We start from the raw sequence: 72,089 nt of genomic DNA on the forward strand, positions 1-72,089 counted from the left end.
TTAGGTGACTGTTTTCTAGGTGGGTAGTTGGACAGTGTGACTCGTTGGGTCAGAAATGCCTGTTCTGTGCGGTATCTCAAAAAAAACTTAAAAAAAAATAGAATTGCTCACAATATCCCAAATGAGGTCTGACCAACACTTCACAAAAACTCAGCAGTACATCCCTACCATTATATTCCAGTCCTCCTGAAATGTACAAAGATGCTTTCTGTAGCTCTCAAGAAATCATAGGCTGCATTCTCTAGTCCCCACCCCTTTACATCAGCCAAAAACAGGCTGAAAAAACCTTTGCTGCCCATCTAATCCCAAACCCCTCCTACAATATGGCGCCAGTACCTGATGTAGGATTCAGTGCTACTGCGACTCTCCAGCTGATTCCTGATCAGGTAGGTGTTGTGAGAGGAAGGAACATAATACTGATCGAGTGGCTTCGTCATGTCTTGGTAAACCTTGTTGTGCTCTTGGTTGAAAATGTCTGCTCTCAGAGACATCAGGAAGAACAGAAATCCATCCTTGGTCATGAAGAAATGACGCTTCGCTAAAAAAAGAACACACTACTGTTAATGCCGTTCATGTATTACCTACGCTGTAATTAGGGTTATGATTTCATAAGATTAGCTTTATTTTTCACACGTATATTGAAGTATGTACATGCAGTGAAATGTGTTATTTTCAGTCAGTGACCAGCATAATCCGAGAATGTGCTGAGGGCAGCCCAGAAGTTTTGCCATGTTTCTGGCACCAACAAAGCATGCTCATAGCTTACTAACCCACACCCATCTGTGCTTGAAATGTGCAAGGACCTGGAGAAACAGCACATGGCCACAGAGAAAACATAGAAATTACAGTCAGTGATGAGATTTGAACCTACATCAGTGATCGTCAGCACTGTAAAATGACTGCAATCCAGAAATTTAAAGAAAGGTAAATTCGTGGACAAGCTTTTCTTCTCCTTGGAAGGTAGTGCTATCCCATTCAACACTGAAAAACCAGACAAGTGTCTAAGAATATTAAAGTCTGACTTACCAATCTGGGTAAGTCAGGCCAAGCTGCCAGGATGTCATACTCCCCTGAATCTACCTTCCCTTGCTGGTACAAGGGAAACTCATGTCAATGGTTCAGGCTTGTGGTGAACTACATATACCTGTCTGGACATGCCCCCCCTGCTGACTGCTCCTGTGGCTCCTCCCACAGACCCCAGTATAAAGGCGATTGGGGCCTGAGCCCTGCCCTCAGTCTCCAGGATGTAGTATGGTGGTCAATTGCTGCTTGTTCTTTTTTCCAGTCAATAAAAGCCGATATCTCGCCTCACGTCTCAGAGAATTATTGATGGTGCATCACTTTTATTGACTGGAAGTTTTAAAACATGGGAAGTATTTTACGTCCGGAAAAATTAGACTTGGACCCTCAAAGCTCAGAAGCAGCTCTTGCCTTTGAACTCTGGCTTGCATGCTTCCAATCATACTTGGAGGAGGTTCATGCGACTGAGCCCACTATTATGCGCAGAATTCTCCTTTTGAGGGTCACCCTGAAAGTTTACTCACTTATCAGGGACCTGCCGACCTACCAAGAGGCACTGGATGCCCTCAAAAGACAGTACCTGTGGCCGGTGAACACTGTCTACGCAAGACATTGCTTAGCAACGCAGCAACAGTGACCCCACGAGTCGAGCGCCGTGTTTCTCCAAGCCCTGCAGACACTCGAGCGAACTTGCGACTGCAAATGTCTGACAGCAGAACAACATGCCGAGCTGCTAGTACAAGACGCCTTCGTTACGAGGATCAGGTCAGGGAACGTGCGCCAGCGGCTCCTGGAAAATGCCGATCTTACCTTACGCTCGGCGATCGAGACGGCCGACAAGCTGGAGGCTGCTCTGCACAACTCTGACGCTGTCCAGCCATGCGATCCCCCACCAATTCCGTGGCCACTGCAGACCCCGCCACCCGCGAGCGAATTCACCAACGCCGCTGCCAGTCACAAGTCCACAAACTCCCCGAAACTGACCACAGCTGCTGCCAGTCGCAAGTCCGTGCAGTGTTACTTCTGCAGACTCGAAAAGCACCCCTGAGAATGCTGCCCAGCCTGCGAAGCGACCTGCTCCAGCTGCGGGAAGAAGGGCCATTTTGCCAAGGTCTGTAAGTCTGAACCACGAGCGGGGTTGGGCAGAGCTGTGTGTGAGGCATGGGGGCCGCCATCTTGCCTGCCCGGATGTGGGCGGCCATCTTTGTCAGTGCCACCTCGCCCCACCCCCGACCCACCGGTGCTTACCGGGCACCAAGACGGCAGTTCAACTCTGGCCTCCGTAACCCTCGACCAAAGCGCCCCACACCAGCTTGCAAGGTCAATGATGGACATCCTGGTGGAGGGGCACAGGACTAGCTGCCTGTTTGACACGGGCAGCACTGAGAGTTTTATTCACCCAGACACGGTGCAACGCTGCGGACTCATGACACGGCCGGTAAGCCAGAGGGTCACCTTGGCTTCTGGGTCGTATTCCACAGACATCCGGGTGGGTTGTGTAGCGACATTGGTGGTGCAGGGCACAGAATATCGGAACTTTGCGCTACTGGTCATGCCTCAACTGTGCGCGCCTCTGCTATTGGGGCTGGACTTCCTGAGCCACCTCGAAAGTGTGACTATGGCATATGACGGGCCCCTCCCACCACTCACTGTCAGGAATCCTCAGTTTTGTGGGACTTTGTCTAATACCCCACTACTGAACACACACACACACACTGACCCACACACCCCACCCAGCACCATGCCGACAGCTGCGCTACTGACACCACTTGCAGCCTCTCCACCCTCAAGATCCCTCCCCCACCACTGGTCGCCAACCTGACCCCCGTCTGTAAACCTGTGGCAACTAAAAGCAGGAGGTACAGCGTAGGGGACAGGCCTTCATTCAGTCGGAGGTGCAGGGGCTGCTCAGGGAGGGTATCACTGAGCCAAGCACAAGTCTTTGGAGGGCCCAGGTGGTTGTTGTTCAGACTGGGCAGAAAAATAGGATGGTCGTGGACTATAGCCAGACCATCAATAGGTTCACGCAGCTTGACGTGTACCCCCTACCCCGCATTGCGGATATGGTCAACCAGATAGCTCAGTACTCGGTGTACTCGACAACAGATCTGAAATCCGCTTATCACCAGCTCCCCATCCACCCAGAGGACCGCCCCTACACAGCCTTCGAGCTGGGAGGCAGGCTCTATCACTTCCTGTGCATCCCCTTCAGTGTCACAAATGGTGTCTTGGTCTTCCAGAGGGAAATGGACCGGATGGTGGACCAGTGCCAACTGAAGGCCACATTTCCCTATCTGGATAACATCGCCATCTGTGGTCGTGACTGGTCAGATCACAACACCAACCTCCAATGATTTTTCCAATTGGCCAAAGCCCTGAACCTTACTTATAACAGGGATAAGTGTGTGTTCGGAACCACCCGACTCGCTGTCCTTGGGTATGTCATGGAGAATGGGGTCATTGGCCCTGATCCCGACCGTATGCGCCCCCTGTTAAAACTCCCGCTTCCCACCACCCTCAGAGCCCTCAGACGGTGCCTGGGTTTCTTTTCCTATTATGCCCAATGGGTCCCCCATTACACAGACAAGACCCGCCCCCTGGTCAAGTCTACTACATTTCCCCTCTCTGCCGAGGCCCGAGCGGCCTTCAGCTGCATTAAAGGGGACATTGCCAAAGCAACGATGCATGCGGTGGACGAGACCATTCCCTTCCAAGTAGAGAGTAACGCCTCCAATTTCGCGCTGTCTGCTACCCTCAATCAGGCAGGCAGGCCAGTAGCATTCTTTTCTTGTACCCTTCAAGGCCCTGAAATTCGGCACTCTGTGGTGGAGAAAGAAGCCCAAGCCATAGTGGAAGCTATTAAGCACTGGAGGCACCATCTCGCCGGCAAAAGGTTCACATTGTTGACCGCCCAGCGCTCAGTTGCATTCATGTTCAGCAACCAACAGCAGGGGCAAAATCAAAACTGATAAAATTTTGCGGTGGAGAATAGAACACTCCACCTACAACTATGATATCCTGTACTGGCCTGGAAGGCTCAATGAGCCCCCTGATGCCCTATCCCGGGGAGCGTGTGCCAGTGCACAGCTCGACCAGCTATATGCCCTCCATGCACATCTTTGCCACCCAGGGGTCACCCGATTTTACCATTTTGTGAAAGCCCAGAACCAGCCATACTCCCTTAAGGACATCAGGACGATGACCAGGGACTGCCAAGTCTGTGAGTGCAAACCGCACTTCTACCATCCTGAAAAGGCACAACTTATCAAGGCCACCTGCCCCTTTGAGCGATTGAGTGTTGACTTTAAGGGCCCCCTTCCCTCCACACACTGCAATGTCTACTTTCTCAACATTATCGACGAGTAATCGCGGTCCCCTTTGCCATCCCCTGCCCCGACACCACTGCCATGTCCATCTTAAAAGCCCTGCGCCAGCTCTTCACTCTGTTCAGATATCCCTGCTATATCCACAGTGATAGAGGGTCCTCCTTTATGAGTGACGAGCTGCACCAGTACCTGCTGGCTAGGGGTATTGCTAATAGTAGGACCACGAGCTATAATCCCCGGGGAAATGGACAGGTGGAGAGGGAGAATGCCACAGTGTGGACGGCCACACTTTTAGCTCTTAAGTCAAAAGGGTTGCCGGTCTCTCGATGGCAGGAGGTGCTCTCTGAGGCATTCGACTCTATCCGCTCCCTGTTATGTGCATCCACCAATTCCACCCCTCACGAGCGCCTATTCTCTTTTCCCAGGAAGTCTGCTACTGGGACCACCCTAACAGCTTGGCTGACATCCCCAGGGCCAGTGCTGCTCCAGAAACATGTGAGGAGTACTCCTGATATAAATACTCCCCGCTGGTCGAGAGGGTTCACCTTCTACATGCGAACCCCCAGTACGCCTACGTGGTCTTACCTGATGGGTGGGAGGACATAGTCTCCGTCCGTGACCTGGTGCCCGCAGGAGCAGCAGACCACTACCCCAAGCACTCCACGGTAACTATGAACTCGGTATCCGAGGTGACACCGCGCACACCAAGCCCTACACAGACTCCTCACGACACTCCTACACCGGGCGTCTCACGCGCATATACCAGGCACCTCACACACGCGTGAGGGATCACTGACGCCTAGTGGGCTGACACCTCCAGTCAGGCCGGAACCAGCACAACCACCGTCTCCGGTGCAATCACCACCGGCACCTGTGCAATCACAGCCGGTGCTACGTAAATCGCAGCGACAGATTCGACCACCTGATAGACTTAATCTGTAAATATACTTGTAAGAAACTTCGCCCCATGGGGACTCTCTTTTAAAACAAAGGGGGGCTGAATGTGGTGAACTACCCCACTGTCTGGACATGCCCCCCTCCCACTGACTTCTCCTATGGCTTCTCCCACTGGCTATGGCTCCTCCCACAGACCCCGATATAAAGGCGATTGAGGCCTGAGCCCGGCCCTCAGTCTCCAGGATGTAGTATGCTGGTCAATTGCTGCTTGTTCTTTCTTCCAGTCAATAAAAGCCGATATCTCGCCTCACGTCTCAGAGAGTTATTGATGGTGCATCAAGGCTCTTGAAAGAATGATCAGTGCAATCTTCGAAGATGGCTGGGCCTCCATCGTAGCCTGAGCAGCTTTGATCTGTATGGGGAGGTGAATAAACTATAACTTCCTTTTAGCAGCCTGAACAAGGAGTTAATTGTTGCCTGCACAGGAGAATTGCTGCTGTAGAGAGATTCCAGTAACCACATTTTATCAGCAGGCACTGATGTCTAGACAGGCAGGAAATAGAAAGCCAAAGATGCAGTGAAGATGGTTGAGTCACACCTGAGGCACTGGGATCGAGTACAGACAGTGGTGTCTGGTCAGACAGGGTGGGACAATTTCCCTGCAATCCTCTTCAATAGAGATCAGGGTAGGAACAGACACAAAATGGTCCAGGAAGAGTTGTGAGCAGCTATCAAAGAAGTACATACCAATGGGATAGTAGGTATGGATGGGGCAACACTGAACTTGGATTAGGTGGGAGGGTGCACTGATACAGAAGACTTCCTAGTCCAACATCTGGCAGGCAGATCCCCTGCGCATTGTTCATGATCCAAATTGTGTAAAATTTCTTGCCTAGTCCAGTCAACCTTTTTGCTTGAAGCAAAAGTGAGGCAACATCATGTCTTCTCAGCCCCAGCACAGGGACCCTGGAACACATTCTCAGCAGCTGCCAAAAAGCCTTGCGACAAGGACACTACTGCTGGTGCCGTGACCAGGTGCTGGAGGCAGTGGCAGGAAGTATCCCCTCAGTATTAACAATGTTAGGCACCTCAGCCAACTCAGAAAACCCATAGTCTCTGTCAAAGCTGGAGACCAACCTCAGCCCAGAACACCTGCAGACTCGCTCGCCACAGCATCTGACTGCAAAATGCAAACTGATTCGGCAAGCACGTTAAGTTTTCTGACTTCATCGCTTGGAAACCTCGAAGCAGGTGGTTTGTTCGAACTGGCAGTGCCATGGGAAGACTGGATTGAGGAGGCAGTCGAGAATAAAAAAAACAAATACAAGGAGCTGGTAGAACAGTGCCACAGACAGAGTGGAGTGCACAGTGCAAGCCTATAGAGGGAGGAATAGCGATTATGCTGGCTGCTCACTGTGCAGAACCTATTGGCTGCAAAAAAAGAAGTGACAATATGACTGTCACAGAGTCTTTTGAGCAAGCTTCAATTTGTCTATGAAATAACAGGGATGACCCATGGACCAATGCTGCCGGGACACAAGCCAAGGGCTGATCAACCCTAGCTGTGTTGCTTGGGCAAAGATGTCTGATGTTGAAAGACCTCAAAAACTCAATGACACCAGGTTACGTCACTGATAACGTGTCCCAGTGCTTCCTGGGATGTAACTCAGCATCAGATAGAGTGCAGAAGAGGTTTATCAGGATGCTGCTTGGATCAGAGGACATGAGCTATGAGGAGAGGATGGACAGATTTGAATATGTTTTCTCTTGAGCAGCATAGGCTGTGGGCAGACCAGACAGAAGTTTATAAGATTAAAAGAGGGGTAAATCAGGGAGATTAAATACATTCAAAGTCTTTTATCCAGAGAAGAAATGTCAAATATGAGAAAGCATGCATTTAAGGTTCAAAGTTCAAACTAATTTTCTTTTCAAAGTCTATATATATTGCCATCTACTCCCCTCAAATTCATTTACTTGCAGGCATTTACAGGGAAAAAGGAATACAATAGAACTTATGAAAAATTATAAATAACAGATTCTCAAACATCCAACCTATAAAAGAATACAAATTGTACAGAAATAACAAAGATAAATTAATAATACTGAGAGCATGAGTTGTAGATTCCTTGGAAGCGGATACAAGTTAGGGGAGCATAAGCTTGAAACCGATTGAATGTTGAATAACCTTGATAGAGTGTAAGTGGAGAGAATGGTTCCTATGGTGGGAGAATCGAGGACCAGAGTATACAGCCTCAAAATAAAGTGGCTTCCTTTTAGGATGGAAATGAGGAGATAGAGCGTAGTGAATCTGTGGAATTCGTTGTCACAGGTAGCTGTGGAGCTCAAGTCTTTATACATTTATATTGAAGGCATAGGTTGATAGATTTTTGATTGGTCATGGCATGAAGGGATACAGGGAGAAGACAGGAAATTGGGGCTGAGAAAAAAAAAAGGATCAGCCACAATGAAATAGTGGAATAGAATTAATGGGCCAAATTGACTGATTCTGCTCCTATATCTTATGGTCTTTAAATGAGATGCGCAAGGCAAATTTTTCACACAGGGAGGTGGGTATTTGGAACATGCTGCCTCGGGCAGTAGTGGAGGAAGATAAAATAGGGGAATTTAAAAGGCTCAGGCACATAAATATGCAGAGAATGCAGGGATCAGAGCATTGCGGATACACAATGGATTAGTTTTGTCAGGCATTTAGTTACTAGTCTAATTAGTTCATCACAATATGGTGGGACAAAGGGCTTGTTCTTGAGTAGTGCTGTTCTGCACTCAGTGCCCAGTTTATTAGGTACGCCTGTATACCTGATTATTTTTGTAAAATCTAATCAGCCAATCATGTGCCAACAACTCAATGCATAAAAGTATACAGATGTCATAAAGAGATTCCAGTTGTTATTTGGACCAAACAGCAGAATTGAGAACAAATGTGATCCAAATGACTTTGACTGTTGAATGATTGCTGGTGCCAGATGGGATGATTTGAGTATTTCAGAAACTGCAGATCTCCTGCAATTTTCATGCAGAACCATTTCAGTTTACAGATCATGATGTAAAAAAACAAAGAAAATTCCAGTCAACAGCAGTTCTGAGGGTGGAAGTGCCTTGTTAATGAGAGAGGTTAGCGGAGAATATCGAGAGCAGTTCAAGCAATCAGGTGGGCGACAGAAACGCAGCTCTGGCAGGTTATATGTGAGACCAGATGATGGGGAATGTGGCTGAGTGGGGAGGAAAGGATGAAGTAAAAAGCTGGGAGATGATTGGTGGAAGGGCAGAAGATGAAGGATTCTAATAGGAAACGAGAGTGGACCATGGGAGAATGAGGAGGAGGAGGGGAGTGAGAAGAAATTCATGGGCAGATGAGAGCAAAGGGGTCGAGAGTTGAACCATAAAGAGAAATGGAGAAAGACTGAAGGGCAAACGGGGAGAAAACATCGTAAACAAGAAAAATTCAATCTTCAATAACATCACCCTTATTCCTCAGCTGCTCCAGAGAAAATAGTCCCAGTCTATTTAAGAGTCCAGTTCCAGTAATACATGTTCTGCAGTTTTTCAGTTTAATTACATCATTGATGCCTGTCGCTGGTGGATAAAGGTGAAGGAAGTTACCGTGACTTGCAGTTAGGCAAGCCTGGCTGTTAGTAGAAAATTCTCATAAGCCAGGAACATCTAGTTGCCAGGAGAGATAGATGGGACAGTGGTTAGTATAAATACAGGGTTCTCTGTATAGTGGTTAGTATAAATACAGGGTTCAATTCCTAACACACTCTGTCAGGAGTTTCTACATTCTCCCCATGATTGTGTGGTTTTCCTCTGTGTGCTCCAGTGTCCTCTCACATCCCAAGACATGTGGGTTAGGGTTCATGAGTTGTGGGCATGCTATGTGGATGCTGACGCATGAACTCAGTTATGGGATGCTCCCAATACGTCAGATTGTGTTGTTTGTTGACACAAATGACATATTTTACTACATGTTTTGATGTACATGTGACAAATAAAACTAACTATAAGAGTTCTGATTGTGATTGCATGCATTTTCCCAGCTGATCCAGTTTACTCCCACATTCCAAAGAAAGCATGGTGACCCTTGCATGCTGTGCCCAGTACACAGAAGGGCTGTGTCCATCTTCGAAACAAGGTACTGTACTTAAGTGTATGCTTCGATGCACATGTGACAAATAAAGCTCATCTGTCTTTTAGGCACTGCAGTAGGGTAGTGGTTAAAGTGACACTATTAAACTCGAGCGGTGTTCAGAGTTCAATTCTGTACCATCTGTACATTCTCCCTGTGACTACATGTCTTTCATCTGAGTGCTCCCACCTCCCTCTCACCGACCAAAGACGTACCAGTTAGTTGGTCAATTGGTCATTGTAAGTTGTCCTGTAATTAGGCTGGGGTTAAATAGGTGTGTTTTTGGGCAGTGCGCTTGAAGGTCCAAAAGTGCCTATTCCATGCTATATCTCCCAATAAAAATAATTAAATGAATTTAATCATTAAGATACAGAATTGTACCTTGAACAGATCCATTGCATACATACTACCCACTTCTATATTCATCACATACATAAACTGCTTCACTTCTTCCAGTGTCATTTTGGTGTTCTTATCAATATTGGCCTTCTGCAGGTAAAGTTGGAACAATCTGCGAAGGGATGCAAGAAAACAACTCGAGCAGTGGGGTACCGTCCCATCGAAAACTCAACAGCAGGATATGATCCCATTCAAACTTAAACAACAGGAAACAATCCCATCCAAAGCCAAGCAGCAGGATATGATCCCATTCAAACTCAAACGGTCTTCCTCCCATTCTTCTCTGCAGTTTCAAACTCACTTGCATTTCTGAGTTTCTCACAAATGCTGCCTGACTTATCAATATACCAACTAGTGCTCTATTGAGTACATTCACAAGGGGCGCTACCAAGAGAAAGCAGTATCCATCATCAAAGACCCTCACCATCCAGGCCTTGTTAATGCATTGTTTATTGTAAGTTCTATTATACTTTATTTTCCTGTAAATCCTTGCAAGAAAATGGACCTTAAGGTTGTATACGGCGGGCATATATGTACCTTGATAATAAATTTACTTTGACTTGATTCACCTGTTACTTTACTTTAATATTCCACATAAACTACATTTCCCTAATTAAACTTTTCTGTTATTTCACTGTAATGTTTGAATTTAACAAATTTACACCAGTTTACTCTCTTCACTCCATGTTTCCAGGTAACTGCCAATCCCACCCCAGATGTCCATTTCTAGAACTTACCCAACTATCAAGTTTATCATCCCGATTGGATGACACTACATGAAAATCACAACCCCCTCTCTTTAGCTCAAACCCAAACATGCTGAAAGTTGAACATGCTGCTCTTACATAACTGCTAGAGTGAAATACCTACAGCATAGCAGAAAATGCTTAAACAGGGCATTATTATGTTTTGTGTTGTTCTGCTAAACATTGTGGGCATCCTTGCCATTCTTGGGTGTATTGGTTGTTAATACAAATGACAAATTTCACTGTAATTTTCTGTGTACATGTGACACTGGAGGACCCAGAGTAAACCCACACATTCCATGGTGAGGACTTGCAGAGGACATTGAGATTGAACACCAAAATCCAATGCCCCAAGCTTTAATAACATCACTTTAACTGCTCTGCTACCTGGTGCCCTGGCTGTTAACAGAAACAACACTTCACACTGTTTCCCTGGACATGTGGTAAATAAAAGAATCTGAATCTAAATGAAGAGGAAGGGAGTGAAAAGAGGGAGTGAGGATGAATGAGGGGTGAACAAGGAAGGGCAAGGTGAGAGAGCAAGTGTATAAGGCAGGGAGAGAATATGAGAGAGGGTGATCTCATTGAAACCTACTGAATATTGGAAGGACTAGATATGATGGATGTGGATAGGATGTTTCCTATGTTGGGGGTATCCAGAACAGGAGCGTACAGTCTCAAAATTGAGAGGCAATCCTTTAGAACAGAGGTAAGGAATTTTTTTGCCAGAGTAGCAACAAACCTGTGGAATGCTCTGCCAGAGACTGTGGTGGAAGACAAGTCTGTGTGTATATTTAAGGCAAAGTTCATTGTTTCCTGATTGGTCCAGGCATCAAAGGGTATAGCGAGAAGGCAGGTGTATGGGGCTGAGTGGGATCCAGCATCAGCCATGATGGAATGGCGGACCAGACCCGATGGGCTGAATGGCTTAATTCTGCTCCTATGTCTTATGAACACCAGGGGACCCAGAGAAAACCCACACGTTCCACTGTGAGGATGTGAATGAATGATAGGGAGAGAGAGAGGATGAATGAGGGAGTGAGCATGGAAGGGTGAGGGGAATAAGCTAGCGTGTAAGGGAGGGAGAGTGAGTGAGGGAAGATGTGAATGTGAGAAGGAAGAATGACTGAGAGAGAATGTGAATATCAGAGGGAAGGTGACTGAGGGGCTGATGGAGCAAGCCAGAAACTGTGGGGTAATTGGGTGAATGAATGAGCAAGAAGAGAGAGACAGCATGTATGGGAAAGGAATGGAGAGAAATAATTCAGTGACTGTGAACATAGGAAAGGAGAGGGGACCCACCTTTTCCTTAAGGTACAGCCTCCTTGCATATCCCTGCATTTCAGCAGCCTCATCTTCATTTGAGACCTCATCATTCTTGTTGATATGATAGTTTTCCAGTCGATTCGTGCACTTAATCTTTACTAGGATCTTTCCCTCCAGTTGCTGTAAACATCACAAGGACAAGAAGGAACAACTGAGTGAACATTGAATCATACAGAATGGCAACAGGCTCTTCAGCCCAACTCATCCATGCTGACCAAGATTTCTATGTGGACCCAATTGCCAATGTTTGGTCCATATCCCTATAGATCTTTCCAACCCACGTACTTGCTCAAATATCTTTAAGTGTTGTTCATATATTCACCTCTTCACCTGGCAGCTCATTCCATAGACTGACTACCGTCACAGTGAAAAGGTTGCCCCTTTGGCTCCTATTAAATCTCTTGCCCTCTCCCCTGTATCCTGTAGTTCTTGATTCCTCAACCCTGGGAAAAAAAAAGCTGTGTCTGCATTCACCCTTTCTGTACCCCTCATGATTTTATTCACCTTGATAAGATAGTGTCTGTTGAGGAAGTCAAAGGCTCAATGTCCACAAGTCTGAGTGCACTGGAAGCGGGAGGCCATAGATAGGGGGGGGGGGGGGTGTGTGTATATAGATAGATAGAAGGAGGGAATGAGGGAAGGCATTGGTTTTCCTCTTGTTGTTCTATTTTGTTGTGTTCTCTGTTGTTTTGCCAAGGATTATGGGCACCCTGGCACATCCTTCGGTGTGTTGGTTATTAATATAAACAATGCATAATGCATTTCACTGTGTATTTTGATATAGGTGTCATAAGTAAATCTGAATCTGCTGTTGCGGCCTCTTGACACACCGTTGCTGAATCCACACATTCTCTAACCCTGTGAAATGTTTCCTTTTTCAGATAGACTTGCCACCTCAGGAGTAGTGAGCAGTATTTCTGCATCATTCTGGTGGGATGTGCTCCACCCTCAGTAGCCCAGACAAATGTTTCAGACTGACACTGTCCTCAGCAGAGCTCTGGTGTACGTCCGTAGGACTCCCTTTCTAGACACAACATGGTCTTCATGGATGGGGAGAAAGCTGATGTCACAAATTCCACAGAACTGCACTGATCAGCAGAGCCCTGTCTAGTTGGTGCCTGTTGTTTGGATAACGCCTATTCAGCTCCTTAACTCAGGTGAGGGCATCTTCACATTGAAGATCCTGTACAGCAGCTTGTCCCCTAGGATAGCTTTCATGTGTTACGCCATGACCTTCTCCTGTTCTATGCTGCAATGGCTTTTCAGGAACAGGATGAGGGAGTAGGGAGAGACCTGGAATCAAACACCTCATCATGTTGGCATGGAGACCAAGCTTCTGCCTGCAGTGGGGGGACAGCAATGGAGCACTCTGTTTCTCAAGAGAATTTGGCATCCATAGAATTCGTCCTCATTTATGGGGGACCCAGGCCTCAATTGTGCCCACTGGTGGGAAGCAACTCCGTGATTTTGGTATTGGTATTAGTTCATTGTTGTCACGTGGACCAAGGTGTGACATGTCACCTGTCAAAATGGTTGTTGTGACGTGTCTAGTGTGGGAGTATTATGGATAGTTCTTATCACTCTCAGCTTCCGCTGCTAGGTAGCTTGAAAAAAGCAGAGCTGAATGTGTAAGACTTTCCCTGCTGTGTACATAGCCTTTCCAACAGGTGGCACATGGAAACTGAACTTGTTTCAGACTCAGATTGAACTACACAGGATAGGGAGGAGGTCTGGCCCCTGTACACATAGTGTGCAGGCCCACCAGTGTGTGGACACTCTCTGGTGCTCATGAGCCAGATCCCCAGCTTTGGGTAAATAGCCCCACTGCCTTGTGGGCAGCCTTGGGAGAGATGAAGGCTACAGAAGTAAACCCAGACAGTAAATCTGAAATGGAGCCCCTCAGGCAGCTGGACACCATTGAACATCCTTCCAGCAGCTCCTGTAGCCAAGCTGGTGCCAAACATATTTCATCATAAGCTTTCATTTAGACTACACTGCTGAGGCCGAGAGGGAGATCTTGACAACTGTGCATCTCAGGATCTCCACACCTTGCCCCCAGGCTTGCAATGATCATCATCATCACCTACTGTCCTTTCAGACAGACAGATGCCAACAATTACCACCAAAAAACAGTGAGAAGTTTGTCTTGGAGACTATTCATACAGCTCAAAATATAACAACAGTGCAGTGAAGCAGAACAATGTACAAAAATAAACAGAATAAGATGATATATTGATAGAATGGATAGCCAGAGGACAGCAATGGCAATTAAGGGGAGGCATAATTTAAAGCTGATTTAAAGCTAATTTAAAGCTGAAAGTACTGCATGGGGGGGTTTGTCAGGAGTAATTTTTTTTTACCCAGAGTGGTGGAATGCTTTGCCAGGGATAACGGTAAAGGCAGATACATTCAGGACATTTAAGAAACTCATAGATGGACACATGGATGATAGAAAAACAGACCTCTGTGTGGGAGAAGAGCGTCAGTTTGATGTTAGAGTTGGTTAAAAGTTCAGCACATCATTGTGGACCAAAGGGTCTGTACAGAGATGTATTCTTCTATGTTTTATGTGCTAAAGCATAAAAACTACAGAGAAAGGGCAGTTCAGGCAAACAATAAAGTAAAAGATCATATCAAGTTGGATTGTAAAGTCAAAGTTCCATCTTATCACACAAGCTTTGATCTGGCAAGGTGCAGTTGTTATGATTTGGTATGACCATACCAACTGTACCTTATACAGTACTCCATTACTCCACTTTATGATCCCTTATGTTCCAAAAACTCTATGATTTTATCTACCTGTGATGCCATTTTCAATGAATTATGGATCTGTATTCCAAGGGACTTTGTTCTACTACACACCACAGTGTCCTACCATTCATCATGTTATTCTTACCCAGGTTCTAAAACTAAATGATTAGCTTTATTTGTCACATTTACATCACAACATCAAAATACACAGTGAAATCTGTCATTTGTGTCAATGACCAACATAATCCAAATATCTGGTTTAGAGGAATCTTGACACATGAGATTATCTTGGAGAGGCATTTGGACAGCATGGACCAGCTGGGCCAAAGAGCCTGTTCCTGTGGTATATAATATTACGAATATGGTATATAATCAAAGACTTCTGCAAATTTCTACAGATGCACCTTAGAGAGCATTCAAACTGGTTGCATCGCTGTCTGCAATGGAGCAATAATTGCACAGGATCAGAAAAAGCAGCAGAAAGTTGTAAACTCTGCCAACTCTATCATCGGCTCTAGCCTCCCAAGCATCGAGCACATCTTCAGAAAATGATGCCTTAAAAAGGCAGTATCCATTATTAAGGAATGCCATCATCTAGGACAAACCCTCTTCTCTTTGCTACCATTATGTAGGAGGTACAGGACCCTGAAGACACACTCAATGTTTCAGGTACAGCTTCTTCCCCTCCACCATCAGATTTCTGAATGGACAATTAACCCATGAACACTTCCTCAATGTTTTTTCTCTATTTTCTGCTACTTTCTTTTTTTTTGCATTACGTATTCATATAAGATATAAAATAGATTACAATTCTAATTGTAATTTATTATTTTATTATAATGTATTGCAATATACTGCTGCTAGAAAAAAAACAAAACTCATGACATCTGCCTGTGATATTAGACCTGATTCTGATTCAGAATGAAATAGCATGTAAGGTAATACATTTGGGGATGGACATGCACATTTCCATCTGGTTGGAATTAATGCCAAATGTGAAAGACTGGTGACAGTTTCCTCATTACCCAGTTGTCCGATCCTCACTGTCACTTCCAAACACACTTTCCAACTTTTAGGAAAACCAAGTCTACAACACAGGGTTGCATGGAACAGTGTCAGCTCACCTGAAAGGCATAATTATTTTTTACTTGCATGACGACCCTGAAGGGGATTTTTAAGGAGAGGGAGGAGCCGTGATAAATGACCAGCTCACCGTTCTGTCCATTTCCAACAGCCCAGTTCCGTCCAGCGGCAGCCTTTACTGAGTTCACTGAAGACGAGAGAGGACAGGACATACAATACGAATACAGTACGGGCCCTTCACCAACCTTTTAATTTACTCCAAGATCAAACTAACCCTTCTCTCTAACATAGCCCTCCATTTTTATTTCATCTATATGCTATCAAAGAGTGCCTGAAATGTTGCTAATATCTGCCTCCGCGTAGACCCAGGCTGGGCATTCTGACATATTCACCTCCCAGCAGTTCTTTCCTCCAATCAGCTTAAAATTAAGCTCTGTCATATTTATGCCCTGAGAAAAGTCTCTGGCTGATCACTGTATCTATGCCTCTTATCATGGGTCGCAAATTCTGTGGAACATCACTGGTCACAGAACTCCAGGCAGTTTACAATCCAACGCCTCTGCGTTCTTTGGGCAATCCAATTCTGAATCCAGCAGCCAAGATTCCTGGATCCACTGCATTCTTTCCAACAATTTTATTATTCCTGCAGCAGGGTGACCAAAATTGAACACAATATTCATGTGCAGCTCCGCCAACGTTGAGACATCTTTGCATTCAGTGACTTACTGATGAAAGCCAGTGTGCCAAATGCCTTCCTGTCTCCCTGTCACTTCAATTTAGGATGGGTAACAGCTTCTTCCCCAAGACTGAGACTTCTGAACATTCGGCTACCAAACAGAACACACTATTTATGACAGTGCCAGTAGTATTATACTATTCTATATGCACTTTATGTCAACTTGCACATAGACAGATTAAAATTATTATCTGTTAATATTATTGTGTTAGTATTGTTCTATATGCTGTATGTGATAGATGTACTGTGTTTTGCACCTTGGTCCCAGAGTAATATTGTTTAATTTATCTAATACATGTGTATGGATGAATGACAATAAAAATGATCTTGAACTTCAGCACAAAATTTCAGGCAACCAAATATTTCTACTTCAAAGTCCTTCTGTTCTATAACACTTTCCAGGGTTCTGCCATCCACGATAAAGGTCCTATTCTGGTTTGACTTCCCAAAAAAGCAAAACCTTGCATTTATCCAAATTAAATTCCATTTGCCATCCCTCAGACCACGTAGCCAGTTTATCAAGATCCCTCTGTTAACCCTGATAGCCATTTTCACTGTCTATGATACCAGTAATCTTTTGCAATGACCACAGCCACAGGATTTTCACTATGCCAGGCCCACAATGATCATACACCATAAAGCTGTAATACCATAAGATATTACAGCAGAATTACATCAGTCAGCCCATTAATTCTACTCCAACATTCCATCAGGCTAATTTATTAACCTTCTCAATTTCATTCTCCTGCCTTCTCCCCATAACCTTTGAAGCATTTAATAATCAAGAACCTATCAACCGCTGCTTTAAATGTGCCAAATAATCTAGCCTCTAAAGCTGCCTCTGGCAATGAATTCCGCAGATTTACCACCTCCAGCTGAATAAATTTCTCCCATCTCTGTTCTAGAGGGATGTCTTTCCATTTTAAGGCTGTGCCCTCCAGTCTGAACCTCTCCCAGTATAGGAAACGTCCTCTCCATGTTCACTCTATCCAGGCCTTTCTATATCCAGTAGGTTCAATAAGATATGCCTCCCCAAAATTCCCTCTTAACCTTCTCAATCCCATCAAGTACAGTCCCAGAGACATCAGGCATTTCTCATACATTAAGATTTTTATTCCTGGGATTATTCTTGCAAACCTCCTCTGTACTAGCACATCTTGTCTTGGGAGCGGGGGCCAAAAGTGTAAGAAATTTGCATGTTTTCTCCTGTGACTGCATGTGTTTTCTCCGGATGGCCTGGATTCCACCCACAGTCCAAAGACATACCAGTTAGTTGGTTAATTGGTCTTTGTAAATCGTCCTGTGATTAGGCTAGTATTTCATAGTTGGGTTGTTGGACAGCATGGCTCATTGGGCCTAAGTGCCTTTTCCGTTCTGTATCTCAAAATAAAATAAACAAAGTTGATCACAGTATTTTAAATGAAGTTTAACCAACGGTTTACAAAGTCTTAGCAGTATATCTTCCTTTATATTCAGGCCTCTTGACACATTCTAAGACCCTTTCAATTCCTCTTTTCAGAAATCCTAGGCCACATTCTCCAGCCTCCACCCCCTCACATTAGCCAAAACCAGGCTTAGAGAAAACCTCTGCTGTCATCTAATCTCAAGCCTGCTTCTGCAATATGGAGCCAGTACCTCATGTAGGCCTTGGTGCTGCTGAGAGCATCCAGCAGATCCACAATCAGGTATTTGTTCTGAGTGGAAGTGTAATATTGATTGACTGGCTTTGTTATGTCTTGGTAAACCTTGTTGTGTTCTTGGTTGAAAATGTCCTCTCCTGATGACATCAGGAAGAACAGAAAACTGTCCTTGGTCATGAAGAAATGACACTTCGCTAAAAAAAGAACACACTGCTGTTAATACCATTCATGTATTACCCACACTGTAATTAGGGATATGATTTCTTAAGATTAGCTTTATTTTTCACATGTACATCAAAATATAGAAACATGCAGTGAAATGTGTTATTTTCAGTCAGTGACCAGCATCATCAGAGAATGTGCAGAGGGCAGCCCACCAGTTCCATCATGCTTCTGGCGCTAGCATAGCTCACAACTTATTAACGTTGTACTAAAGAGGTTCACCCTCTTGGAAGCTGTCGGAACAGAAGACACTGCCAGTCTGAGAGGTGGACAGGTCTACGAGTGAAAAATTGGCACTGAAACAAAGCCAAAGAGACAGACATCAGGCAGAGCCTTGGTAGTAGGGGACTCCATAGTGAGAGGTACAGAAAGGGGTTTCTGTGGCAACAGGTGGGATTTAAGGATGGTGTATTGCCTCCCTGGAGTACTCGGAAGAAGGCTGAAATGGGGGTATTGGGGGTAGGGTACTAACATGGATAGAAAATTGGTTGGCAGACAGGAAGCAAAGAGTAGGGATTAATGGGTCCTTTTCAGAATGGCAGGCAGTGACTAGTGCGGTACTGCAAGGCTTGGTGCTGGGACTGCAGCTATTTATGATATACATTAATGATTTAGATGAAGGGATTAAAAGTAACATTTGCAAATTTACAGATGACACAAAGCTGGGTGGCAGTGTGAAATATGAGGAGGTTATGAGAATGCAGGGTGACTTGGACAGGTTGGGTGAGTGGCCAAATGCATGGCAGATGCAGTTTAATGTGGATAAATGTGAGGTTATCCACTTTGGTGGCAAGAACAGGAAGGCAGATTACTAACTGAATGGTGTCCAGTTAGGAAAGGGGGAAGTACACAAGATCAAGGTGCCCTTGTTCATTAGTCACTGAAAAGTAAGCATGCAGGTACAGCAGGCAGTGAAGAAAGCTAGTGGCATGTCGGCCTTCATAACAAGGGGAGTTGAGTATAGGAGCAAAGAGGTCCTTCTGCAGTTGTACAGGGTCCTGGTGAGACCACACTGGGAGTACTGTGTTCAGTTTTGATTTCCAAATTTGAGGAAGGACGTTCTTGTTATTGAGGAAGTGCAACATAGGTTCACAAGGTTTTTTTTTAAATAATTTTTTATTGCATTTTTAAATGATTACAAAGTATGAAAAAACAATGTATATAACCCATACCCCCTCCCCTTAACCCCTCCCCCCTAACTGCCCCATAGAAAAAAAAAGAAAGAAAGAAAGAAAGAAAGAATGCCTGGTGGTTGGAAGATCTCCACATGCTCCATGGAGTTCGTAATAATTTTAATATGTATATTTATTTCTTTCCCCTAATAACCAATTGTTTCATCTTAAAAGCATCTATATATTTAATCCTGTCTTTTGTAAATAAGGGCTCCAAATTTTCAAAAATGTTTCATATTTATCTCTTAAATTATAAGTAATTTTTTCTAATGGAATACAACCATAGATTTCTTTCTTCCAAGAATCTATACTTAAATGTGTATCCGATTTCCAAGTAACTGCAATAGCTTTTTTGGCTACTGCCAGTGCAATTTTTATAAATTCTTTCTGATATTTATTTAGTTTGAGTTTCGGTTTTATCCCTTCAATATCACCTAGTAAAAATAATATTGGATTATGAGGAAATTGTGTTCCTGTAATTTGTTCCAGTAAAAGTCTTAAATTTGTCCAAAATGGTTGAATTTTAGAGCAAGACCATGTCGAATGTAAAAAAGTACCAGTTTCCTGGTTACATCGGAAACACTGATCTGATAAATTTGGATTAAATTTTTTTATTTTTTGTGGTGTAATATATAATTGATGTAGAAAATTATACTGCACTAATCTTAACCGAACATTTATTGTATTTGTCATACTGTCAAGACATGTCCAGAATATCGTTGGAAAAATTGACATGGAAATTTGATCTAGGAGGATTACAACTTCCAAATTTTAAGAATTATTATAAAGCAAATCAACTTAGATTTATTGCATCTTTTTTCGAGAAAGATAAACCGGCATGGATTAGAATAGAATTAGATAAAATAGGAGAAAATGTACCAGAAGATTTTATATACAAATGGGAATCTAAATGGATATGGGAAAAGAAAGAATCTCCTATATTAAAACATTTGATTGATTTATGGAATAAGATAAATGTTGATGATGAGATAAAAAAATCTTTATTAGCAAAGAGATCTTTAATTCAAAATAGACTTATTCCTTTTACAATGGACAATCAACTTTTATATAATTGGATTCAAAATGGGATTAGATATATAGGGAATTGTTTTGAAGGAGGTATATTAATGTCATTTGAACAATTAAAGAATAAATATAAAATATCAAACAACACTTTATTTTGTTACTTTCAATTAAGGGCTTATTTAAGAGAAAAATTAGGTCAAACAATGTTATTGCCGAAATCTAATGAAATAGAAATTTTAATTCAAAAAGGAAATATCAAAAAATTTATATCTTGCATGTATAATTTGATTCAAAGACAGGTAATTAAGCAAGGAGTCCATAAGTCAAGACAAAAATGGGAAAGTGATTTGAATATTAAAATTGAAGAAACAAATTGGTCAAGACTATGTCTTGACAGTATGACAAATACAATAAATGTTAGGTTCACAAGGTTAATTCCTGGGATGGCAGGACTGTCATATGTTGAAAGATTAGAGCGACTGGGCTTGTATACTCTGGAATTTAGAAGGATGAGAGGGGATCTGATTGAAATATATAAGATTATTATTATTATTATTATTCTATTATTAAGAGATTGGACACGCTAGAGACAGGAAACATGTTCCCGATGTTAGGGGAGTCCAGAACCAGAGGCCACAGTTTAAGAATAAGGGGTAGGCCATTTATAACGGAGTTGAGGAAAAACTTTTTCACCCAGAGAGTTGTGGATCTATGGATTGCTCTACCTCAGAAGGCAGTGGAGGCCAATTCTCTGGATGCTTTCAAGAAAGAGTTAGATAGAGCTCTTAAAGATAGTGGAGTCAAAGGATATGGGGAGAAGGCAGGAACGGGTTACTGATTGTGGATGGTTAGCCACGATCACATTGAATGGAGGTGCTGGCTTGAAGGGCCAAATGGCCTACTCCTGCACCTGTTGTCTATTGTAAAGCACGCCCACCTGTGTTTGAAATGTGCAAGGACCTGGAGGAAAAGCACAGGGGCACAGGGAAAGCATATAAATTACGTCAGTGATGAGATTTGAATCCACTTTGGTGATCACTAGCAATGTAAAGTGATTGCACTAACTAGAGAAATCCAGGGATTTGGTGTTAAAGAAAGGTAGAATCATGGGCAAGTTCTGCTTCTCCTTGGATGGTATTGCTATCACATTCATCTCTGAAAAAAAAAAACAGGCAAGAGTTTTTGATTGCAGCCTTAGAGGTGTAGCTGCCATCCGGAAGACCACCAATGACTTGGAAGTCTGGCTTACAAGTCATACTAAGCTGGAAATTTCAAGGTCTGAATGTACCAGGATGGCATACTTCCCTGAATCTACCGCTCATGCTGGTATAAGGGGTACTCATGTCAAAGGTTGAGGCTCTTGAAAGAAAGATCAGTAGCTACCTTTGAAGATGGCTGGGGCTCCAACGCCGTCTGAGCAGCATTGCTGTATATGGGTGGGCGAATAAACTACAACTTTCCTGCAGCAGCCTAAATAAGGCATTTGTTGTTGCCCCTAGAAGAGAATTGCTGCTGTACAGAGATTCCAGTGACCACAAAGTCCTGTCAGCAGCCACTGATGTTTGGTCTGGCAGGAAATCAAAGGCCAAGGATGCAGTGAAGATGGCTGAGTCACATCTCAAGCACAAGGATCTGGTAGGGATATTGACATCTGGTTAGGCAGAGCTGGGCAACTTCCCTACAACACACTTTCAGGGCTCACAGTAGGGACAGACACAAACTGGTCCATGAAGAGTTCTGAGCAGCTACCATGGAAGTGCATACCACCAGGATGTTGGGAATGGGGTAACACGGAGTTTGGATAAGGTAGGAGGGTGTACTGATAAGGAAGAGCTTCTAGCATCTGGCAGGTAGAACCCCTGCAAATTAAATTCACAATCCTGGTTGGGTATGATGACCTACCTAGTCCAGTGAACCTTTTTAACTTAGGACAAAAGTGAGGCACCATCATGTCTTCTTTGCCATGGCAGAGGGACCCTGGAACACATCCTTAGCAGCTGCCCAAAAGCCTTGAGACAAGGACACTATGGCTGGTGCCATGACCAGGTGCTGAAGGCAGTGACTGAAAATACCTCCTTGGCCATAACAGCCCGCACATTCCACCAACCCAGAGAGCCAAAAGCCTTTGTAAAAGCTGGAGCCCAACCACAGCCTCAGCCCAGAACACCAGCAGGCTTGCTTGCAACAGCATCTGACTGGCAACTGAAGGTCAATCTTGGCAAGCAATTAAAGTTCCTGACTTCATCGCAACATCACTGCAGCCTGACACGATCATGGTCAGAAACCTTGAAGCAGGAGGTCATGGTACAACTGACAGTGCTATGTAAAACCGCATATAGGTGTTTGAGTATCAGAATGCCAAATACAAGATGCTGGTAGAGCCATGCCAGAAACACAGTGGAGGACACAATGCAAGCCTATAGAAATGGGTGTAGAAGTTGTGCTGACTGCTCACAGCGCAGAACCTACTCTCTCCTTGGCTGCAAAGAAAAGAGTCATCATGACAGCCACAGGGTCTGCTGAGTAAACTTCCAGATTGTCATAAGGGGACTTTGGTAGTGGACCCAAATGCAAAACACAGACACTGAAGTTCTAGGACCAGGACTAGATCGGTCAGAAAAGCAAGGGAAGTGGGAATGAAACAACACTGGGCATGGACACACAGGTCCTGGACAAGACTAGAATTCAGGGCCAGGGCTAGGACTAAGACAAGGAAAGCGGGACTAGGACAAGGAACTTGGAACTAGGTGCCTGGGCTAGGATTCTGAGCCAGAGTCTGGACCAAGATCTGGAACATGGGTCTTGACTCAGGCTCAGAACCCGGATCCAGGTGAGGACACGGGACTAGGATCTTGGCAAGGACAGGACGTGGCTACAGGACCGGACAAGGTGCCCCAGTATCGGGCTGGGTGAGGGACCGGAACTAGATGAGGACTCAGAGTTCAGATTCGAACAGGGAACACAGTACTCCAGAATAGACCCAGAACCTAGGTCTTGGTTGGAACTAGGAACCTGGGTCTTGACTCAGAACTGGAACCCAGGTATAGGCTAGGACAAGACATGGCTACAGGTTGTGGCGTGGCTGGGCTACAAGACTGGACGAGACACATGGACAGGATGAGAACACATAGCCTTGACTAGGCCTTGGGAGACTGAAACCACAAGGCCTAGGTCTTGGGCAGGTCACGCAACTCCTGGGCAGGACACAGCTCGGCTTGGCTCTTGGATACAGAGCCAGGACACCTCCTTGGAGTGCAGGGCCTGGATGCTTGCCAAGGATACTTGCCGAAGGAACTGCCAAGGTCAACTACCGAGGATTCAGATGGGGACAATCTAGCACAGGACGAGGAATCTCCAGCACTCAGGGCGAGGCACTCCTGGGCTGGATGAGGCACATGGACAGGCATAGGTTGTGGGCAAGGCTTCAGGTGCAAGTTGCAAACAAGGCTTCAGAAGGAAGGGAAGTGAAAGGGAACAGTCCAGCAGCCTGAAGCTATTTATGGAGCCAGCCCTTAACGAGAATCAGGTGTCTCAATTAAGGCACCCAACAGGACAAGGGAAAAAACAGGAAAACCCGGAACAAGGATTAATGGACCAGACCATGAACTGGAATGCAGAATTCATGGACCGGACCCTGACTCAGATGGCTATGAATCAAGAAGGATTACCTGTGGACCAATACTGCTGGGACATAAGCCAAGGCCTGATCAACCCTGGCTGGGTCACCTGGGCGAGGATGTCTGATATTGAATAATGTGCAATACTCAAATTACCACAGGTTACATTACCGATTATGTGCCCCAGCACAGCCTAGGTTGTATTTCAGAATCAGAAGGAGTACAGGAGGTTTACCAGGATGCTACTTGGATCAGAGGGCATGGGATACAAGGAGAGACTGGACGAACTTTGATGTTTTCTCTAGAGCAGCGGAGGCTGGGGGGAGACTTGATAGAAGTTTATGAGATTAAAAGAGACATAGATCACGTTGATTTAATAGACTCAGAATCTTTTATCCAGGGAAAAAATGTCAAATATGAGAAAGCATGCATTTAAAGTTCGAAGTTCAAACTAATTTTATTTTCTAAGTCTGTATATACTGCCATTTACTACTCTGAGATTAATTTACTTGCAAACATTTACAGGATAATAAAAGAAGTACAATGCATTTTATGAAAAACTATAAATAACAAAGACCCTCAAACAACCAACATGTAAAAGAATACAAACTGTGCAAAAATAACAAAAGTAATAATACGAGAGCATGAGTTGTAGGTTCCTTGAAAGTGAGTCTAAGGTGGGAGAGCATATGTTTGAAATTGATCAAATATTGAAAGGCCTTGATAGAGAGGATGTGGAGAAAATGTTCCTATGGTGGGAGGATCGAGGACCAGAGGAGACAGTCCTAGAATAGAGTGGTGTCCTTTTAGAACAGAGGTGAGGAGGCATATCTTTAGCCAGAGTGGTGAATCTGAGGAATTTGTTGCAACAGGTGGGCGCGGAGGCCGTCTTTGTGTATATTTAAGGTTGAAGCTGATGGATTCTTGATTGCTCAGGACATGAAGGGATACAGGGAGATTGGGGTTGAGAGAAAAAACTCGATCATCCATGATGAAATGGTCTCAGACTCAATGGGGCACATAGCATAATTCTGCTCCTATATCTTGTGGTCTTATGGTCTTTAAAGAAGATGGGCACGCCAAGTTTTTTCCACACAAAGTGATGGGTGCCTGGAACATGATGCCTGAGATAGTAGCAGAGGCAGATACCATAGAAGCATATGAAAGGCTCTGAGATGGACACATGTTTATGCAGAGAATGGAGTGATCTGGGCATTGAGTAAGCAGAAATGATTTGTTTTGTCAGGCATTTAATTACTCCTTTAATTAGTCATCATAGCATAGTGGGGTGAAGAGCCGGGTATTGATAGTGAATGATCAGCCATGATCTCAGAATGGCGGTGCAGACTCGAGGGGCCGAATGGTCTACTTCTGCACCTATTGTCTATTGTTCTTGATCTGTGTTGTTCTACACTCAGTGGCCACTTTATTAAGTACACTTGTACACCTGGTCATTATTGTAAATATCTGATCAGCCAATATGTGGCAGCAACTCGATGCATAAAAATATGCAGATATAGTTAAAAGGTTCAGCTGTTGTTCAGATCAAACATCAGAATTGGGAATAAATGTGATCCAAATAATTTGGACCGGAATGATTGCTAGATGGTGGTTTGAGTATCTCGGAAGCTATGGATCCCCTGAGATTTTCACACACAGCAGTTTCAGGAGTTTACAGATCATGGTGCAAAAAAGAAAAATCCAGAAAGTCACAATTCTGATGGTGAAAATGCCCAGTTAATAAGAGAGGTTAGAGTAGAATAGCCACAATGGTTCAAGCTGACAGGAAGCCGACAGTAAGTCAACAGCGGTGTGCAGAAGAGCATCTCTGAACACATTGAACCATGAAGTGGATAGACTACAGCAGCAGAACATGAATATACACTCTGTGGTTACCTTATTAGGTACAGGAGGTATCCAATATCAGAGCCACTGATTATATGTTTTTTGTACTGAGTTAACAGGTCAGCCCCAAAATGTTGGGAACACATCTGCAATATGACCGCTCTAGCCTACCTTCCTCGTTCACTTCATAAGTATTGATGATCTTTGCTGCGTACTCCTGAGTCACGCTCTCCGTTTGCTCCTTCCAGTGACTCTGTAAGTGTCTCCATGCTCATCAGCTGCTCTCTTTTGCTGTAGTTATCACAGGTCTCCTCGCACTCTGTCAGCAGGCTGTAAATCTCCCTGATCTTCTTATCATAGATGGTTCCTTCCTTTGACTTGTCACATTTTTGAGGGAGGATGGTGGTGGTACCAAAGACAGCTATGATAAAAGAATGGAGGAAATTGTGCTGCTACTGAATCTGTGTCAGATTAAGTGCTAGCAGTTCATCTCACTTAACCACTTTGCACAAGAGTTTTGGGCTCCTTATATAAGAAAGGGTGCGCTGGCATTGGAGCAGCCCCAAAGGAGGTTTATGAAAATCATCCCAGGGACAAAAGCATTAATGCATGAGGAGCATTTGATGACTCTAGACCAGTGATCACTGGAGATTAGCAGAATGAGGAGTGGGCCTCATTGAAATCTATCAAATATTGAAAGGCCTAGTTCGATAGTATGTGGAGAGGATGTTTTGCATAGTGTGAGAGTCTGGGACCAGACGACACAACCTAAGAATTGAAGAATGCCCCTTTAGAGGAGCTGAGGGGGAACTTCTTCAGCCAGAGGGTAGTGAAACTATGGAATTCATTGTGACAGATGGCTGTGGAGGGCAAGACATTGGGTATATTTAAAGCAAAGGGTGATAAGTTCTTGACTAGTAAGAGAGTCAAAAGTTATGAAGAAAAGGCAAGAAAATGGAGCTGAGGGTATAATGAATCAGCTATTATGGAATAACAGAGCAGAATGATGGACTAAATGACTTAATTTACTCCCACGTCTTATATTCTTATGGTTATGGTCAGTGGAGCAACACAAAGAAAATGCTAGAGGACCTCAGAAGGTCAGACAGCATTCATGGAAAGTAATAAACAGTTGGCATTTCGGGCCAAGAACCTTCATCAGGACTGGAGAGGAATGCAGCAGAAGCCATAAGAAGAAGGTATGGGGAGGGGAGGTAATACAAGCTGGTGGGTGATAGGTGAGACCAGATAAGGGAAAAGGTGGGTAAATGGGGAGGTAAGGATGAAGTAAGAAGCTGGGAGGTGATAGGTAGAGGTAAAGGGCTGAAGATGAAGGAGTTTGCTAGGAGAGGAGAGTGGACCATGGGGAAAAAGGGAAGGAGGAGAGTTATCAGAGAGAGGTAATAGGCAGGTGAGAGCAAAGGGGATGTGAGATGAATCAGAATGAGAAATGGAGAGAAAGAGAAGGGGAAGAGGTAGAAAACACTGTAAGGGAGAAAAATCTATGTTCGATAACATCATCTCTTACCCCCAGATGCTCCAGGGAAAATAGTCCCAGTCTATCTAAGACTCAAATTCTCCAGTCCCAGTAACATCTTCTCTGCGCCTTTCCAGCCTAATGACATTATTGATGCCTGTCACTGGTGGGTGAAGGAGAAGGAAGTTGCCATGACATGCAAGTCAGGGAAGCTTGGCTGTAAGTCCAAAAATCTCACAGCCCAGGAATTTCCAGTTGTCAGGAGAGATGGGACAACACAGTACCATAGTGGTTCACTATAAAGTCAGATTTTGATTTGTACCAGAGTCTGTAAGGGGCTTGTACACTCTCCCCATTATTGTATGGGTTTCCTCCATGTCTCTCATTTCCTTTCACATCCCAAGATATGTGGATTGGGGTTCATGAGTTGTCAGCATATTTTGTTGATGCTGAAGCATGAAGCAGTTATGCGATGCTCCCAATATATCAAAAGAATGTGTTGGTTGTTGACACAAATGACACTTCTCACGGTATGTTTTTGATGTACATGTGACAAATAAAGATAACTATAAGAGTTTATACCTTCTCACTGTGACTGCATGTATTTCCTGCGACTGATTCAGTTTAAAAAAAAAGCATGGTGACCCATGCACACTGTGCCAAGTACATAGATGGACAGTGTTCATCTTTGAAACAACGTACTGCATTTCACTGTTTGCTTCGATGCAGATGACAAGTAAAGCTCATCTTTCTCTTAGGCACTGCAGTAAGGTAGCGGTTAGTGTGACGCTATTACAGCTCGGAGCGTCAGAGTTCAATGCTGGCACCATCTTTACATCTTTCCCATGAGTACTTGTCTTCCCTCTGAGGGCTCCCAATTTCCCTCTCACGGTCCAAAGATCTACCAGTTAATTTTTAATTGGTCATTGCACTTGTGTGAGGCCTCCATTGGTTAGAGTTGATGATGAATATTGCATCCTAGCTGTCTAGATACACAAGTCTGGACAGAGAGCAAACTGTTACCCATGTAGCAAGCTTCCCCTCTCCACACATCTGATGAAACCAAAGGAACAGGAGCCACTGATACTGTTTAGTACCAGAAGGGAATGGAAAATCCTGGCAATTCTGGACACCCTCTACATGCCACCTTGGCTGAACAGAGTAAAGTCTAAGACAACTGTGCTGCTCCAAAAAGTACTGTATGCAGTACTTCTTACCTTCCGCCATTAAGCTCTACCATGAGTCAACCTATAGCGAGTGAAATGATGACCCCCCCGCCCCCCCACCGCCTTTCCTATTAGACTCTTTAAGGTAATGTGTATTTTTTATTTATTCTTCTTACTTCTCTTCTAAATTTGTATTTCTGTGAACTTGTAATGCTACTGGGACACTGTAATTTCCTTTGGGATCAATGAAGAATCTACCTATCTATTTAGACACACACACACACTTAGGAGAGGCATGGGAAAATATGGCTGAGTGGTGCCACAACAAAGACTTCTCACTCAAAGTCAGCAAGACCAAGGTACTGATTATTGACTTCAGGAGGAGGAAACCAGAGGTCTAGGAGCCAGTCCTCACTAGGCGATCAGCAGTGGTGAAGGTAAACAACTTTAATTTACTTGGTCAGAAGATTTGTCCTGTATCCAGCACACAAGTGCCATTACAAAGAAAGCATGGTAGCACCTCTGCCAATGTGCTGGAATAGGAAAAGCTGACAAATTGCAGTGGATATAGGCCAGCCCTTCAACCGCCTGCATCCCCCAAAATATATACACACACAACTTAACTCTTTTCATGCCGAATTCTCCAACATCACAACTTTTTAACAAAGTATATCTCAGTCAATTATTAAAGTCCTTGCAAAAATTACCTGTTCTTCCAGAAAAATCAAATTCAGATCCTTCAAATGAGAAATAAAATTATACATCCGACTGTTTTAAATTCTCTTTGTCTTGAAGCATACTGTTCCTGCACTGGTTCTTCGATCTTCGGTGGCTCACCATCTTGTTATCTTGTTTCTTGGATCGTTGGGTGAAATCGTGGGTTATCCACAGAAAGTTGATTCACAAATTTTACATAAAAAACTGCCCTGCATAAAACAGGAATACAATCTGTAAGTTCTTATACACATTCTATTTTCTATTTCAAAATTACTCAATATCACATTTCATTTCCAAACATTTCTCAGTTACACTTCTGAACATATTTCACACAAAAATTATATAGTCAGGGCAATAAAAGTGTTTTAATTCACCAGATCTCTTGGTATGATTTGGCCAGCTGGTGGCATAGTGACATCAGTGCCGGGCTTCGGAGTGAAGGCTCCCAAGTTTGAATCCAGCCAGCTCCCTTGCACGCTTTCCATCTGTGCTGGGTTGAGCATCCAGCCAGCAACTCAGCCTCGTAAAGACAAGAAAGCCTGCAAAAAAAAAGCCATTATGACAGCATCCGGATGACTCCACTCGGAGTTAAGGGCTTTCTTCTTCTTCGTGGTACGATTTAACAGAACTAATTCCCGTTTACACTGTAGAGATCTTGGACCTCAATCTCTGCCGATATCATCTCACCATAGCTGGTACTTATTTTAGCTGTGGCTACAATAAATCTCTCCTCCAGGAGCTTCACCCTGAGAATTTCCAAAAAAATAGAGTAGAGATACTTCTTCTTCTGACCTTCAATGCAGTCCATTACCACCACCAACTGGACTGGAGTGTGGTATAGAGTTAAAAAAAATAGAACCCCTACCAGTTCTTTATCAAATTAAAACTAAGTTACCCCAAAAAGCCCTATAGATTTTAAATAATGAAAGACAATATTGTGAATTAAAGCCACTACCATACTTAATAGTTTTTAAATGAAAACTATCAGACCCAAAGCTAGTAGTGCAGCCTCCATTTGCTTTCTTTCAACTTTATATGCTTTACATTGTAAAATAGCGTGTTTAACTGTTTCATGATGAAAAAACCTACACATCCCAGAGTGATGTTTTCCAACATGATACAAGGAATAACCAAGCATAGTATGCCCAATTCTAAGTCGAGTCAATATAATTCCTTCCCTTCTTGTCTTAACCCCCTTCTTCCAACAATCCAACAGTTTTATGTATTCTGTAAAGGTCTCTCCCTTTATGCCCATTTTCCCACAAATCTTATCATAATCCTCTAATTCTTAGCTCTACCAATCCCTGAGTTTCTGATTTGATACGTGTCAGGTCCATATCCACAGATGAACTTTTAACAGCTTTTTCAGCCAAACAATCAACCCGCTCATTCCCCTCAACACCTCCATGTACAGGGACCCATAATAAGATGGCATGTAGACCAATACTTTGAATGTGAAATAAAATTTGAAGAGTTTCAAGCAGTAAATCTGACCTCTTGCTGAATGACCCATTTTAAGACTAGGCAAATCTGAAAAAGAATCTGAACAAATTACAAATTTGCAAGGACAGATTTCCTCCACCCACTGTAAACTCAAAATGATGGCAATCAGTTCTGCAATGTATACTGATAAATGGTTTGTAGGATGTTTCTTTATTGTTACCTGTAATTGAGATACAAAAACAGCCACACAGACATTCCCTGTATAATTATCTTTCAATTCATCAGAAAAAAATGGTTAACATCTCATAATAATTTTCCTTAACATACTGATGAACCACCTGCATCTCAGGCATATCAGGATCCTTGGATTTCATTAAATCATGCAACCCAAAATCAACCTTGGAAAAAAACAGTGGGACAAATTAAATAATCCAACAAACCCATATTCTTCACATGATGAGAATCCAGCCTTCCAAAATGTAAAACACTCTTAAGAAGTTCCCAACAGTCTTCCAACACACTTTTAACAGGGTGATAACTCCACTGCCCCCTCAAGTTAACCCAGTATGTTAACAACAACTTCAACCTCCACAACTATAAGGGCAATTGTCCCATTTCAACCAGTAAAGCTGAAATAGGAGACAACCTTAATGAGCCACAACACAGTCTTATAGTCCAAACTTCCTAAATTTGAAGAAGCTGAATCCTAAACCATAATCAAGTACCAATCTAATTATATGGTAAACAGAGATTTTTGTGTAGCATACAAGAATACCCACATAGATAGCTAAGGATATTTAATGCCCTTATTTGTCACTTATCTTACTGATATGGTGCTTCCACATCAGCTTATGATTCAGGCACATTCCAAGAAATCTTACTACTGACACTTCTTTAAGAGTTTGCCAACAGAATTTCAAATTAAGTGCATGACTATTGATCCTCCTTGTAAATCATTTAACTTGTGTTTTAGCTACTGAAAGCTCAAAACCCCATCTATTTGCCCACTGTTCAACCTTATTGTTTTTTCTGTATCAAATAATACTGCTATTACAACTTCTTTATTTACCTGTGCTTTCCTAATATCATCTTCGAAACATAAAACTGAATCCAGTCATTCTATCCTTTTGAAATCTGCTGATAAAATGCTATTATCATTTCTTTTCAAAATATAACTCAACCACTCTATTACTATGTATTCCACGTTTACACAAGTGGGAAGATAATAATATTGGCCTACAACTAGAAGGATCCAGTGGGGGTTTCCAGGTTTTAGAATAGGCACTACTAGTGCCATCTTCCATGAGGAGATCCAAATTTCAAATATGTGATTCAAAAATTTTAATATTATCAAGAGAGTTTTTGGCCAAATATTTAAACGTGTAATAACATACATGATCCTTCCCTGGAGGTGTCTGACCTGTACTATTACTAGCTTTCTTAAACTCACATAAAGAAAACTCTGTATCACTAATACTATCATTGTTACAGCTGGCTTCCAACACATCAGGGTATTCACTCGGATTCTTATCCCTACATTGTTTAGCCTCTCCTGATTATGAATTGCAGCAAATGACTGAGCCAGTAACTCAACCTTCTCTATTTTAGTAACAATTGTATTACCTTCTTTAATATTGGAATGTTATTAGCCTCATGAATCCCCCTCCCCCATTTTTAATCATTCCCAAACATCTCCAAGTTTAATATCCCTTCCAATACTTTCACAATATGACCTCCAGTAAACCTTTTTCTCAACCTCCACGACTTTCCTCACCATAACCTGTGCCCTTTAATACTTAGTATACTTAACATTCCTAAACATCTTATTTCTCTCCCGAATTGTCTCTGCACACTCCTCAGTCCACCACAGTACAGCCTTTCCCTTATTACGGTCCTTTTTAATAGGAATCATTTCCACCGTACTTTGATGAATCGGACATAACTTTTCATTGCACAAATCCACATCATCAACAACATTCAACCCTGACAGACGTTCATCACATAAAACCTTAAACCTCTCCCAATTTGCTTTACCAAAATTCCACCTTCTAAAACTGGCCTTCTGTCCCCTGTACAAATACACACCCAAGCTTATAAATATAGGAAAATGATCAATTCCCAATGTTTCATCTCCCATGACACTCCACTCACTCCAGCTGTTGGAAACTAACGTTAAATTGACAGCAGCTCCAGAACTATAATGAATATTAAATCACCTCCCATCATTAAGACACACAAGATGTGAAAAATCTAAAAAAATATTCGACAATAAAACCATTACCATCATTCTTGCAACAACCCCACAGTGTTAACCCCAACACCATACGACCTTCAGTGAGCTGGAACAGCCATTATAACAACTGTATTTGCATAAGCAACATAGGTACATGTACTGTACTATTTTTTTGCCAATTAAAGTCTTCAATCGTACTGTCTTCTCACACTGCTTGTTATGCTTACAAACGATTAATACCTTCCCTTCGCTTAAAGTACGAGCACAATCTATATTCCCTACGGCCGATTTTAACTCTGTAGTTAATTTCATTGGATTGTTCCAGAACAAGTTAAAACAATACTTTTAAGTCTTCATTCTTTTTTTCGCCAAAATATGCCGCCCTTCCTCTCCATCATTTGAAATCATTACAAAATTCTGTTTCTCTTTCCGTTTTCCAGCTCTTATTCCAACCTGCTCCTGCCAACCCACCCTGGCTCGAACCCTCTCTTTGCGGTTCCTTTGCCAGATGCTTCCCGCCACCCGGCGAACCTACTCCATTTCCCAACATTCCCCACACCATTCACACTCGCGCCGCCCCCCAACCGTCAACCGCTGATCCACGCGCCGGGCTCGCGCCGCCCCCCAACCGCCGCTCCTGGCGCCGGACCCGCGCCGCCCCCCAACCGCCGCTCCTGGCGCCGGACCCGCGCCGCCCTCCAACCGCCGATCCTCGCGCCGGGCGCGCCAACAGAGGTACGAACTGCGAGTACATTTAACAGTTCATACTTGCTGTTAGTTTCTGTCGTTGGCTGCATTTCCCTCGCTTGTCCACGCATGGGTCAGTCGCGTCTCTTTCTCCCGTACCTGTTTTTTTTCCCCTTTTTTTGTAATCCCGTAAATCTGTTTTTCATCCCTCCGCAGGTGGAACATCTTGTGGTTTGATCAACCTGATTTACAATAGCAGAGGACATCCACGTGAGGTGAGTGGAGGAAACTAGGGGAGATGTCAAAGGAAGGATTTAAGAATTCTGACTGATGGGTGAACTTGTGTGGCAAATTTGAGGGATCTATGAATATGGACCCCCAAATCCCTCTGTTTCTCGACACTCTTAAGAATCCTGCCATTAACCTTAAGCTTGCTCTGTGCTTTTGAAGATCTTGCCAGTTCTTTCTAAGCATTCTGTGCTCTCTCCCTTCAAATTACTTCTCCCTCAACAGGGCCTAACACATTGTTAAGGATCCCCACCACCCACCCCACAATCTCTTAGACCCGCTATTGTCAGGAAGGAAGTACAGACATATCAGGACTAGAATTGCAGGACTGGATAACATCTTCCCTCAGATTGAGAAGTTCATGAATACCCTGCTCCCAACTGAGGTTTCAGTTTTAGGGCATTCAACTACTTCCTGTTTATTGTTTACTTTTGCTGCACATTACATGCATTTTGAACTATGTTAACTCATTTGTGTTAATACTTTGGTTTATGCACTGTGTGTCTGTTATGTTTTGTGGGTGCACCGTGGTCCAGAGGAACATTGTTTTAATTTGCTTGTATATATGTACAGTCAGAAGACAATAAATTTGAACGGGAACTTTTACCTCCAATTCTCCCTTCCTTACACCCTGTTCCTTTTCCCATTGGGACACGGGCTCAGAGCTGTGCTGGCTGCTCCACCATTACAAGCATCGCATTGCTGTGTGGACTGTTTGCAGGTACACAGATTCTGCCATCACCACTAGAAATATGAGTGACGTAGGTTTCAGGAGAGTGGTCCCTTGCGGCCACGCTGCAGGGGATGGTGGCATCGATTAGAAATGTGGGACCAGCTCAGTCATCAAGGATAGATACGGAGGCTCCAATCTCAGATGTGTGAGCATTCCCTCAGCAAGATAGAGGCCCCACCCTCTCCTCCCTGGCCAGATGTGGAGACCCACCCTCTCCTCCCCGGCCAGATGTAGAGAACCCACCCTCTCCTCCCCGGCCAGATGTGGAGACCCCACCCTCTCCTCCCCGGCCAGGTGGAGACCCCACCCTCTCCTCCCCGGCCAGATGTGGAGACACCACCCTCTCCTCCCTGGCCAGATGTGGAGAACCCACCCTCTCCTCCCCGGCCAGATGTAGAGACACCACCCTCTCCTCCCTGGCCAGATGTAGAGAACCCACCCTTTCCTCCCTGGCCAGATGTGGAGAACCCACCCTCTCCTCCCTGGCCAGATGTGGAGACACCACCCTCTCCTCCCTGACCAGATGTGGAGACCCCACCCTCTCCTCCCCGGCCAGATGTGGAGACCCCACCCTCTCCTCCCCGGCCAGGTGGAGACCCCACCCTCTCCTCCCTGACCAGATGTAGAGACACCACCCTCTCCTCCCCGGCCAGATGTAGAGAACCCACCCTCTCCTCCCCGGCCAGATGTGGAGACCCCACCCTCTCCTCCCCGGCCAGGTGGAGACCCCACCCTCTCCTCCCCGGCCAGATGTGGAGACACCACCCTCTCCTCCCTGGCCAGATGTGGAGAACCCACCCTCTCCTCCCCGGCCAGATGTGGAGACACCACCCTCTCCTCCCTGGCCAGATGTGGAGAACCCACCCTCTCCTCCCTGGCCAGATGTGGAGAACCCACCCTCTCCTCCCTGGCCAGATGTGGAGAACCCACCCTCTCCTCCCCGGTCAGATGTGGAGACCCCACCCTCTCCTCCCTGGCCAGATGTGGAGACCCCACCCTCTCCTCCCCTGCCAGATGTGGAGAACCCACCCTCTCCTCCCCGGCCAGATGTAGAGACACCACCCTCTCCTCCCCGGCCAGATGTGGAGACACCACCCTCTCCTCCCTGGCCAGATGTGGATACCCCATCCTCTCCTCCCCGGCCAGATGTGGATACCCCATCCTCTCCTCCCCGGCCAGATGTGGAGGCCCCACCCTCTCCTCCCCGGCCAGATGTGGAGACCCCACCCTCTCCTCCCCGGCCAGATGTGGAGACACCACCCTCTCCTCCCCGGCCAGATGTGGAGACACCACCCTCTCCTCCCCTGCCAGATGTGGAGGCCCCACCCTCTCCTCCCCGGCCAGATGTGGAGACACCACCCTCTCCTCCCCTGCCAGATGTGGAGGCCCCACCCTCTCCTCCCCGGCCAGATGTGGAGACACCACCCTCTCCTCCCTGGCCAGATGTGGATACCCCATCCTCTCCTCCCCGGCCAGATGTGGAGGCCCCACCCTCTTCTCCCTGGCCAGATGTGGGTCTCCTCTCTGGCCAGATTTGGAGGAGCCACCTTCATCCTGCCGGCCAGATGAGTGACCAGTCCCCTAAGCCAGATATTTCTTATTGTTTTATTTAGTTAGACATACAGCATGGAACAGGTCCTTCCATCTCACTAAGGTGTGCCAACCAGTTCTTCATCTGATTTCATCATGGGCCTAATTAGCCTATTAATTACAAAGGAACATATATACTTCCTTGCTGGAATTGAGCTTCAAACTCCGAGTCCCTGAGCTGTAATCGCTCTGTTACATGGTGTCCATTTGGATTTGCTGCATGCTCCTCTCCAGATGGATGTGGTGGCCCTGAGCACTCACTTTACAGGTATGATGACCACACACCCTTCACAGCCAGATGTGGTGGCCCCACCTCTCCTCTTCTGCTTCACGCCAGATGAGGAGGACCAACTGTTTTCTCACTGGCCAAATGTGGAAGTCCCCATCTTCTCCTTGGCAGATTGTGGGATGAACCTGCTCACTGAGGCAGTTTCCCAGCTCCTGGTAGAGGAGTTTGGAATGCTACTGAAAGAGTTGAAGTGTGAGGCAAGGGGTGAGGAAGAGCTGTTTGCTGGGCTGTTGGATCAGGGATGGTGGGACCCAGAGAGGGAAATGTGACAGGACTGGAGTCACATGCGTGGTCAGGAAGGGGTTAGGACATGGTTTGGCAAATAAGGTGAAAGTAAATCCGAAAGGTTTCTACAGTTATATTAAAAGCAAGAGGATAGTAAGGGATAAAATTGGCCCCTTAGAGAATCAGAGTGGTCAGCTATGTGTGGAGCCGAGGGAGATGGGAGAGATTTTGAACGATTTCTTCTCTTCGGTACTCACTAAGGAGAAGGATATGAAATTGTCTAAGGTGTGGGAAACAAGTAAGGAAGTTATGGAAACTATGACAATTAAAGAGGTGGAAATACTGGCACTTTTAGGAAATTTAAAAGTGGATAAATCTCCGGGTCCTGTCAGGATATTCCCCAGGACCTTGAGAGAAGTTTGTGTAGAGATAGCAGGAGCTCTGACGGAGATCTTTCAGATGTCATTAGAAACGGGGATTGTGCTGGAGGATTGGCGTATTGCTCATGTGGTTCCATTGTTTGAAAAGGGTTCTAGAAGTAAGCCTAGCAATTATAGACCTGTCAGTTTGACATCAGTGGTGGGTAAATTAATGGAAAGTATTCTTAGAGATAGTATTTATAATTATCTGGATAGACAGGATCTGATTAGGAGTAGCCAGCATGGATTTGTGCATGGAAGGTCATGTTTGACAAACCTTATTGAATTTTTTGAAGAAGTTATGAGGAATGTTAACGAGGGTAAGGCAGTGGATGTAGTCTATATGGACTTCAGCAAGGCCTTTGACAAAGTTCCACATGGAAGGTTAGTTAAGAAGGTTCAGTCGTTAGGTATTAATGCTGGAGTAATAAAATGGATTCAACAGTGGCTAGATGGGAGATGCCAGAGAGTAGTGGTGGATAATTGTTTATCGGGATGGAGGCCAGTGACTAGCGGGGTGCCTCAGGGATCTGTTTTGGGCCCAATGTTGTTTGTAATATACATAAATGATCTGGATGATGGGATGGTAAATTGGATTAGTAAGTATGCCGATGATACTAAGGTAGGAGGTATTGTGGATAATGAGGTGGGTTTTCAAAGCTTGCAGGGAGATTTATGCCGGTTAGAAGAATGGGCTGAATGTTGGCAGATGGAGTTTAATGCTGAGAAGTGTGAGGTTCTACATTTTGGAAGGAATAATCCAAATAGAACATACAGGGTAAATGGTAGGGCATTGAGGAATGCAGAGGCACAGAGAGATCTAGGAATAACAGTGCATAGTTCCCTGAAGGTGGAGTCTCATGTAGATAGGGTGGTGAAGAAGGCTTTTGGAACGCTGGCCTTTATAAATCAGAGCATTGAGTACAGAAGTTGGGATGTAATGTTAAAATTGTACAAGGCATTGGTAAGGCCAAATTTAGAATATTGTGTACAGTTCTGGTCACCAAATTATAGGAAAGATATCAATAAATTAGAGAGAGTGCAGAGACGATTTACTAGGATGTTACCTGGGTTTGAGCACTTAAGTTACAGAGAAAAGTTGAACAAGTTAGGTCTCTATTCATTGGAGCATAGAAGGTTGAGGGGGGGATTTGATCGAGGTATTTAAAATTTTGAGAGGGATAGATAGAGTTGACATGAATAGGCTGTTTCCATTGAGAGTAGGGGAGATTCAAACGAGAGGACATGATTTGAGAGTTGGGGGCAAAAGTTTAAGGGAAACACGAGGGGGTATTTCTTTACTCAGAGAGTGATAGCTGTGTGGAATGAGCTTCCTGTAAAAGTAGTAGAGGCCAGTTCAGTTGTGTCATTTAAGGTAAAATTGGATAGGTATATGGACAGGAAAGGAGTGGAGGGTTATGGGCTGAGTGCGGGTAGGTGGAACTAGGTGAGATTAAGAGTTCGGCACGGACTAGGAGGGCCGAGATGGCCTGTTTCCGTGTTGTGATTGTTATATGGTTATATCACCCAGGGCCAGCACAGCCACAATAGGCTGAGGCTACGTCCACACTACACCGGATAAATTCGTAACCGAAGCTTTTTCTCTTCATTTTTACTCTCCGTGCACACTGAAATGGTGTTTTCGTCCCACAAAACTGGAGCTTTTCAGAAACGCTGTCCAGGGTGTGTAATTTTTAAAACGTTGCTTTGGCAGATCAGTGTGGATGGCGTAATCAGAGAAATCTGAAAATGCTGTCAGACAGCAGCACGCAATTTCATTATTTTCCTGAACGCAACCCCCCACACAGTTTACCAACTTCAGAACAATGAGACTGAAGTCAGAAGAGTTAGAAATGTACTCACCAAATACTTTGACCTATAATTTACTGAATAAATAAGTATACTCACTTGGCCTTGTTTTTTGTCCCTGCTCATATGAAGATGGTTTACCTATTTATGCAAGTACTTCTCTGACAATAAATGTGTTACAGCCTTATGTAACATTGTATGGAAATACAAGATAATAGTGATGCAGACATGTTTTACACATTTAACAAAGTGCTTTATTAATGCAACAGAGTTCATCAGTTTTTCAATGTTCATCGTCAGCCGGGTCATACTGTATGCAAACTCCCTTTTGGTTGCCTCCATACGCTCCAGTATTTGTTTTTTTTAAGTCCTCCTGCATGAGAGCCAACAGCTGCCTGAAGTTTAAGTTTTTCTAGTCTGTAACTGAACAAACACGCACTTTCACAGCAAGATTCAACACCAAACATGTTGCTTGTTTTCAGTAGATGTGTCCTGCACATGCGCAGTAGGAAGAAATTCGCCAAAATCTCCATGTTAATGTGGACGGAGATATTTTTTAAAACGCTTAGTGTGGACGCCTATCATTTTCACGCAAACCCGGCATTTTCAAAATTATTTGGTCTAGTGTGGATGTAGCCTGAGTGTCCTATGATTGGTTGTCTCACCCACACCAGAGCAAGAATAATCTTGTGGCCTTGGTGGCAGAGTGTGTGGGGTCGCAGTCCAGCTGCACATTGACACCCTTGTCAGAACCACATATTGATGTCTGCGCTATTTTTCCCATCATGTAACCTCTGCTCTTCCATCATGGCATATTTATTATCCCTCTCAACCCCATTCTCCTGTCTTTTCCCTGTAATGTTTGACACAGTTTTAATCTAGAACTTATCAAAATCCTCTTTAAATAACCCAAATAATTTGGATTGCAGAGCTGTCTGAAGCAATGAATTCAGCAGATGCACCACCCTTTGGCTGACCTCTAGTACTAGACTATCGAACTTTAGGAAATACCCTCTCCACACCCACTTTATCTAGTCCTTTCAATATTAAATAGATGTCAAAAGGTTTCTCATTCTCCTAAACCCCAGCAAATACAGGCCCAGAGCCTTTAAACGTTCCTCATATGTTAACCATTTAACTTGTGGAAGCTTTCTCATGAACTTCGTCTGGATGCTCTCCAATGCCAGCACATTTTTTCTTGAATGGGGGGTGGTGTGCAAAACTGCTCACAATACTCCAAGCGTAGACTGACAAATATAAAGTCTCAGCATCACAACCTTCCTGTTGTACTCTGGGTGGGGGAGAGTAGAGGATGTGAGAGAACAAGTGACTCCATTCCTGGAGAAGAGGTGCATCTCAGTGAACCTCTGTAGGATGGTCTGGGTCTTGGAGAAGAAGTATTCTAACCACTCATCCCTGCCACCCACTCTTTCCTCCATTCCTTCCAGTTTTAAAGGGGTGATGTCTTGGGCACAAAGTAGAAGGTTGTGTTCCACGTGGGGCTGAAACCTGAATCAGTGAAAGTCAGACACAACACCTCCAACTGTAACAAGGTTCAAATCCAAACACTGGCTCAGAAATGATGATGCAAGTATTAACACAAGAGTTTCTATAGATGTTGATATCTAGAACGATACACACAAATTGCTGGAGGAACTCAGCGTGTCAGGTAACGTCTATCGAAATGATTAAATGGTCAATATTTTGGGCTGAGACCTTCTACCTGGTCTGGAAAAAAAGTGGGAAGATGCTAGAATAAAGTCATGGGAAGGGAAGGACGTGCTGGAAGTTGATGGAGTTTTCATGTTGGCGGGGTAGGGGGAGTGAAGTATGAGGCTGGGAGGTGAAAGGTGAAAAAGGAAGGTGCTGGAGAAGAAGGAGTCTGATAGGAGAGGAGAGTGGACTATGGTAGAAAGGGAAGAAGTAGGGGCACCAAGGGATGTGCTAGGCAATGAGGAGAAAAGCTAATAGGCCAAAGTGGGAAATTGAAGAAATGCAAATAAAATTACCAGAACTGGGAGAGATTGATGATCATGACATCAGATTGGAGGCTTCCTAAAAGGAATAAGAGGTGTTGCTCCAGCAAACTGAGAGTGGCATCATCATGGCAGAAAAGGAAGCCATGGATCAATGTGTCAGAATAGAAGCTGGAATAGGAATTCAAATGGTCAGCCACTAATGAATTCTGCTTTTTGTGGATGGAGCAAAGGTGCCCGACCGACCGGTTTCCCAATCTATGTTGGCTGTCACCAGTGTAGTGGAGTCCCCATCAAGAGCACTGGTAACAGCAGGTGAACACAACAGGTTCACAAGTGGTGTTGTCTCTCCTGTAAGGGCTGTTACTGGCCCTGAATGGTGAGGGAGGAGGTGAATGGGGAGGTGTACCACTTCAGCTGCTTGTCAGAATAAATGTCAGGAGGGAGAATGTGGAGAGTAATATAGAACTTGGAAAGGCACAGCATAGGAACAGGTAATTCAGCCACAATGTTGTGCCGAACAAGGCAAAAAGCAGATTAAAACCCCTTAAACACTAATCCCTCCCCCTTCACAAAGTCTATATCCCTCCATCTTCTTTACGTCCATGTGCCTATCCAAATGTCTTAAAGGCCTCTAATTTATTTGTCTGTACCACCAGACCACGCTGCACATTCCGGGCATCCAGGACTCTTGAGTGGAAAAGTCTACACCTCACATCCCCCTTGAACCTACCCCCTCTTATATTCAATGCATGCCCCCTGTTATTATACATTTCAACCCTGCGAAACAGATACTCTCTTTGCACTCTATCTATGTATATCATCATCTTGTAAACCTTTATCAGATCTGCCATAAGCCTCTGGCTCTCCAGAGAAAACTACCCAAGTTTATCCAGCCTCTCATGATAGCACATGCCCTCTAAACAGGGCAGCATCCTGGTAAGCCTCTTCTACACAGTCTCTGAAGCCTCAACATCCTTCCAATAATGAGGTGACCAGAACTGTATGCAGTACTCCTGATGTGGCCTAACCAGGGCTTTATAGTTACAACATAACCTCCTGACGTTTGAACTCAGTGCTTCAAATATTAAAAGCAGGCGTCCCATAAGCCGCCTTAACCACCTTATTGAACTGTTTAGCCACCTTCAATGAGCTATGAACTTGGATTACAAAATCTCTGCTCAGCAGCACTGTTAAAGGATCTTGACCTTAATGGTGTACTGTCTCCTTGTATTTGCCCCAGCAAGCTGCAACACCTCACATTTATCTGGGTTAAACTCTATCTGCCATTTCTCAGCCCATATCTGCAACTGATCTATATTGTGCTGTATTCTTTTCCAGTTTTCTACAGTATCCGCAACTCCACCAATCTTAGTATCATCCGCAAATTCACTGTGCTGTACAACCTCTCTTAATTATTTAAACTAGAAATTAAATGCTAACTTTACCAATCCCTTCTGGCTGCAATATCCATATCTTTCCATTCCCATTATGTTCATGTGCCTATCTAAAAGCCTCTCACCTTAATTGTATGCCCTCTAGTATTAAACATTTTGAACCTGAGAAAAAGATACTGTCTGTATCTGTGCCTCTCATAATTTGATAAACTCGTATCAGAGTTTGTATCAGTTTCTTTTGGTTCAGCCAGGGTCCCATCTGGATGTTCTTTGAGTCAAATTTATCTCTCTCTCCTTCAGGTATTTTGGCTTCAGGTTATAACCAGTGAAAGCTTTGTCTTGAATATTACTCTGGTAGATCTCCATCTCCTGCCCAGAGGTCTGAAAGTTCAGACCACTGCAGGCAATGTGGAGGGAGGGCAGGAGGAAAAGGGTGGGGAAAACCAGCAGGAGTGTGAGAGAGAGAGGATAGAGAGTGGGAGAAGAAGAGGAGGAAGGTTGGGCAGTGAAATGTGAGGGGTTATGTGTGTGTGTCATTGCGAGAGAGAGTGCAAATGAAAAAATATTTTAAAACTTCATTATTATTTCTGCACTGAATATCAGCAAGTAATGAAGGTGGTAGTATCTAAGGTTAGTATAAGGCAATAAAACGGTAACTGGGTTACTGTTCTGTGTGGTACCAGACATGCTTGGGCCTGAACAATCACCCAAATAAAGCTCTTTGAAGTTCCTGATCAGTATATGTGAATCGATCAGGAACTGTATAGGCATTAGGCAATGGCAGCTGGGGAGGGATAAGGAATGTACAGGCAAACTCTGGATGGACGTCCATGGAATTAGAACTGTTTAGAGTCCCATCCATAACCAGCAATTGGGGTGTTAATAGTTTACTGGAGGCTTCCTTCCCTGTGAGTTGGCTATGGTGGGTGGATATGAGAACTGGGAGGGTAGGGTAGAGATTCAGGGACTCAGATAAGAAATTTCATCCATGACAGGGTGTATATGTGTGTGCATGTGTAACTCTATGATTGTGTATCCATTTGAGTGCGTGTGTATCTGATTAAATAAATGCCAGACTCAAAAACTGTTACTTTCACCAATCAGTCAGGCTGTTCAACACCTGCGACCACTAACTCCATCATTATTTTATTATTTCCCATCAGTGACCTGATGTACATCCAGCGTCAATTTCTGGATGAACAATCGAAATTTTGTGTATGTTATCTAACGTATTGTATTTTTAGTGATTATTATGTTTTTTTGTGCTACATCAGATCCGGAATTTCAATTATTTCATTCTTTACATCTGTGTGCAGGAAACAACATTAAACAATTTTGAATCAAGAATCTTGTGTGTGTCTGTTGGTGTGCATTCATTTTTGTGTGTCTGGGAATGTATTCATTTTATTGTGTACATGTGTGTGTTTTGAGCAGGTGGAGGATAGAGTGAGGGAAGGTGGCCCTGAAGGGAGAAAGGAATGCTGGGTGAGGTGATGGGAGAACTAGTCAGGAACATGACAGCCAGTATTTACACTCAATGCCTTGGCTATGAAGGTAAGTGTACTAACTTATTCACCATCCACTCCATGTGTCAGGGAGCATTGGATTTGCTCCTTGACATCTTTCTGTACGTTAACACTCCTGAGGACTCTGCCATTTTTCTGTAAGTTGTATCACAATTTGAGCTCCCAAAATGCACTACCTCATGCTTGTCTGTCCCCTAGCAGCAGGGTGTGTGACTTGGGAAGGATGAGAAAGGCCCTAGAAAAGTCCACCCTGAATCTGGTACACACCCCTAACCTCTAACTCCAGTGATGACTTGCTGAATTTGATTCCACAGAGGAGGGCTCCCAGGCCTCTTTTCAAGGTCAAGGACAAATATTGACACCCTTAAACCTGCCCTCAGGCAGGAGGCACAGGAGCCAGAAGACACCACATATAGTTCAACAACAGAGAGGGCATATTGTTATGTGATTGGAGGAAAGTGTAGGGAGATGTCAGAGGGTTTTTTTTTTAAACAAACTGAGTGGTTTCAGTTTCTTTGTGCTTCAGACTTATGAATTTTCTCTCCATTTGGAAAATAGTCACCCCTTTTATTTCTTCTACCAAAGTGCATGACCATGTATTTCTAGACAATATATTCCATTAGCCACTTTCTTGGCCATTCTTCTCATTTAAGTCGATCTGTAGCCTCTCTACTTCCTCAAAACTACCTGCCCCTCGACCTGTCTTCATATCATCTGCAAACAGGGCCACAGAGCCATCAATTCCAATTTGTCAGGTAAGGTTTTCCCTTGAGGAAATCGTGCTGACTACAACCTATTTTATCATGTGCCTCCAAGTATCCGAAAACCACATCCTTAACAATTAACTCCAGCATCTTCCCAACCACTGAGGTCAGACTAACTGGTGTATACACAGTGCCTCTAAAAAGTATTCCGCCCCCCCCCCCCCCGGAAGTTTTCATGTTTTATTGTTTTACAACATTGAATCACAGTGGATCTAATTTGTTTTTTTTTTGACACTCCTCAACAGAAAAAGACTTTCGAGTCAGTGAAACAGATCTCAACAAAGTGATCTGCAGAACACCGATTCCAGGCCCCAACTTCCAGAACCCCAATTATTCTGCAGCATTTCATCCTTCACATTGATCCAAGGACATGCCGATCACCAAACAATGGGCCTTTGAACTCTGAACTCATCAGTGGTAAGCACTGGCATCGAACTCCATTCTCACCAATTCAGGAACCCAGGAGGTTATTGGAATGCATTTCTCCTTTCAACACAGAACTCAGACTCTAGAACGCACGGACAACTCTGTGAGTCCACTGACGAATTCGTAGGCAGTGCATTTGTGAGTCCACAAGTCTTCTGGAACTTAGGTTCCATGTTGTTCTGCTGAACATTGTGGGCATGCTCTGTTGTCATCCTTGGGTGTGCTGGTTGTAACACAAATGAGAAATTTCAGTGTAATTTTCTCTGTACATGTGACACCAAAGAACCCAGAGAAGACCTATGCATTCCATAGTGAAATTGTATAGGGACACCTTACAGTGGATATCAAGATTGAACATCAAAATCCAGTGCCCTGAGCTTAAACTGCTATGCTATCACGGTGCCTTGGTTGTTAACACAAACAACACATTTCCCTTTACACTTGGGGAAATAAAGGAATCTGAATGATTGAAGGATGGAGGGACTGAATGAATCAAAGGAGGGAGAGAGAGAGGATGAAGAATCAAGCAAAGAAGGCCCGAGTATGAGAGGGAAGGAGGGAGAGCAAGTGAGGGTGAACAAATGAGTAAGGGAGTGAATATGTGAGGGAAGAGTGAGAGTAAGTGAGTTTGGAGTGAATGTGAGGAAGTGAATATGAGAGGGCAGGAGGGAGAGTGAGCAAGGTGAGTGAGGGAGGGGATGATGGAGCAAGCCAAAAAATGTATGATGGGGTGAATGAATGTGCAAAGAAGAGAGAGACAGAATGAGTGGGCAAAGAATGGGGAGAAGGAATTCAGTGAAGGTGAATGAAGGAAGGGAGAGAGGACTCACCTTTTCTTTAAGGTTCTACTTCCTTGCATTCTCCTGCATTTTTGCAGCCTTATGTTCATCTGAGACCTTGTCATTCTCGTCAGTATAATCTTCTAGTTGGTTTACCCTCTTGACCTTCATCAGGATCTTTTCCTTCACTTGCTGTAATCATCAAATGAGTGAGCATAGTCATACAGCATACAGTCATACAGGCGCTTTGGCCCAACTCAAGTCTGCTGAGGAAGTCAAAGGCTCAATATCTATGAGTCCAAGTGGGCTGGAGACCAAAGGTGGCCTGTCCTGGGTGGTTTGAGTATCTCCGAAACTGCGGATCTCCTGCAATTTTCAAGCACAACAGCCTCAGGAGTTTATTGATCATAGTGCAAAAAAACAAAGAAATTCCCAGTGAGCAGCAGTTCTGTTGGTGGAAATGCCTTGTTAATGAGAAAGGTTAGAGGAGAATGGTGAGAGTAATTCAAGCTGACAGAAAGGCAACAGAAATGCAATTAACCATGTATTACGACAGTGGTTTGCCGAAGAGTATCTGAATGTATAACACATTGAACCATGAAGTGGATAGACTGCAGCAGCAGAAAACTTGGAGCGTACACTCTTGTTATTTCATTAGATACTAGAGGTATCTAGTAAAGTGGTCACTGAGTATATGTTCTATGTTCTGAGGTGACAGGTCATGTGATAAGACATCCCCAAACTGTTAGCAACACAACTTCAAGGTGATGGATGTGGCTTACCTTCCTCATTCAATTCATACATCTGGATGATATGTGATGCATTCTCCCTTGTTACATTCTCCCTTTGCACCTTCTGCAGGAACTCCTGTGGTTTTTCTACACTGATCAGCTGCTCTTTTTTGCTGGAGTTTTCAAAGATAATTGTGATCTCGCATTCTGTCAGCAGGTTGTAAAACTCCATCTCTGTGCCGTGGATGGTTCCATCCATCGTCACATTTCTGATGTTAGATACAGGGACCAAAGGCAGTTATGATGAAAGATCGGAGGAAATTGTGCTGTCAGTGAATCTGTGCCGGCTTCACTTAAGTGCTAACAGTTCACCTGATTTAACACTTACAACGAGAGTGTTGGACCTCTTTATTAGAAAGGGTGTGTTGGCAATAGAGAAGGTCCAGTGGTGGCTCACGAAAATAATCCAGGGAAAGAAAACAAACATTTGATGACTGGACCTGTGCTTGCTGGAGATTAGGAGAATGAGGTGTTGGAGGGTTGGGAGGGAAATCTCATTGAAACCTATCAACTATTGAAAGGACTAGATGTAATGGATGTTAAGAAGATGCTTCCTATAATGTGTGGGTCTGGGCCCAGATGGCACAGCATAACAATTGAAGGACGCCTCTTTACAGGAATTGAGATGAGATTTCTTTAGACAGAAAGGTAGTGACACTATGGAATTTATTGCAATACATGTCTGTGGAGGGCAATTTATTGGCTATAGTTAAAATGGAGGTTGATAAGTTGAGAAGTGGAGGACTCAGCAGGTCAGACATCATTCGTGGAGGAAAATAGAACCACAGAACATTACAGCACAAAAACAGCCCTTTTGGCCCTTCTTGACTTTGCCGAACCATTTTTCTGCCTAGTCCCACTGACCTGCACCTGGCCCATATCCCTGCATACACCTCTTTCCAGAATAATGGCTCTTCAGATTAAGATCCTTCATCAGGACTGGGAAGGAAGGGAGGAGAAGCCAGAATAATAAGGTATGAGAAGCAGAAGTAGTATAAGGTGGCAGGTTAGAGGTGAGACCAGATGAGGAGTAAATTTGGTGAGTGAGGAGGTGAGCAAGAAATAAGCTGGAATGTTGTAGATGTAAGAAGAGGTGAAGGAATCTGATATGAGTGGAAATTGGACCACAGAAAAGAGAGGCACCAAGGGATGAGATAGGCAGGTAAGGAGAAGTGGGAGGAGGCTTGAATCGGGAATTGAAGAAGAGAGGAGGGAAGGGGAAAAATTACCAGAGGTAGAGAGTCCTGATGAACGGTCTTGGCTTAAAATTATTTTTTATATTTCTTCATGCAAAACAAAGTTCAAGGCTTATGTTAGTGACAATAATTCTGACTCTGCTTCTATACCTTTTGGGCTTATGTACTTCTAAGTCAGAATATGTGATTAGGGGTGAAGCAGTTCCCATGTGCTTGCTGCCTTTGACTTCTACAGGGGGCTGAACTTGGGAGCCACTGTCAGAGAAGACAATGGGTGAAATAACACCTTGCCTTCCGGGCTGACTTATCAAAGGATATTGGCACAGCTTCATGCTGGAGTTTCTGTTTTTGAGTTTGGTAATGCCACAGATCCAGTACTGGGCTTCCTTGCTGCTACTGGCCACTAGTTTCAAGTTATTTTTCCTCCCCTTGAAGATGATGGTAAAGCTGTAGTAGGTGGGCTTCTCTACCTCTGACTGGTGACCTGACCGCAGCTCCTTGATGTCATCGATCAAGACTGAAGGAGGTTGGGTGGGTCGGGAGGATGGTATTACAGCAGCAGATTTTAGAGCACTATATTCAGATTCAGATGAATAAAGAAATTCTGCAAAATCAGGAAATCCAGATTAACAGAAACAAAATGCTGGAGGGACTGAACAGGTCAGGCAGCGTTGATGGAGGGGAATGAAGACTCAACATTTCAGGCTAATAATGTACCTCAGGAGTTGGAATGAGTCCTGATGAAGTGTCTGAGCCTGAAATATCAACTCTATTCTGACACACTTTGCAAAGGATACCGGCCCTGCTGCTCTCTCTGCTTTATGCTGGAGTTTCTGTTCTTGAGTTTGGTAATGCCATAGATCCAGTACTGGGCTTCCTTGCTGCTACTGGCCACTAGTTTCACGTTCTTTTTCCTCCCCTTAAAATGATGGTCAAGCTGTAGTAGGTGAGCTTCTCTACCTCTGACTGGTGACCTGCCCGCAGCTCCTTGATGTCATCGATCAAGACTGAAGGGGGTCGGGTGGGTTGGGGAGGGGAGGGGTAGTACAGCAGCAGATTTTAGAGCACTATATTCTGATGTATAAAGAGATTCTGCAAAAGCAGGAAATCCATATTAACAGAAGCAAAATGCTGGAGGGACTGAACAGGTCAGGCAGCGTTGATGGAGGGGAATGAAGACTCAACATTTCAGGCTAATAATGTACCTCAGGAGTTGGAATGAGTCCTGATGAAGTGTCTGAGCCTGAAATATCAACTCTTTATTCTGACACACTTTGCAAAGGATACTGGCCCTGCTGCGCTCTCTGCTTTATGCTAGGGTTTCTGTTCTTGAGTTTGGTAATGCCATAGGTCCAGTACTGGGCTTCCTTGCTGCTACTGGCCACTAGTTTCACGTTCTTTTTCCTCTCCTTTAAGATGTTGGTAAAGCTGCAGTCATTGTGTTCTTTAAGATTACCTCTGACTGGTGACCTGCCCGCAGCTCCTTGATGTCATCGATCAAGACTGAAGGGGGTCGGGTGGGTTGGGGAGGGGAGGGGTAGTACAGCAGCAGATTTTAGAGCACTGTATTCTGATGTATAAAGAGATTCTGCAAAAGCAGGAAATCCATATTAACAGAAGCAAAATGCTGGAGGGACTGAATAGGTCAGGCAGCGTTGATGGAGGGGAATGCAGACTCAACATTTCAAGCCAATAATGTACCTCAGGAGTTGGAATGAGTCCTGATGAAGTGTCTGAGCCTGAAATATCAACTCTATTCTGACACACTTTGCAAAGGATACTGGCCCTGCTGCGCTGTCTGCTTTATGCTGGGGTTTCTGTTCTTGAGTTTGGTAATGCCATAGATCCAGTTCTGGGCTTCCTTGCTGCTACTGGCCACTAGTTTCACGTTCTTTTTCCTCCCCTTAAAATGATGGTCAAGCTGTAGTAGGTGGGCTTCTCTACCTCTGACTGGTGACCTGCCCGCAGCTCCTTGATGTCATCGATCAAGACTGAAGGAGGTTGGGTGGGTCGGGGGGGATGGTATTACAGCAGCAGATTTTAGAGCACTATATTCTGATTCAGATGAATAAAGAAATTCTGCAAAATCAGGAAATCCAGATTAACAGAAACAAAATGCTGGAGGGACTGAATAGGTCAGGCAGCATTGATGGAGAGGAATAAAGAGTCAACATTTCAGGCCAATAATGTACCTCAGGAGTTGGAATGAGTCCTGATGAAGTGTCTGAGCCTGAAATATCAACTCTATTCTGACACACTTTGCAAAGGATACCGGCCCTGCTGCTCTCTCTGCTTTATGCTGGAGTTTCTGTTCTTGAGTTTGGTAATGCCATAGATCCAGTACTGGGCTTCCTTGCTGCTACTGGCCACTAGTTTCACGTTCTTTTTCCTCCCCTTAAAATGATGGTCAAGCTGTAGTAGGTGAGCTTCTCTACCTCTGACTGGTGACCTGCCCGCAGCTCCTTAATGTCATCGATCAAGACACAAGGGGGTCGGGTGGGTTGGGGAGGGGAGGGGTAGTACAGCAGCGGATTTTAGAGCACTATATTCTGATGTATAAAGAGATTCTGCAAAAGCAGGAAATCCATATTAACAGAAGCAAAATGCTGGAGGGACTGAACAGGTCAGGCAGTGTTGATGGAGGGGAATGAAGACTCAACATTTCAGGCTAATAATGTACCTCAGGAGTTGGAATGAGTCCTGATGAAGTGTCTGAGCCAGAAATATCAACTCTTTATTCTGACACACCTTGCAAAGGATACTGGCCCTGCTGCGCTCTCTGCTTTATGCTGGAGTTTGATAAGGCCATAGATCCAGTACAATCCTGTGTTGAGGGAATACAGTTTCATACCAGGCAGTGAAACAGCCAGTCAGGATGCTTGCAATTGTGCCCCAGTAGAAAATCTTTAGCTTTTGAAATTAACCGCTTGAGGTAATAGAGACACTGTTGTGCTTTTTCACCACACAGCCAGTATGGACAGACCAAGTGAGGTCCTCATTGATGTGTATACCATGGAACTCTAAGCTGTTCACCCTCTCAACTCCAGATCCATTGATGTCAATACGGTTGTGCCTATCTCTGTTCCTCCTGTAGTCCACAACTATCTCCTTTGTTTTTGTGCCATGGAGGGAGAGGTTGTTTTCTTGACACCACTGTGTCAGGGTGATGCCTTCTTCTCTATAGGTTAACTCATTATTATTTGAGATGAGACCAATCGGTCTAGTATCATCTGCAAATTTAATCAGCAGGTTGGAGCTGTGGTTGGTGACAGAGTCTTGGGTGTATAGAGAGTAAAGGAGGGGCTTTAGGATGCAGTCCTGGGGTGCTCCTGTGTAGAGTGGCAGAGGTGAGGGAGCCCACTCTTACCACCTGCCAGCGATCTGACAGGAAGTCCAGGAACTAGCTGCACAAGATAGGGTGAAGATTGAGGTCTCTGAGCTTTTGAAGCCTGGAGGAAATTATGGTGTTAAATGCTGAACTATAGTTCAAGAACAGCATTCTCACATAAGCATCCCTCTTCTCCACGTGTGTAAGAATGGTGTGTAGAGCTGTGGCTATTGTGTTATCTGTCGATTAGTTGTATCAGTAAGTGAATTGTAGGGGGTCCAGTGTGGGTGGTAGCATGCTGCAGATGTTGTCCTTGACCAACCTCTCAAAGCATTTGCATATTATTGAGAATGCGACTAGATGCCAATCATTCAGAAATGGTGCTTTGGTTTTTTTAGGCACAGGGAAAATGTTGGATATTTTGAAGCAGGAGGGCAGATTACACTGGCAGAGGGAGAGAAGAAAAATGTCTGCAAACATACCAGCCAGTTGTGCTGTGCACATTCTAAGTACCCGTCCTGGCATGCTTGATCTGTTGAGTTCAACCAGGATTTTGTGTGTGTGGCTCTAGATGTCCAGTATCTGCAAAATTTCTTGTGTTCATGCAATAAAGGTATACTTTTGATCTCTCAACTCATCTGACTTGACTTGGCGCAAAACAACAGAAGTCACTATCTCGATGTACATGTCACAAATACACTCAATGACCACTTTATTAGATACCTCCTGTTAATAAAGTGGACCCTGAGTGTATGTTTGTGGTCTTAGTTTGGTCTTTCTGCTGCTGTTGCATGTCCACTTCAAGGTTTAACATTTCGTGCATTCGGAGATGCTCTTCTGCAGACCACAGTTGTACTGCAAGTTTTGTTAAGTTACTTCTGCCTTCCTGGTAACTTGTTTGGACATCCCTCTCTGGCCTCTCTCATTAATAGGGCATTTCTGCTCACAGAACCCTGATTCACTTAATGTACTTTGTGATTTGAACCATCTGGAAATTCTGGAATCTGTTGCCCATGAAAATCCCAGTATGACTGGCTAATTAGGAATTTGCTTTAACGAGCAGGTGTACATGTGTGCCTAATAAAGTGGCCAAAGAGTTTATAATCTACCTTGTGTCATGATTTTTTGCTTGTACTACCTCAATGTAGTTGTTTTCAATTAAAGTACATGGCTGTCAAAGTCAAAATTGAGTTTAATGTCTTGTGTGCAAGTACATTTTGTATAGGGCAATGAAGAACTTAGTTGCAGCAGCACTATTGCCTCGAGCATCAGATAAGCAGCTTTCTCAAGAAAATAAAATTATATAGAAAGTTTTATTCTCTAATGGTATTCTTTTTTGAAAACAAAGTCCATTTTAGTGCAAACTGATTAAAGCAAAATGAAGTTTTTCATGTATTTTGTTACATGTGACAATTTGAAACTAGTATTAAATACTGTGAGGAAACTGAAGCTCCCAGGGCAAACACATCTGTTCACTGGTAGAGTGTGCCAACTCTGCACAGACAGCACAAAGGTCAAGGAGCATCACTCTAGCGTAACAGTTATCTGGGTGCTGGAGTTTAGATTTCAATTCTGACTTTGCCTGAAAGGGGTTTGTACATACTCCTTGTGGTCAAGTGGGTTTCCTCTGGGTGATGCGTTTTCCTCCACAGTCCCAAGCCATACAGGTTAGTAGGGTCATATTAAATAAGGTGAGCTGGAAGGGCCCGTCCTGCGCTCTCTCTGAATAAAATAAAATAAATTGAGGACCTATTTGCACAAGGAGGTATTGATTTCATTGACTCTTCACTCAGCCCTAGAACATCTAGTTAGAGAAGATGTGCACAGCAAGACTCCCTTCACTGAGTACATATCAGTATTCAACACTACCATTGCATCAAAACTAATCAATAAACTCCTTGACATCAATACCCCCTTATGCAAATGGATCCTCAATTCAGATGCCAGGCAGTCCAGATTGGCAATAACATCTCTTCTGCAATCGCCATCAACACAGATGCACCATGGCTTAATCCCTTCTCTTCTTGGTTTATACTTACAACTGTGAGGCCAAGGATAGCTCCAATGCTATATTCTAGTTTGCTGACTACACTGCTCTTTTTGTTTGAATCAAATCAACATATAGGGAAATTGAAAAGCTGGATGAATGGTACCACAACAGCAACTCAACATCAGCAAAACCAAAGAGGTTTTTCCTTGACTACAGGAGGAAGATATTGGGGTTCCATGAGCCAGTCCTCATTGCCTACAAGAACTGATGGATACAGCCCAGTCCATCAAAGGAAAAGCCCTACCACCCACAATTGAGCACATCTACAGTAAGTACTGCCCCAAGAAAGCAGCATCAATTATCAAGGCCATGCAGTGGTGAAGTCAGAGTCCAGACCTCAATCCAATTGAGAATTTGTGGCTGGACTTGAAAAGGGCTGTTCACTCACAATCCCCATGCAAACTGACAAGAGTTTGAACAGTTTTGTAAAGAATGGGGAAAAATTGCAATGCTGATAGAAACCTATCTACACAGACTCAAGGCTGTAATTGTTGCCAAAGATGCATCTACTAAATCCTGATTTGAAGGAGGTGAATACTTGTGCAATCAATTATTTTGTGTTTTATATTTTAAATAATATAGGTCACTTTGTAGAAATCTGCTTTCACTTAGACACGAGAAAGTCTTTTCCTGTTGATCAGTTTTTAAAAACGTCAAATTAATTCCATTATGATTCAATATCATAGAACAATAAAACATGAAAATGTTCAAGAGAGTGAATACTATTTGTAGGAACTGTATCCTGGATGATGGGGTCCCTAATGATAGATGCTACATTTTCCTTTTTCAATATTTTTATTGATTACTTACATAGATGAATACAAATACATTATGATATGGAAACAAACAAAGTTGAAATGTCCCATATCTGTATATAGTAAATTAAACATAATATTGAAAAGGTATATTTTATTCTAATCTAAAACAGGATCAAAACACCATAATAAAAAAAAAGAAAAAGAAAAAAAACAGCTGTTCGGTTAAAAGAAAAGAAAAAAAATACCCTGAACATAGTCGTAAATTCAAACATATAATAACCATCAACATCACACAAAATGCTGGTGGAACACAGCAGCCCAGGCAGCATCTATAGGGAGAAGAACTGTCGACGTTTCAGGCTGAGACACTTTGTCAAGACCAACTGAAAGGAAAGATCATCAACATTGAACAAGATCATAACCATCAATAAGTCAAAGGTTATGAAAGTAGTTCCAAAAAGGTCCCTATAGTGTGAAAGAATCTTGTATAGATACAGAAATAGAACACCAAATCTTCTCTAAATTTAAACATGACATAACATCAATCAACCAATGGGCATGAGTAGGCGGAGTGGCAGCTCTCCATTTAAGCAACAAAACTCTTCTGGCTAAAAAAGAAATAAAAGCCAAAATATCCAAATCATTCGGCTTAAGAGTAAAATCATTTCCTCCAAAAATGCCAAACAAGGCAGTCAGAGGGTTGGGTTTAAAGTTTACTTTGAAAAGCTCAGAGAAAATTTGACATACTTCTTTCCAAAATTTATCAAACTGCGGACAGGACCAAAACAAATGAATTAGAGAGGCCTCTTCGACATTACACCTATTACAGTATGGAGAAAAATCTGAGTAAGAACGCAAGAACTTATCTTTAGTCATATAGGTTCCATGAACCACTTTAAATTGTAAAAGAGAGTGACGCGCACATAACGAAGAGATGCTACACTTTTGAGGTATCACTGTTTGAAAATGTGCTTGCTGCTGGGGAGGCTAAGTGCTCATGACAGAGCTGGCTGTGTTTACAACTTCTGGAGCTTTTTCTGATCCTGCACAGTGGCTGATCCATAGCTGACAGCAATGCAACTAGTTGGAACACTCTCCATGTTATATTTGTAGAAATTTGCAGAAATCTTTGGTTACATACCATATTCATATCCTTGTACATCACAGAAATAGACCCTTCTGCCCAACTGGTCCATGCTAACCAAAATGTCTGGCCAAAATAATCCCATGTGTCTGCATTATGCCTATATCTCTCTAAGCATGTCCTAATTATATACTTGCCCTAAATTTGTAATTCACCTCTACCACTTTCTCTGGCAGCACATTCCATTTACCCACCACTCTCTGAGTGATAATGTTACCACTCATGTCCCCTTTAAATATTTCCTTCTCATCTTAAACCATTGCCCACTTTGGTTTGACTGCCCCCCATCTATGCCTCTGATTCCAATTTCCCTCGGAATCAATAAAGTATGTCTGCCTGTCTGTCTGTCTGATAATTTTATAAACCTCTATAAATTTATCTCCCAGACTCCTTCTCTCCAAGGAAAACAGTCCCAGCATCTCTCTTTGTCACTCAAGCCCTCCAGTCCAGACAGTTTTCTTTTCAATCTTGTCTACATCCTCACAAGCTTAATCACATCATCACAGTCACATGCCTCCATGTTATCAAGAGCATCATCAAAAACCAGTGTCTCAAGAAGGCTGCATCCATTACTAAGGACCCTGACCATACAGGGCATATCCTCTTCTAACATCAATGAGGATGTACAAGAGTTGGAAGACACACTTTCAGTGCTAAAGGAAGAGTTTCATTCCCTTTGCCATCAGACTTCTGAATGGACACTGACCCCCTCACTATTCCTCTTTTGCACAAACTATCTATCAATCTATTTGTCTGTCTGATTTATCCATGCAGCAGTCATGCATTCTTTTATTTATTTATTTATTTGTCTGTTTACTTATCTGTTTAGTGTGACTTCAAAAGTTGTGTCATCACTAAATATTGTATCCCCTGTCCAAAACATTAATTGACGTATAATAAAAGGCAAACCAAAGCACTGTATAATTATGCCTTAAGTAATAGACTTCCTGTCACAAAAACACATCAGTCATTCATCCTGCCTTCCTGTCACTCAGCCAGTTTGTGTTCTTGCTTGTTACTCTCTCTCGGATCATTTGGACTTCTACCTTTCTGACCAGCCTGTCTCATGAGACCTTGTCAAGAAACTCGCCAGAGTCCTTGTTGACCCAATCGAATACACTGCCTTTAGAAACCTTACTATCTCCCCAAAATCGTACAGTAAATATAGTCAGACACTACCTGTAAAAAATCCACACTGGCTGGCCCTAAATATTCTGTGCCTTGTAAATTAAACTTTAGAATGTTCCTCAGGATTGATTCCAGTACTTTGTCCACCACAAACATCAAACTAAATGGCCTGTCATTACTCGATCTATTCTTTATGAATTAGAAATACAACATTAGCAGTCCTCCAATCCTTCAATAATGCTTCTGAAACCTGGGATGATAAAATCAGAATCAAGTTTGTTATTACTAAAATTAAAAGATTAAAGATCAACTTTATTTGTCAAATGTATATCAAAACACAGTAAAATGCATCGTTTTGTGACAATGACCAGCACAATCCAAGACTGTGCTGGTGGCAGTCCGAAGGTTTCGCAATTCTTCTGGCACCACTATAGCATGCCCACAACTTCTAACCCTAACTCGCACTTCTTTAGACTGTGGAAGGAAACTGGACAACCTGGAGGAAACCCATATGATCATGTGGAGAATGTGAAAACTCCCTTACAAACAGGAATTGAACCCCAATTGTGATTCGCTGATGTTGCAAAGCATTAAACTAACTGCTTTGCTACTGTTACGTTTGATGTTGTGAAGTATCCCAAATAAAGGAATAATAAAGGAACCTTTGATTTTACACAAGGCTTTGCAGTAGCAGTACAGTGTAAGGACATACAAATTATTCTAAATGATGATATAAATAAGCAGTACAAAATAAAAAAAATAATAAAATAGTGTTCATTGTTTCATGAACCATTCAGAGCTTTGATGATGAAGAGGAAGAAGCTGTTCCTGAATTGTTGAATGTGGTCTACAGGCTGCTGTACCTCCTTCCTGACTGTAGGAATGAGAAGAATGGATGGCCTGAATGGTGAGGGCCTTTAATGATGAATGTTCCTTTTGAAGATTCTTCGATGATGGGAAGGCTAGAGCCCGAGATGGTGCTGGTTGAGAGTACAACTTTCTACAGGCTTGTACGATCCTGTGCATTGGAGAATCCGTCATAAGCTGTATCAACTGGAAGTTACTTAGGGACATACAAATTAGCCTGAATGTCCACCACTCAGCTCTTTCAGCATGCTCCGATTGTGGTCCATCAAGTAACGATCACCTTAACTCCATATCATGAATAATACAGAAATGTTGAATATGTTTGGACTTTTTCTCCCTGGAGCATGGGAGAATGAGGGGAGTTTTGATCATAAGATGATTCACCTATCAAGCCAGCCACCCTCTCTGTATTGTTGCAAACACATTTACATCTTTCCTTCATATTTTTTGAGGATGTGACTAAACACATTGATGAAGGAAGAGCAGGAGATGTAGTGTATATGGATTTCAGCAAGGTATTTGATGAGGTACCACATGCAAGGCTTATTGACAAAGTAAAGAGGCATGGGATTCAAGGGGACATTGCTTTGTGGATCCAGAAATGGCTTGCCCACAGAAGGCAAATAGTTGTTGTAGATGGGTCATATTCTGCATGGAGGTCGGTTGCCAGTGGAGTGCCTCAGGGATCTGTTCTGGGATCCTTACTCATCGTGATTTTAATAAATGACCTGGATGAGGAAGTGGAAGGATGGGTTAGTAAGTTTGCTGCTGATACTAAGATTGGAGGTCTTGTGGATAGTGTGGAGGGCTGCCAGAGGTTACAGCAGGATATTGATAGGATGCAAAACTAGGCTGAGAAGTGGCAGATGGAGTTCAACCCAGATAAGTGTGAAGTAGTTCATTTTGGTAGGTCAAATATGATGGCAGAATATAGTATTAATGGTAAGACTCTTAGCATTGTGGAGGATCAGAGGGATCTTGGGGTTTGAGTCCATAGGAGGCTCAAAGCAACTGCGCAGGTTCACATTGTGGTTAAGAAGGCGTATGGTGTATTGGCCTTCATCAACCATGGAATTGAATTTAGGAGCTGAGAGGTAATGTTGCAGCTATATAGAACCCTGGTCAGACCTCACTTGGAGTACTGTGCTTAGTTCTGGTCACCTCACTACAGGAAGGATGTGAAAGCCATAGAAAGGGTGCAGAGGAGATTTACAAGGATGTTGCCTGGATTGGGGAGCCTGCCCTATGAGAATAGGTTGAGTGAACTCGGCCTTTTCTCCTTGGAGCGACGGAGGATGAGAGGTGACCTTATAGAGGTGTATAAGGTGATGAGAGGCATTGATTGTGTGGATAGTCAGAGGCTTTTTCCCAGGGCTGAAATAGTTGCCACAAGTGGACATAGGTTTAAGGTGCTGGAAAGTAGGTACAGAGGAGATGTCAAGGGTAAGCTTTTTACTCAGAGAGTGTTGAGTGTGTGGAATGGGCTACCGGCAATGGTGGTGGAGGCAGATACGATAGAGGCTTTTAAGAAACTTTTGGAAATGTACATAGAGCTTAGAAAAATAGAGGGCTATGGGTAATCCTAGTAATTTCTAAGGTAGGGACATGTTCGGCACAACTTTGTGGGCTGAAGGGCCTGTATTGTGCGTAGGTTTTCTTTATAAAGGGACCTATGAGATACACATCAAATTATCTTTCTTTGAAGCTTCCTTGCTCTGGAATTCAGACATTTTGCTTTGTTATTGATTGCTTTAAAATGTTTAAAACAAGACAGCTGGTTTCATGTAATTAAGATGAAAATCTTGTGGTTATCCCGGTCTTTGCACAGCCTTGTGTAAAATCAAAGGCTCCTTTATTATCAAGTATGGATGCAGTGTACCCCTGGGATTTGTCCTCTCCACATAGCCACATGGAAGTCAGTTCAAAGAGTAACAGCAAACCACCCCCAGAAAAATAAACTTTGAAAATACACCAAAAACAATGACACCCAAACCCTTTCCCGTCTGCACAAAAACACGAGAGAAGACAGGTGAAAACACAGAATATGAAAACCATAAGACTGAAAACATAGTCCAAATTTATAAGTGCAAAACTGCAATAACATCCGCCAACTTCATTGAAAGACTGTGACACCACTCAAGCGCAGGGGCATACCCCAGGGGCGTAGTGAGCTACCACCGAGTGATAGTCCACACAGGCTCTTGCTCTGGTAGCAGAAGTGATCAAAAAGCAGGTAGTCAGTGCTGAAACCTCACTTGTCTCCCTCATTTGCCTCAATGTTTCAATCTTCCTTGATGCTTTAATCCAGGGGTCACCAATCTTTTTTTGCACTGCGGACTGGTTTAATATTGACAATATTCTTGTGGACCGGCCGATGGTTGGGGGGGGGGGGCGAGGAGGTGGGGGTGTTAATCACCACCGGAATATAGGTGATAAGTCAACTATAAGTCACTTATAAGTGGCTAATGCCTTCAATTTCATTTCTAAAAGGGTTTATCTAACAAATTTGTAATACCTATAAGTCAATAGCATCATAACATTTTAAGTAACATTTGGGTATTAAACACACAGTTCCTTGTATGAAGCAACAAATTAGTGAGCACAGAGTCATACAGCATGATAACAGATCCTTTGGCCCAACTCAGAAATGCTCACAAAATTCAAATCTAGGCCCACTTGTCAGTTTTTGGCTCATATCCTTCTAACCCTTTCCTACCCACATACCTTTTAAATAATCTTTTAAATGGTGTTCATATATTCACCTCCTCACCTTGCCACTCATTCCATAGACTGATAATACTCTAAATGAAGAAGTTTCCCCTTAGGTTCTATTAACCTTCTCACCCATGTCCTGTAGTTCTTGATTCTGTTGGGACAAAGAAGCTGTGCCTGCATTCACCCTTTCAAAACTCCTCATTATTTTATTCACCTCAATAAAATTGTGTCTGCCGAGGAAGTCGAAGGCTCAATGTCTATGAGTACACGTACACTGTAGGCTGGAGGCTAAAGATGACTTGTCTTGGGGTTAGAGGTGTGTGTGTGTGTGTGTAGAGAATGAGGGAAGGGGTTTGTTTTGTAACTTGGGTCTATTCTAATTTGTTGTGTTCTCTGTTGTTTCACGCTCAACAGCCCAGGCAAATGTGTCAGACCGAGACCGTCCTCAGCAGAGCTCTAATGTACATCCACACAATTCTCAATCAGACACAATATGGTCTTGGTGGATGTGGAGACAGCAGATGTCACAAGGTCCACAGAAATGTGCTGATCAGCAGGGCCCAGTCAGGTTGAATAAAGCCCACTCTGCTCCTTACTTCAGGTGAGGGCATCTTCCCAATAAAGGTTTTGTAGAGTAGCTTGTAACCATGATAGCTTTCATGATCTGCACCATGACCTTCTCCTGTTCTATTCTGCAATGGCTCTTCAGGAACAGGGTGAGAGGGTAGGGAGCGACCTGGAATCAAACAATGCATCATTTTGGCATGGAGACCATGCTTCTGTCTACAGCAAGGGTACAGTAATGGAACACTCTGCTTCACAAATGACGTCTATAGAATTCCTCCTCGTTCATGGGGACATAGGCCTCATGTGTGTGCACTGGTGGGAAGTAACTCTATGGTATTGGTATTGGTTTATTATTGTCACATGCTCCAAGTCACAGTGAAAGGTTTGTTTTGGATATTACTCAGACAGCTCAAATTATTACACAGTACACTGAAGCAGAATGATGTACAAAAAAAATGCAGAATAAGATAACAGATATTGACAACCAGAGGGCGGAAATGCGAAGGGGGCATTATTTGAAGGAAACTAGGGACATTATATTAGATACATTAGGGTCATTTAAGAAACTCAAAGATGGGCACATGGATGATAGAAAAATGGAGGGCTGTGTGGGAGAGGAACATCATTTTGACATTAGAGTTGGTTGAAAGGTCACCAGAACATTGCGGGCGGAAGACCCTGTACAGTGATGAACTGTTCTATGTTTTATGTTATAAAGTGTAAAAGCCCAGAGAAAGTACAGTGTAGGCAAACAATAAAGTACAATATCAAATCAAGGCAGATTGTGAGGTGAAAATTCCATCCTATCATACAAGTTTTGATCTGGTAAGGTGTAGTTTTTATAACTTGGTAAGGTACCAACCGCACCTTATTGAATATTCCACTGCTCTGATTTATGAAACCTTATGCTAAATAAAGCTCTCTTAATGATTTTTTCCACCTATGATGTCATTTTCAAGGAATTATGGATCTGTATTCCACCATGCTTTGTTCTACCCCACACCTCAGTGAACTACCATTCACTGTGTAACTCTTAAACAAGAGAAAATCTGCATATGTTGGAAATCAGAGCAACGCGCACAAAATGCTTGAGGAACTCAGCAGGCCAGGCAGCATCTATAAAAAAAAAGTAAAGTTGATGTTCCAGGCTGAAATGTCGACTGTGCTTTTTCCCATAGGTGCTGCCTGGCCTGCTGAGTTCTTCCAGCATTTTGTATGTGTTGTTGTGTAATTCTTACACAGGTTTTAAAGATTAAACAATTAGCTTTATTTGTTACATCAACATCACAACATCAAAACACACAGTAAAGTGGGTTATTTAAGTCAATGACTAACAGAGTCCAAGGATCTTCTGGAAGCAGCTGGCATGTGTCGCCACATTTCTGGTGCCAACAGTGGATACTATAGAAAGGGTGCAGAGGAGATTTACAAGGATGTTGCCTGGATTGGTGAGCATGCCTTATGAGAATAGGTTGAGTGAACTTGGCCTTCTCTCCTTGGAGCAATGAAGGATGAGAGGTGACTGAATAGAGGTTGACACAACACTGTGGGCCGCAGAGCCTGTAACGTGCTGTAGATTTCTATGTTCTATGTTTTAGGTAACATAGCATGTCCTCAACTTACCAACCTATTTACCTGTACAGCTTTGGATTGTGGGAGGAAACTCAGCACCCAGAGGAAATTCACTTTGTCATGGGGAGAACGTACAAACTCCATACAGACAGCAGCAGGAATTAAACCTTGATCTCTGGCACTGTAACAATGCAATGCTAGCTGCTGTACTACCATACCACCCTTGTCCTCCTGATGCTGTGAAATTTGTGGTTTTATTCTTGTGCCAGCTGCATACAACACTTCCTTGTCGACATCTTCCAGATCATGAATCCTTGAGGTGTCAACGTGAAGAAACATTGACACAAGCACAAAGTGATGCTTGACTCGATTTAACTGATCAAAGTGTCCATTATTTGTCGATTGAAGTAGTGGTCCCCAACCACCAGGCCACAGACCGGTACCGGGCCATAAAGCATATGCTACCAGGCCGTGATGAAACAATATGATTTGGCGGTATGAAGTGATATGAGTCAGCTGCACCTTTCCTCATTCCCTGTCATGCCCACTGTTGAACTTAAATTCACACGAGGTCATCAGTCGGTTATTAATCTACAACTACTCGATGTGCAAAAAACAAACGTCACTTGAGAGTTTCTTTGAAAGAGGTGTTAGGGACGTAAAAGGCCTAACGATGATGATAATGCAGAGACAGCTGAGGCTGAGACTGCAAAAAGAAAGAAAGCTTCCTTCAACAGAAAATATGATGAGTCAGACATAAAATATGGCTTAATGCAACCAGTGACTCACATGCTCCAAGCCCCCTGTGTGTGATATGTAGAGACAAACTGTCTATTGAGCCAATGAAGCCCTCAAAACTGCTTCAGCACCTTGAGTCCAAGCACCCTGCAGTTAAAGACAAACCCGTTGAGATTTTTGAGTGGAAAAAACATGAGCAAGCGTGACAGAAGCAAGTGCTGAGAGCCACCACCTCCACAAATGCTGCTGCTCTGACAGCGTCGTACTTAGTGGCTAGTCGTATTGTTAAGGCTAAGAAGCCTTTCACTGTTGGTGAAGAATTGATTCTGCCTGCTGCCAAGGACATGTGCCGTGAACTGTTGGGAGAAGCTGCAGCTAACTAGATGGCACAAGTTTCTCTTTCAGCTACCACAGTTTCAAGGAGAATCGATGACATAGCGGAGGACATCAAAGCACAGCTGTTGGAATGGTTTACCAAGTCACCATGGTATGCCATCCAGGTCGACAAGTCTACCGATGTCGACAACAAGGCAATACTGTTGGTTTATGTATGAAGTATATTTCAAGACGATGTGCACGAGGATATGTTGTGTGCACTGCCGCTGCCAGCTAACACAACTGGGGCAGAACTATTCAAGTCTTTGAATGACTACACATCAGGCAAACTGGACTGGTAATTCTGTGTTGGAATGTGCACGGACGGGGCTGCAGCTATGACTGGATGGCTACCTAAGTCAAAGAGGTTGCTCCTGAATGCGAGTCTACACACTGTGTCATATACAGGGAGATGCTGGCTAGCTGAAAAATGTCACCTGATCTTAACAGTGTATTGAGTGACATTGTTGAAGTTATCAATCACATCAAAGCAAAAGCCCTTAACTCACGCCTGTTTGAGCAGCTTTGTGAAGAAATGGATGCCGAGCACAAACACCTTCTCTTACACACTGAAGTCAGGTGGCTATCAAGGGGGAGAGCCCTGGCCAGGGTTTTTGAGTTAAGAGAGCCGCTACAGAGATTTCTTTCAGGAAAATGATCACCATTGGCAGCACACTTCAGTGACGAGGAGCGGATAGCAAAACTCACTTATTTATGTGACATCTTCAACCTGCTCAATGAACTCAATTTGTCACTTCGAGGGAGAATGACAACTGTCTTCAAGTTGGCAGATGAAGTGTCTGCTTTCAAAGCCAAACTGGAACTCTGGGGACAGCGAGTGGACAGGGGCATATTTGATATGTTCCCAACTTTAGCTGGGAATTCGGGAGAGACTGAGGCTGCACCGTCCTTCTCACAGCTGGTGTGCGATCACCTATCTTCATTGTTGACAGAATTCGAGCGTTACTTCCCAACCGCAAATGACCCAAGACATGCAAAGGAATGTGTCTGTGACCCATTTGTGAATGTTCCCAGTGAATCATCCATGTCGGCATGGGAAGAAGATCAACTCCTCAAACTTGCAAATGACGGTGGGCTGAAAAGTATGTTTGACGTAACATCTCTGCCGGCATTCTGGATCAAAGTCAAGACTGAATATTCTGAGACAGCCACAAAAGCACTGAAAACGTTGCTTCCATTTCCAACATCATATCTCTGTGAAGCAGGGTTTTCTGCAATGAATGCAACAAAAACTAAATTGTGGAATCCACTGGACATAAGGAACCCCCTATCGCTCTCTCCCATCATCCCTTGTCTTGTTGCAGGGAAACAAGCCCAGGGCTCCCACTGATTCAGCGATATTGGTGTGTTGCAATGATTTTATATGTTCATACATATAAAATGGGTGTAGAAACTGAAGGGAAAGATCCTGGTGAAGGTCAAGAGGGTGAATTGACTGGAAGACTATCAGATCTCCAAGAATAACAAAATCTCAGATGAAGATGAGGCTGCTGAAATGCAGGAGGAAACAAGGAAGCAGAATTTTAAAGAAAAGGAGGGTCCTCTCTCTCTTCCTTAGTTCATATTCACTGAATTCCTGTTCTCCATTCCTTCTCCACTCATTCTGTCTCTCTCTTGTTTGCTTATTCATTCACCCAATTACACCACATTTTCTAGCTTGCTCCATCAGCCACTCCCTCACTCTCCCTCTTCGCTCTCAGATTCACTCCTTCCCTCACTCACCCTTGCTCACTCTACCCCCTTCCCTCTCATATTCATTCCTTCCCTTACACACTTGCCTTTCTTTGCTTGCTCCCTCATTCATCCTCTCTCTCCCTCCTTTCATTAATTCAGTGCCTCCCTCCTTCAGTCATTCAGATTCGGATTCTTTTATTTCCCACCTGTACAGGGAAATATGTCATTGTGTTAACAACCAGAGGACCATGGTAGCAGAGCATTTAACACGACATCATTAAAGTTCAGGGCGTCGGATTTTGATGTTGAATCTCAGCATCCACTGCAATGTGTCCCTGTATGTTGTCACCGTGGAATGCATGGGTTTTCTCCTTGTCCTTTGGTGTCACATGTGCAGAGAAAATAACAGTGAATTTTGTAATTTGTGTTACAACCAACACACCCAAGGATGACAAAAGTGCATGCTCACAATGTTCAGCAGAACAACATGGAACATAACTTGCAGCAGACTCGTGGATTCATTGACATTGCGCCTTAGAATTGCCCAGGGGACTCACAGAGAGTTGTCAGTGGATTCCAATAACCCCGTGTTCCTGAATTGGTGAGAATGGAGTTTGATGCCTAGTGCTCACCATTGATAAGTTCAAAGGCCTGTTGTTTGGTGATCAGCGTGCCATCGGATCAATGCGACCAATCAAGTCCTGAGGAAGAGTTAGGTTTCTGGATGTTTTGGGCCTCTTCCCAGCACATCCTGTGGACTGTTGGTCGTCAATGCAAACAATGCTTTTTATTGTGTGTTTCAGTGTACATGTTACAAATAAACTTGAATCTTGAATCTTGTTGAATTCTGAACTTCCGATCAAACTTTGTGCTTTGATCTGGACTTCACATGCCCTCCACACTTTCTCATACACTTCCTCCTTTCATCTCTCCCTTACTTGCCCCTACTATTCTCAGTTGCCTGATCCCTACAGAATCTCCTAATTTGCTCACCTCTGCCCCCCTCATCTCTTGCTTCCCTCCCATTTATCCTATTGTACTTGGGCTAGCTGACAACTATTGCCTGTTCCCCTTCTGTCTCCACCTTCTGCCAATATTCATCCAAATCAGTCTCCATTCCTTGCATGAAGTGAGTTCCTGATCAAGGCTGCATCTCTCCTTAACCTCTTTCACAATTTTTTCCAGTTATCTAATGATAAAAAGGATGAAAAAGTTTCAAATTTGAATATGGAATAAAATATGTTAAAATACAAGCATTTATTTACACTCTAAACAGCACTATAATAGTGGTTTAAATGGAGGATGGGTGGGGTGGCTAACTAGAATTGTTGATCAGAATGGATAGATCTGAGAACAAGAGTTTTAAGATTGCATGAAATTTTTGTATTAATATCCCTGTAGTGCTTTCCAGAAGGAAATGAAACTTTTGAAAGGCATTTTGCTGCCTTCGTCAATCAGGGCATTGAATTTAGATGGTGGGATGTTATGTTAAAGATGATCTTTTTTATCACATGTACATCAAAGTATACCATAAAATAGCATGTTTTGTGTCAAATCAAATCAGCAAAGATTTTTCAGGGCAGACAACAAATGCTGTCACACTTCCAGTGCCAACATAGGATAGGCAGGAAGGCAGACAGGGACAGCATTGCTCTGTTGGTAAAAAGTGAAATTAAAACATAAGAAAATCATGGTATAGGGTTGGAAGGTGTTGAATCACTGTGGGTAAAGCTAAGGAACTGCAATGGTAAAAAGATCCTGACGGGATTTATATACAGACACAAATTGTAGTAAGGGTGTGGCCTACAAATTACAACGGGAGATAGAAAATGCATACCTAATGGCAATGTTACAATAGTCACTATGCAGGTTGATTGGAAAAATCAGGTTACTGCTGGATTGCAGGAGGGGGGTGGTTTCTAGAGTGCCTACGAGATGGCTTTTCAGAGCAGCTCATGGTTGAGCCCAATGAAGGATCAGTTATTCTGGACTGGGTGTTGTGCAATGAACCAGAAGTGATTAGAGAGCTTAAGGTAAAAGAACCCTTTGGAGAAAGTGGTCATAATATGATAGAATTCACTCTGAAATTTGAGAAGGAGAAGCCAAAGTCAGATGTATCAGTATCACAGTGGAGTAAAGGGAATTACAGAGGCATGAGAGAGAAGTTGGTGACAATTGATTGAAAAAGAACATTGGCAGGGATGGTGGCAGAGCAGCAGTGGCTGGAACTTCTGGAAGCAATTCAGAAGGCACAGGATATATACATCCCAAAAAGAAAGAAGTATTCTAAAGGAAAGATGACACAACCATGGCTAACAAGAGAAGTCATAGCCAATATAAAAGCCAAAGAGAGGGCATATATCAGAGAAAAACTTAATGGAAAGTTGGAGGATTCAGAAGCTTTTAAATACCAACAGAAGGCAACTAAAAAAGTCATTGAAGGATAAAGATCAAATACAGAAGTAAACTAGCCAATAATATTAAAGATGACACCAAAAGTTTCTTCAGGTACATGAAGTGTAAAAGAGAGAAAGTGTGCTGACAGCTAGAAAATGAAGCTGGACAAGTAGTAATAGGGACAGTGAAATAGCAGATGAACTGAATAAATATTTTGCATCAGTCTTCATTATGGAAGACACTAGTAGTATGGTGTAAGCTACAGGTGTCAGGGGACATGAAGTCTGTGAAGTTACTTCCTTGTCCAATATTTTTATTAGTTTCTACAAAGAAGAATACAGAGTATAAGAAAGTGTATATAAAAGGTCAAAAAAGATTTTTAAAAACTTCCAATTACATTATATCTGTTCATAATAACAATCTCATTACCCCAGTCATATGTTAATCAATAGTTATGTTGAACTATACAAATTTATTGCAAAAAAAAAGTATCTAACCTCTACCAGACTGAAGCTGTTTATTAAGGAGAAAAGATAAAATAAAATACCTTCTCATATAATAAAAATTAATAATAGCCAACATCTAAGCTTAAACAACGAATTCAGGGTTTTGAAAATAATTCAGAAAAGGTCCCCACAATGTTTGAAAGTCTTGACAAGATTCAGAAATTAGACAACAAATCTTCTCTAAGTCTAAATGTGACATAACGTCGCATAACCATTGATCATGAGTAGGAGGAAAAATACCTTTCCATTTAAAGAAAAGTGGCCTCTTAGCTATAAGGGAGCTAAAGGCCAAAGTATGTAAATCAGATGTCTTCAGCTTAATGTCTTGTCCTGCAACAATACTGAATAGGGTCATCAGAGAGTTAGGCTTAAAATTGACTTTAAAAAAGTAAGGAAAAAGTTTGAAAAACTTCCTTCCAATATTTTTCTAGATTCAGACAAGTCTAAAACATATGAATTAATGAAGCCTCTCCATTATTACATATGTCACAGCAGGGAGGTACATCTGAATAAATACGAGATAGGTTATCCTTAGTCATATGAGCTCTATGTACCACCTTAAATTGTACGAGGGAATGACGAGCACATAGCGATGAAGTATTAACCAGTTTAAAAATTTCATTCCAAGTTTCCTCAGATATTGATGACTGTAAATCTTGTTCCCAGAGATTCTTAATTTTGTCTATCGGAACATTCTTCGTCTCCAGTAACATCCCATAAATATTAGATATTGAACCATTATGAAAAGGTGTCAAACTAAAAATTACATCTAGTAAGTTCTTATCTGAGCTTATAGGAAATGTACATAATTGAGATCTTCAAAAGTCTCTGATTTGTAAAATAACTAAAAAAGTGAGTTTTGGGTAAGCTATATTTAGTTGACAACTGCTCAAATGAAAAAAGGTTTCCTCCAACAAATGGATTCCAAAAACATTTAATACCCAACCTATCCCATTCTTTAAAAACTAAATCAGTCATGGAGGGTTTAAAAAAAATTAGAATAAATGGGACTTGAAAGGGAAAATCTCAATGAACCAAAGTGATTTCTAAATTGTATCCAGATCCTGAGTATGTTTATTTGTTAAATTATCAGTTAGTTTACTTACAGATAAAGAAAGAGAGGATCCAAGAGAAATAATAGAAAATTTATTAACAGTTAGCTTCTAAAGAGACCCATACCAGACAACCTACACGATTAATATGATATAGCCAAAATGTAAGATATCGTGTATTAACTGCCCAGTAATAAAACCTAAAATTAGGTAAGGCTAAACCTCCAGACTTTTTAGATTTCTGAAGATGAACTTTATTTAAATGAGGACATTTATTTTTCCATATATGAGAGGATAAAATAGAATCAAAAGAGTCAAAATAGGATTTAGGAATAAAAACAGGTAAAGCCTGAAAAAGATAAATAAATTTAGGTAGAATATTTATTTTAATAGAATTAATTCATCCAATCAATGATATTGAAAGAGGTGACCAATTTAATGATATCCTTTTTACATGATTCAATAAAGTAAGAAAGTTTTTTTTAAATGGGTGTTTGTAATTCTGAGTGACTGTTACACCCAAATAAGTAAATTGATTCCTTACAACTTTAAAAGGGAGATTAGTATTAATTGATACCAAGTTATTTAAAGGAAATAATTCACTTTTATGTAGGTTTGATTTATATCCTGAAAACAGGCTGAAACGAGAGAGTAAAGAAAGTACACGTAACGAGGTCTCAACTTTAGAGATAAACAGCATCATCAGCATAAAGCAAAATTTTGTGAGTAATACCTCTCCTTAAAATACCACAGGTATGATTAGATTCTCGAAAAGCAATGGCAAGAGGTTCTAAAGCTAGATCAAAGAGTAAAGGGCTCAACGGACAGCCTTGTCTAGTTCTGCGATGAAGTTTAAATGGTTTGGAATTTTGAAAATTAGTGACAACCCAAGCAGAAGGAGACAGATAAAGTAATTTAATCCATTGAATAAAATCTGGTCCAACATTAAACTTTTCTAAGGTTATAAATAATTCCATTCAACCCAATCAAAGGCCTTTTCAGCATTTAAGGATATCGCACATTGCGATATCTCTTGGGAGAGAGAGGAAATAACTTTTAATACACGCCGTATATATTAAAATGGTAATGTCAGTTTTTAATAAATCCAGTCTGATCATCTAAAATAATAGAAGGTAGAATATTTTCAATCCTATGAGCCAGAACTTTAGAAAGGATTTTAGTATCATTATTGAGTAATAAAATTGGCCTATATGAAGAGCATTCAGTTGGGTCCTTGTTCTTCTTTAGGATAAATTAAATAGAGGCTACATAGAAAGATTGAGGGAAGCTACCCAATTTGAAAGAATCCAAGAAGACTAAGTGTAACTGCAGTATAATTCATGAAGAAAAAGCTTTATAAAATTCTCCAGAAAATACATCTGGACCCGCAGTCTTCCCCGAGTGTAATGAACATATAGCCTCTGCAATTTCCTCATAAGAAATGGGTTGATCCATCTGTTTACAATTATCTGCAGAAAGTGCAGGGATATTTAATTGATCTAGAAAATTATTCATTACAGTATTATCTGTAGGGGAATCAGAACTGTAAAGTTTAGAATCATCTGAACCCTTAGTGCCTAGGTGGCACATGGGGCCTCAAAGTTTAGAATAGAATTCTCCAAAGGTATAATTTATTTCAGTGTGATCAGTTGTCCTATCACCATTAGTTTTTCAGTTTTCTTTAATTTGTCATTTAACTGCAGAAGTTTTTAATTGATTGGCCTGATTTATCTCTGTGAATGTAAAACTGAGTTTTATCTTTAAAAAGTCAAGTTTCAATTGGATATGTTAACAGAAGATCATATTTAGTTTTAACTTCAACACAGCTTTTATATAAAACAGGATCTGGAGCTATAGCATATTTTTGATCTAATTGTTTCAATTGATTGGCAAATTCAATTCTTTCTTTATTAGCTTTATTCTTAACACTCACAGTATAAGAAATAATTTGTCCTTGAATATAGGCCTTGAAAGTATCCAATACAATAAGATTAGAAGTCTCTTCCTTTTCATTCTCTTCAAAAAAAAACAAAATAATATACCTCTCTAGAAATTTCAAAATAAGAATTCCTCATCAGATAACAAAGTTGTATTAAAATGCCAAATTCTGTGTGTTTGAGGAAGACCAGGGAGATTTAAAGATAGAAATACAGGAGCATGATCTGAAACAGCAATCTCTTTATATTCACAGGAACAAACTGATGAAATCATTTGACTATCAAAAAAAATCAATCCTGGAATATGGAAAGGTGTCACAAGCAGACATGGAATGGACCCAAATGCAGGACACAGGCACTAAAGTACTAGGGGTGGGGTGGGGATGCCAAGGCATGCAAGGGGGTAATGCAGGTGGGGCTGGATCCCAGAGTTCCAGCACCCCCAAACTAGGCACAGTCCTCGAGCCCCTTATAAACACCTGCCCCTAATAGGTGACAGGTGTACCTCCTTAAGCCAAGATGATCCAATGGCTCCGGGTGACAGGAGGGCTGGCTGCAAGACCCGGAATCCATAATCCAGGACTGGACCAAGACCTGGAAGGCAGGCTCAGGTAAGGTAGTTAGAGTTGGAGCAATGGGAGATTGCTGCTACTCCATCAGCCACCATCAGGAAATCTGAAATTACAATAACTAGATAACTTGGGAAGGTGCAAGGTCTGAAGGTATAATGTCACTTGGACTAGATAGTGTACACCCCAGAGTTCTGAAAGAGTTGGCTGAAGAGATCATGAAGGCATTAGTAATGATCTTTCAAAATTTACTAGATTCTGGAATGGTTCCGGAAAAATGGATAATTTTTCCACATGTCACTCCACTCATCAAGGAGGGAGAGAGGAATAAGAAAAGAAACTATACGCCAGTTAGTCAGACTTCAGTGATTGGGAAGAAGTTGGAGTCAATTATTAAGGATGAGGTCTCAGGGTACTAGGAGGCACATGATAAAATAGGTAGTCGTCAGCATGGTTTCAAGGAAAAATCTTGCCTGGCAAATCTGTTGGAATTCTCTAAAGAAGTAACAAGCAGGGTAGACAAAACAGAATTGGTTCATGTTGTGTACAGTACTTGGATTTTCAGAAGGCCTTTGACAAAGTGCCTCACATAGGCTGCTTAACAATTTATGAGCCCATGGTAATACAGGAAATATTCTAGCCTGGACTCTAGGATTGAATGGCTTTTTATATGAAGAGTGTCAGATGACTCTGTGTCTGTATTCACTGGAATTCATAAAAATGAGGAGAGGATGTTTCCTATGGTGGGAGTGTCTAGGACAGGAGGACACAGCCTCAGAATAGAAGGGCAACCTTTTAGAATGGAGGTGA

General features: G+C 42.9%; 2 long non-coding RNA genes and 1 pseudogene across 3 annotated transcripts; 2 read left to right on the plus strand and 1 right to left on the minus strand.

The window, feature by feature from the left end:
- The first annotated feature begins 6,355 nt into the window (after positions 1 to 6,355).
- Positions 6,356 to 10,305, plus strand: LOC132397108 (uncharacterized). The gene is made up of 3 exons (XR_009513270.1): positions 6,356 to 6,494; positions 9,299 to 9,393; positions 9,883 to 10,305. It is a non-coding gene; the product is annotated as an uncharacterized LOC132397108 (long non-coding RNA).
- A 593-nt stretch (positions 10,306 to 10,898) lies between these two features.
- LOC132404242 (1-phosphatidylinositol 4,5-bisphosphate phosphodiesterase delta-1-like) lies at positions 10,899 to 28,654 on the minus strand (annotated as a pseudogene).
- A 4,984-nt stretch (positions 28,655 to 33,638) lies between these two features.
- On the plus strand, positions 33,639 to 50,363 carry LOC132397102 (uncharacterized). Of its 2 annotated transcripts, XR_009513269.1 has the most exons (4): positions 33,639 to 33,721; positions 33,890 to 33,948; positions 43,834 to 43,953; positions 44,935 to 50,363. It is a non-coding gene; the product is annotated as an uncharacterized LOC132397102 (long non-coding RNA). The 2 variants fall into 2 exon arrangements; XR_009513268.1 differs by lacking the exon at positions 43,834 to 43,953.
- The last annotated feature ends 21,726 nt before the right edge of the window (positions 50,364 to 72,089 follow it).

The sequence above is a fragment of the Hypanus sabinus genome, chromosome 1 (assembly GCF_030144855.1).
Source record: "Hypanus sabinus isolate sHypSab1 chromosome 1, sHypSab1.hap1, whole genome shotgun sequence".
In the NCBI taxonomy this organism is placed as follows: Eukaryota; Metazoa; Chordata; class Chondrichthyes; order Myliobatiformes; family Dasyatidae; genus Hypanus; species Hypanus sabinus.